This window comes from Bufo gargarizans, chromosome 10, assembly GCF_014858855.1.
Source record: "Bufo gargarizans isolate SCDJY-AF-19 chromosome 10, ASM1485885v1, whole genome shotgun sequence".
Taxonomy (NCBI): domain Eukaryota; kingdom Metazoa; phylum Chordata; class Amphibia; order Anura; family Bufonidae; genus Bufo; species Bufo gargarizans.
Genome location: NC_058089.1, coordinates 34,367,665 through 34,439,753, shown reverse-complemented (window position 1 = coordinate 34,439,753; position 72,089 = coordinate 34,367,665).

Here is a 72,089-nt window from a genome sequence, read left to right as displayed (position 1 = left end):
TCCTATAACGTAAAGGGCTTCAACTCACCCTCCAAAAGAAGTCAAATATTCACTATATTACGCAAAGGGGGTTCTGACGTGCTGCTCCTCCAGGAGACACATTTTAGGTTTAACCATTATCCTAACTTAGAATTTTCTCACTACCCCCTCTGGTTTCATTGTGGTGGTAATTCTGCTTCGTCTGGGCGGGTGAGTATCGGTTTTAAAAGAAAGGTTCCCTTCAAATATATCACGCACCTACAAGACTTAGATGGTAGATATATAATAGTTAAGGGACATATTGGTCCTCAAATATACACCATCATAAATCTCTACGCTCCTAATACTAAACAGGTTCAATGGCTCTCATCCACTGCCCAGATAATTTCTTCCTTTAGGGAGGGCATAGTCATTATGGGAGGGGACCTCAACATAGCCTTGAATCCTCAAATTGACTCATCCTCACATAAAACAACTCACTCTAACCGTTCCCTAAAGTATGCCAAAAACATTCTTTGGGATTTGCATCTGGTGGACGTTTGGCGAACACTTTACCCTAATACCCCAGACTACACCTTTTACTCCCATGTCCACAATCCGTACCATCGCATAGCTTTTTGTGTCTAAAGAACATCTTCAGTTATGCACCGAAGCAATAATAGGGGCCATTCATGTATCAGATCATGCCCCAATTTACCTTAAGGTATCCTCCCCAACACAGAAACCCAAATGCTTTAATTGGAGATTAAACAAATCTATCCTAGGAAACACGGAATCCATAAAGAAAATAGCTCTATCTCTAGATGAATACTTTAAAATGAATGCACTCCCGGATCTTTCGCCTCAAATCATATGGGACGCTCACAAACCCTTTATTAGGGGTGAATTCATAAGTATTGGTTCGCACCTGAAAAAGCTTAGAGAGAACAACATAAATGAACTCCTACTAAAGATAAATAAATCAGAGTCAAGCCACAAACGCTCCCTATCTGAACCCCAACTACAAGACCTATCCAATACTAGAGCCGAATTAAAAGCTCTATTGCAAACCAAATCAGCTAAATATTACCTCAACTCACAATTTAAATATTATGCTCATGGCGATAAGGCCACCAAATTCATCACGAATAGAATTAAAAATAGAAGAGCGGATAATTACATACATCAGCTATCCTCCCCTAAAGGAGACCCGGTCTATGCGTCGTGCAAAATTGCTAACCAATTTAGGGATTTATATGAAGATCTATATAATCTCCCTTCCCCCTTACACCAGCTGCACATCCCCCCTTGATATCGGCGTTTTTGGAATCTGCTTCAAGCCCATCATTGTCGCTGGAACAGAAACAATCAATGGAGGCCCCATTTACCATGGACGAACTCTCTCTAGCCCTTTCCCAAATGCCCCTAGGGAAGAGCCCAGGCCCAGATGGGCTTCCCGCATCCTATTATAAAACTTTTAGAGAACAATTGCTCCCACATCTTCTTTCTGTCTGTAACCAAACTCTTCTAGGCTCCCCTCTATCCAGAGATATGACGATTGCCCACATAGCTGTTATTCCCAAGGAGGGGAAGGATTCAAAACTTTGCGCAAACTACAGGCCCATATCCCTCCTAAATATAGATCTCAAACTTTTGGCTAAACTGCTTGCAAACCGCTTAGCAAATCTCCTCCCTATCTTGGTTCATATGGATCAGGTAGGTTTCGTCCGCAATAGAGAGGGTAGAGATAATACAACAAGGGTAATAGACACTCTGTTACGCCAGACACACCTCTTCCCCGCTACTACTTCTTAGCACCGACGCTGAAAAAGCATTCGATCGCATAGACTGGAACCACTTAAGCCATGTTTTAGAGGCCTTCGGCCTACCTGATCCATATATCGGGGCAGTATTTGCTATGTATAAACAGGCCACAGCTCGAGTCATGGTAAATGGGGACCTGTCCTCTCCTTTTCAAATCCACAATGGAACTCGTCAGGGCTGCCCCCTTTCTCCCCTATTATTCATATTAGCTTTGGAACCCCTATTATCTATAATACGTGCAGATGCTGGGATCAAAGGGCTAGACCTTGGGGGTCACACCCATAAACTTGCGGCATTCGCCGACGATGTCATGATAATGACAACCAACCCTAAAACTTCCCTCCCTAAAATCCAGGAACACTTGAAGACATACAGTGCCCTTTCCAATTTTAAGATCAATGAGAATAAATCCATCATACTATGCACAGGTATCTCTCCCCAACTCAAACTCTCTATAAAAGTGAACTCCCCATTTAATTGGTTGTCCCCTACTATAACTTATTTAGGAGTAAAACTTAGCTCTAATATCCCAGATCTCTTTACATTAAACTATATCCCCTTAACCCCTTAGGGACACAGCCTTATTTCACATTAAGGACCAGGCCATTTTTTGCAAATCTGACCACTGTCACTTTAAGTGCTGATAACTTTAAAACGCTTTGACTTATCCAGGCCGTTCTGAGATTGTTTTTTCGTCACATATTGTACTTCATGACACTGGTAAAATGAAGTCAAAAAATTTTTTTTTTTTGCACAAAATAATACCTAATTTACCAAAAAATTTCTAAAATTTGCAAATTTCAAAGTTTCAGTTTCTCTACTTCTGTAATACATAGTAATACCCCCAAAAATTGTGATGACTTTACATTCCCCATATGTCTACTTCATGTTTGTAGCATGGGAATGATATTTAATTTTTTGGGGATGTTACAAGGCTTAGAAGTTTAGAAGCAAATTTTGAAAATTTTCAGAAATCTTCAAAATCCCACTTTTTATGGACCAGTTCAGGTTTGAAGTCATATTGTGAGGCTTAGATAATAGAAACCTCCCAAAAATGACCCCATCTAAGAAACTACACCCCTCAAGGTATTAAAAACTGATTTTACATACGTCGTTAACCCTTTAGGTGTTGCACAAGAGTTATTAGCAAATGGGGATGAAATTTGAGAATTTCATTTTTTTGTCTAATTTTCCATTTTAACCCATTTTTTTCCACTAACAAAGCAAGGGTTAACAGCCAAACAAGACTGTATCTTTATTGCCCTGACTCTGCCGTTTACAGAAACACCCAATATGTGGCCGTAAACTACTGTACGGCCACACAGCGGGGCGTAGAGTGAAAGGTGCGCCGTTTGGTTTTTGGAAGGCTAATTTTTATGGACTGGTTTATTTACACCATGTCCCATTTGAAGCCCCCTGATGCACCCCTAGAGCAGAAACTCCCTAAAAGTGACCACATCTAAGAAAGTACACCCCTCAAGGTATTCAAAACTGATTTTACATACATCGTTAACCCTTTAGGTGTTGCACAAGAGTTATTGGCAAATGGGGATGAAATTTGAAAATTTCATTTTTTTGCCTTATTTTCCATTTTAACCCATTTTTTCCACTAACAAAGCAAGGGTTAACAGCCAAACAAGACTGTATCTTTATTGCCCTGACTCTGCCGTTTACAGAAACACCCCATATGTGGCCGTAAACTACTGTACGGCCACACAGCAGGGCGTAGAGTGAAAGGTGCGCCGTTTGGTTTTTGGAAGCCAGATTTTGCTGGACAGTTTTTTTGACACCATGTCCCATTTGAAGCCCCCCTGATGCACCCCTAGAGTAGAAACTCCATAAAAGTGACCCCATCTAAGAAACTACACCCCTCAAGGTATTCAAAACTGATACATACATACATTTTTAACACTTTAGGTGTTGCACAAGATTTAATGGAAAATAGAGATACAATTTCCAAATTTCACTTTTTTGGCAGATTTTCCATTTTAATATTTTTTTTCCAGTTACAAAGAAAGGGTTAACAGCCAAACAAAACTCATTATTTATGGCCCTAATTCTGTAGTTTACAGAAACACCCCATATGTGGTCGTAAACTGCTGTACGGGCACACTTGCAGGGCGCAGAAGGAAAGGAATACCATACAGTGTTTGGAAGGCTGGATTTTGCTGGACTGTTTGTTTTTTACACCATGTCCCATTTGAAGCCCCCCTGATGCACCCCTAGAGTAGAAACTCTAAAAAAGTGACCCTATTTTAGAAACTATGGGATAGGGTGGCAGTTTTGTTGGTACTAGTTTAGGGTACATATGATTTTTAGTTGCTCTATATTACACTTTTTGTGTGGCAAGGTAACAAGAAATATCTTTTTGGCACTGTTTTTTTTTTGTTATTTACAACATTCATCTGACAGGTTAGATCATGTGGTAATATTATAGAGCAGGTTTTCACGGACGCGGCGATACATAATATGTATACAATTTTTTTTATTTATGTAAGTTTTACACAATGATTTCATTTTTAAAACAAAAAAGGTTTTAGTTTCCCCATAGTCTAAGAGCCATAGTTGTTTCAGTTTTTGGGCGATTATCTTAAGTAGGGTCTCATTTTTTGCGGGATGAGATGACGGTTTGATTGGCACTATTTTGGGGTGCATATGATTTTTTAATCGCTTGCTATTACACTTTTTGTGACGTAAGATGACAAAAAATTGCTTTTTTTACACAGTTTTTATTTTTATTTTTTTACAGTGGTCACCTGAGGGGTTAGATCATGTGATATTTTATAGAGCCGGTCCATACGGACGCAGCAATACCTAATATGTATACTTTTTTTAATTTATGTAAGTTTTACACAATGATTTCATTTTTGAAACAAAAAAAATGATGTTTTAGTGTTTCCATAGTCTAAGAGCCATAGTTTTTTCAGTTTTTGGGCGATTATCTTAAGTAGGGTCTCATTTTTTGCGGGATGAGATGACGGTTTGATTGTTACAATTTTAGCATGCATGCGACTTTTTTGATCACTTTTATTACCTTTTTTTGGGAAGTAAGGTGGGCAAAATTTCAATTTCATCATAGTTTTTAATTTTTTATTTTTATGGCGTTCACCGTTCGGGTAAAGTAACATGACCGTTTTATAGATCAGGTCGTTATGGACGCGGCGATACCAAACATGTGTAGGGAATTTTATTTTTTTCATTTTTAATCAGTGATAAATGTGTTTTTTGATTTTTACTTTTTTTTTCACTTTTTTTCACTATTTTTTTACCCAGACCCACTTGGTTCTTGAAGATCCAGTGGGTCTGATGTCTTTATAATACAGTACTGTACTCTATATAGGGTACTGCACTGTATTTTACTTACACTGAACAGATCTATGCCTTCAGCATAGATCTGTTCAGCACCATGGACAGCAGGACGCCTGAGCAGGCGTCCTGTTGCCATGGGAACCTTCCCCGTCTGCCACAACTTCGCAGACGGGGAAGGGTGAGGACGGGGCTTCGGGGGGCTGTCTGGGGGCTCTCTCCCTCTCCCATCGGGGGGCTGCAAAGGCACAGCAGCCCCCCGATTGGAGAGGGAGGGAGCTCCCTGCGCTGTTAACCTTTTCCATACAGCGGTCCGTAGGTATGGAAAGGGTTAAACGGCTGACATCGCATCAACGATGTCAGCCGTTTATACCAGGGTGCCAGCAATGTGCTGGCACCCTGGTATACCCACTAGACGCCAACGATTATTCAAGGGGTGGAGGTCGTGGGATCGCAATCCCGCCTGCCGCACCGCCCGCCTCCTGCACCGCCCGCACCGCCCGCAACCCTCCCCCTGCACCACCCTGCCCACATAATATCATTCAGGGGTGCAGGGGGAGGAAGAACATATATATTTTGGGCATTGTAAAGTTTCTGATCCCCGCGGTCAGGGACCGCGGGGATCAGAAACGGCAAAAAGCGCATCAAACCGCAGGTCTGAATTGACCTGCGGTTTGTTGCGATCGCCGACATGGGGGGGTCACGGGACCCCCCCCCGCGCATTTAGCCTAGGTGCCTGCTCAATGATTTTAGCAGGCACCTTGTTCCGATCACTGCCAGCCGGGCGGCAGTGATCGGAACAACACATGACGTACCGGTACGTCATGTGTCCTTAAGTACCAGGACATCATGACGTACCGGTACGTCATGTGTCCTGAAGAGGTTAAGAGCTTCAATGTTCAACGCTATAGATAAAATCACCAAATCTGTTCCAACTCTTTCATGGTTTGGTAGGAAAAATCTCCTCACATCTCTCATCATCCCCCGTCTTACATACCTCCAGCAGGTTCTCCCCATCCCAATAGCCAAATCTTACTACGATTCCCTTAAACAAAAATTCAGAGCTTTTCTTTGGAATGGGAAAAAAGCTAGACTCTCTTACTCCTTCCTGTCTAAATCCCGCTCTGTAGGTGGTATAGGTCTCCCTGACCCAGGACTATATGGAAGGTCCATTTTGCTTTCTAGAATCACCGACTGGCTCAGGAACTCAAGAAGCAAATCATGGGTGGCGCTAGAACAATGCATCTTAGGTATGCCAGCTCGAGCCCTATGCCTGGGTTACAATACCCCGCCTCATATCAACTTACAGACATTCCCAGTAATAAAAGCTACTCTAGAAGCCTGGAAATGGCTTAACCAGTCCCACTCCTTAGTCTGTTTTCCCTCTCCCCTTATCACGATAAGTGATTTACTGGACCCAACCTCCACTGGACTATGCCACTGCACCTCTAATCAAACTAGATTATCCACACTGCAAATCTCCAATCTCCTCGAATCCCAAGGTATGCTACCATCGACGGAAGTTCTAAAAACCCTGTTAAGCCCACAACCATGTGACTTCACTCTTATACCACTCATCAAAACCTTTATAAAAAAAAAAAACCACAAAGGGTGAACTATTACGCCCCTTAACGTGGTTTGAGGCCTTAATTTCTAACCCTAAATCCCCCAGAAAGCTCATCTCGTTAATCTATAACAAACTAAAATCACCCCCCTTGATTAACAAGCCATCATTTATTAGAATGTGGGAAAAAGACACTGGGGTCGATATCCCTTTCTTAAACTTACCTGCACTGTTAGAGATGCCCCATAAATCCTCTAGATGCACCCGAATCCAGGAGAATGGGTATAAAATCCTTTCTCAATGGTACATTACCCCGATCAAATCCTCACGCTTCTCCAAATCTTCCTCTAATAAGTGTTGGAGGTGCCAAGAGGAGGAATGTTCGTTCCTTCACATTTGGTGGCTATGCCCCCCAATTAAAAAATGGTTGTCCGATATCTTTCAGATATGTAACCATATTTGCGCTACAGCGGTAAGTGCATCTCCATATGGAGCTCTATTATCATATTTTAACGGAAACACCACTCCCTCCCCTCCACCTCTCTTCAAACAACTCCTAATAGCGACCCGCCATTTAATTCCTAAATATTGGCTACAAACTAGTGTACCTACAGTGGAACAGTGGAAGCTAAAAGTGGACCAAATTTACCGCTTCGAAGAACTTGCTTCTTGGGAAGCTCGCAATCACCCGATTTTTATTAAAAGATGGGCCCCTTGGTCAAAGTATAGGTTTCTCAAGACTTAATTATCCATCAGGCCCGAATGCTGATTACTCTTTTTATCTTCCCCTCTTTGTGACTCTACTGCCTCACTGTATTGAGCCCCACAGGTGCAACCTTAGGGGTTGAAGGGAAAAACATGGTAATTTTATAACTCCATACTCCCACAGGTATAGTGGGGAATATATCCTAGGAAACTCCTACGCCTTGATCCCCTTCCTAGCTGGTACATGACCCCTATTCCAGATTGCGCGACTATCACCTTATTTGGGAAACTCTCAGTTTACAAATGTTGTTTGTCTCGCTGTGTCATATTATTAATATTATACCATCCTGTATGCACATACCTGTAACCAAAGGCTATCTTTATTTTTTCTTCATTAACAATACCATTTCTAGAGGCCTTTATGTCTGATACTGAATGTTACACCCTTGTTGATGTAATTCTTACATTATGTACCTATACACCAATGTTAGTGTATTGCCTACTCTGTATATTTTCAGAATTTGAAAAAAAAAGAGAAAAAAAAAGGGAGAGGCTAGTTAGAGGAAGGGTAGCTAAGGAAGTGAGTTCAGTTCAGAGTGTGCCAAGTGGAACTGAGAGGAGAGTGAGGGCCACCATGTAGCTGAACGTTTTAGACCCCTTGGCAGTGGCCAGGATGAGGGAGGTTGAAGGAGAAATCATTAGAAGCTACCCAGCACAGACCAGTGTAGTCTTGGGTATAGAAACAGTCTAGTGGAGAGAGCAGCAGTCTCTATATGAAGGGCCAGTGACTGGGCGAAGCCTCAAGTACCTGGACACACCACTACAGCTAAGCACAAAGTTGTGTTTCACCACATTCCTCTATAGACCATGTGGAACCATTTCTATTACCAACCAATACAAAGAATGGAGCGGAAGTTGTATGCCTGTCGTTAGGGAGAACCGTCCTGTAGGTTACAGAAATGTAAAAAGAAAGAGACAAGATGATATAATATCCAGTACGTGGCTGTTAGGCAGTGGACCAGTTACCTAATCAGTACAGATAAAAGACTCATTGATACCATTAAAAGGAAGCATAACAGTGTCATCAGAACATGGATTCCTGTTAGCGCCTCACCTGAGCCTGTTAGTGCCTCAGCTGAGCCTGTTACCTGGATTTACAGAGCAGAGCAGGATTATATTTGAATGGAAATCATGATTATAGAACCTGTACAACAACCTCAAAGGCATAAAATTCTCAGTAAATGTTCCAATTATTTATTGAATTGGATTCTCTTCATTTTTCCACATTTGCACCTCAAGGTGCTGGCATCACGACAACCAGGACCCTGCATCGCACAGTAAAACATCAACATCAAGAGGATCTCAACCTCCATCAGGCAGGAGAACCCCGGAACTAGTGATGGACGAACATCTGCCGGGATGGTTCACGAACGTGATCAAATGTTCGCGAACCGCAAGTTTGCGGCAGGTCCCATTCATTTTAATGGCAGGCGAACCTGAAAAACCTTCAGCTCATATTTTCAGCAAAGAAATAATTACTAGAAGTGCACAAATAGTCCCACAACATGGACAGTGACATACCAGATGTATTATTCGAATTTGCGATCTCCATTCATTATTTTTTTAAATGCAAAATATCGGCAATGTAATTTTCGCTTACGCGCTTGCGCAAATTCACTATACAGTACCGAAATGCACTATAATGAAAGTATATTGATATATAACACCCCGCTTCAATCAGTTTTTGGGGGGGCGACTGGTATATCACACCAGTAAAAATGATTTGTTCCAGTAACGCTTGTCCCTCTATATACCTGCAGTATCGCAGCAGAACCGCACACAACTGCCGCACAATACAAATGCACTATAATATACTGTCTAACATAGAAAGTATATTATAACATTGTACAAGGAAGGCAATCCATTAGAATATACATAAAGATAAAACGTAACCTTTAATTATTTTACTATGAGGGTCCATTCACGCGTCCGTAAGTGTTTTGCGGATCTGCAAAACACGGACACCGGCAATGGGCATTCCGCAATTTGTGGACCGCACATCGCCGGCACTATAATAGAAAATGCCTAATCTTGTCTACTCTGCAATTGCGGACAAGAATAGGACATGTTCTATTTTTTGGCGGAAACAGAAGCACGGATGCGGAAGTGGGGATCAGCAAATGCGGATGTAGATCCGCGGATGCGGACAGCACATTCCGGCCCCATTGAAAATTAATGGGTCTGCACCCGTTCCGCAAAATTGCTGAAACGGATGCAGACCCATTTTGCGGACGTGTGAATGGAAAAGATATCCCTCAAAATGGAAATAAATTTAATTGTTAAAGTTAAGCAAAAAGCATAGATGTGGTCGGCAATAACAAGTGCTCGTCGGCACTAAATCAGGTGCTCGGCGGCACCAAATCAGAAACCATATGTACTACCACAATCCGGGGGTTTCCAGTGCACATCCATGAATCCCGGAGGGAAAGCAAAAAACATCCATCCCTGGGCTAGATGATGATGTGGTATTGAAGGACAGGGTGGGCAAAGAACTGTCCCTGATATTGCCCTACAGGGGGTGCTATTCTGGCCCTGATAGCCTAACCACAGACTACCCGCCCTGATAAGAGCGACCCCGTCCGGAACCTTACCCTATATAAAAATGGCCCTAGTAAGCCCCTAGCCCCTAGGCCCCTGACTTCCAGGTGATCACTATATAGATCTATGTGTTATTGACTCATTAAAAAAGTATATTATAAGTGTATTACACCCCTATATACTGCACACCAATCAATAGCACACCTATACCAGTTCTTAAAAGGACTTTTGTGGCCCTATTAGCTAGCGTTTGGTGTCCCTAACAGCCTGTCCCTGCTCCACACAGCAACCTCTCCCTACACTGGCAAAACACTGAATGTAAAATGGCGGCCAGATCAGGTTTATTTATAAGATAGGGGGTAGGTCCATGTGCTGAAACGTCTCAATTGGCTGTTCTGTACCACCTGATGGATGTGTCATCGGTCAAAGTTCGTCACAATGTAAAAGAATAAGGCGGCAAATCGCGAACACGCAAAGTTCACCGCAAAATGACCGCCAGGCGAACAGCAAGGCCATCTCTACCCGGAACCAGAGCGTGCCCTGAAGGGAAAAACCAGTGTGCCCTTCCCATCACTGCATGCTGGCCCAGGGAGCTTCAGAAAACCGTGAGTATGACTACTGCACCCATCTGGCCACTCACACTCACGTCCACCCCTGCAGCCTGGTCGCTGCATATTTTTGGCATCACAAACAGTATTTAATTTCCTCTGTGCCTTATGTGAACAGGAAGAAATTCTCTGTGCCTTACAAGAGACTGCGAGTTAAACAAGCCATAATTCTGCATTTGTGTGTGCAAGAGGTGTTGAAAACTGCTTGTTGTGGCGTATTATTATCATCTTTATTGCTCTGAAATATTCTTTATGTGGAAGAAGAACTGTATGGGGACAACCTGCAAGTCCACTACTGTAACGCACCAAGTTGATTAGTTAGGATCTAAACTGCAGAGTCAATGGACATCAACTATTTACCACACTGCCTAAGTGCTGGCTGTGTGTTTTGCGGCTGCTCAATTTGAACCCCAGGCGGCTCTCTCAGTCTTAGGCGGAGAGGTTGGGGTTACCAAAATCATGTACCGCAATACACATAAACAGATTAATTAATGGGAGGAAGATCTCCTCTTAGTTGCGAAGGTCAGAAGGTATTTTTATAGCAATTCCTCAGGAATATATATAACTGCAATATCAACTCTCACCACAAGGTGGCAGCAATTATACAGGTTAGTATGTAACTGCAATATCAACTTTCACCACCGGGTGGCAGCAACTCTTCAGGGTTAGTATGTCACTGCAATATCAACTCTCGCCACCGTGTGGCAGCAATTCCTCAGATTAGTATGTAACTGCAATATCAACTCTCACCACCAGGTGGCAGTAACTCTTCAAGGTTAGTATGTGACTGCAATATCAACTCTCACCACCGTGTGGCAGCAATTCTTCAGGTTAACTTCCACATAAACAGCGGAACCTGTTAGCAGGCATGTACTTGCAGTTTAGGAGTCCTCCGAGAGGGAACCAGCAGTGGGGGAGCCGTAGCAGATGGTGCTGAATCCTCCAGGAGGAAGGCAGCAGTGTGGAAGTCCGTAGCAGATGGTGGTGAGTCCTCCCTGAGCTGCAGGGTTCCAGACCCGCATCAACGATTCCGTCCTCTTGTGCAAATGGAGCTGACAGGGTGCGCACTCCATTAGTGGAACACCCTGTACAGCCCCTGACTCCTATTTATTGGCCGGAGCGTGAGTGGGCGGCGCCATTTAGACAGCCCAGCGGCCGGTGCGTTCCATCACAGTACCCCCCCCCCTAAGGGGACCCCTCCGGGGTACCCCAATAGTGGAGGGTCGGTCGGGGAACCTCCGGTGGAACAACTTTTGGAGCCTGGGAGCATGAACCTCTTGCACATCTTCCCAAGAGTCATCCTGGAAGCCATACCCCTTTCATCTAACGAGGTACTGGATCCTCCCCCGTCTTCTCCTGGAATCGAGGAGCTGTTCGACTTCAAATTCCTCTTCACCTTGGACGTCTATCGGGGAGCGAGGGTCGAGGATCCCGTGATGGGAACGGGCTAGGTCTAAACGGCTTCAACAGTGACACATGGAATGTGGGATGTACCTGTAGTCGAGGGGGAAGGGTGAGTCTCACCGTGTTGGGGTTGATAACCCTTTCAATCGGAAAGGGACCCAAGAATTGTTTTCCCAATTTCTTGGAAGGTACCCCCAACCGAAGGTTTCTCGTCGACAGCCATACCGAGTCCCCGACCTGGTAGGAAGGATTTCCTCTTCTGCGGCTGGTCGTAGTAGGTCTTTTGTCTTTCCTTTGCCCGTTGGAGGTTGTCTTTCAGCGTCTTGAGGGTAGTTTGCAGAGTAGTTAGATAATCGTCTGTGGCTGGAACATTTGTGGGAAGACTGGTTTGAGGAAGAGACCTGGGGTGGAATCCATAATTAGCAAAAAATGGACTATGTAAAGTGGAGGAATTCGTGGAATTGTTATAGGCGAATTCGGCGAGGGGAAGTAGGCCTTCCCAGTCATCTTGGAGAAATGAGCAGTGACATCTGAGGAACTGTTCCAGGCACTGATTCACCCTTTCTGTCTGCCCGTTAGTTTGGGGGTGATAGGCGCTAGACATCCTGTGGTCGATTTGGAGTCTGGAACAGAGCGCTCTCCAGAATTTGGATATAAATTGCGAACCCCTGTCTGATATGACCTGGCAAGGAACTCCATGTAACTTTATGATATTGGACAGGAAGGCCTCGGCTGTTTCCCTGGAGGAGGGTAACTTTTTGAGGGCCACGAAGTGTGCCATTTTAGTCAGCATATCTACTACCACCATGATGGTGTTGTTTCCTCTGGAAAGGGGGAGTTCTACGATGAAGTCCATCGAAAACCCATTCCCAGGGTCTGTTGGCGATGGGAAGACTCATTAGTAGACCATATGGTCGATTCCTGTCACTTTTGCATGAGGCACAGGACTCGCAGGTGGAAACTTATACCTCAATCTCTTTGGACATTTTTGGCCACCAGAAGTTCCTGCGTATCAAGTTTATGGTTTTGGCTATGCCAGGGTGCCCCGCGAGGGGTGAGTCATGGCAGAGTTTGATCACCTGGGCGGTGAGGGAGGGTGGTATGTACAGTTGGTTATCCTTGTAGAGGAAACCTTGTTGGTTCTGTAGAAGACCTGGGGGTGTGTTGGCATGGTCCATATTCAAAGCATCCTTGAGCTGGGTTTCCAACCCGACGGTGGCGAGGACGAGTTTCTTTGGTGGTATGATCCATGTGGGGGCCGTGTCCACGGCGCAAAATTCAGCCAGGCGTGATAGGGCGTCGGCCTTCCCATTTTCTGAGCCTGGTCGGTATGTAATTTGAAAATTGAATCTGTCAAAAAAGAAACTCCACCGTACTTGACGGCTTGATAGTGTTTTACTGGTTTTCAGATACTGTAAGTTATGGTGATCCGTGTATATTGTGATGGGGTGTGTTGAACCTTCAAGTAAATGCCTCCAGTTTTCCAGAGAACATTTTATGGCGAGGAGTTCCTTTTCCCCTATGGGGTAGTTAAGTTTGGCGTTATTTAGCGTCCGGGAGTAGAACCCGATAGGATGTAACGGGGATGAGAAGGAGCTTCGCTGGGACAGGACCGCTCCTATGGCTGCCTGGGAAGCGTCTACTTCCAGCACGTAATGATGGTTCGGATTCGGAAGGGTCAGTATCGGTGCCGTAGTAAATTTGTTCTTTAGTAAATCAAACGCTGATTGTGCCTCGATGGACCAAACAAATTTCGTGTTGACACTAGTTAACCGGGTTAGCGGTTTAGTGGTAGCGGAGAAATCCTTGATAAATTTCCTATAGAAGTTTGAGAACCCCAGGAATCGCTGAAGGGCTTTCCTGGAGGTCGGGATCGGCCAATTTTGAATGCAAGTGATCTTTGAGTGATCCATCTGGATACCCTGAGGAGAGATTATGTATCCGAGGAACGGAAGGGAAGTAGTCTCAAATATGCATTTTTCCGGTTTGACGTATAAGCGATGAGCGCTTAATCGTGCAAGTACCCAACGGACATGTCTCCGGTGGTCGTATAAGGTGTCGGAATACACTAGTATATCATCTAGATAGATGATTACGCATACGTCCAGTAGGTCCCTAAAGATGTCATTTATAAAGTTTTGGAATGTGGCAGGAGCGTTGCACAATCCGAAGGGCATCACAGTATACTCGAAGAGTCCGTACCGGGTGCGGAAAGCTGTCTTCCATTCGTCGCCCTTCCTGATCCTAATCAAGTTGTATGCACCTCTTAGGTCCAACTTGGTGTAGATTGTGGATGTTTGAAGTCTTTCTATGACTTCGGATATTAGCGGCAGGGGGTACCGATTTTTGATTGTTACATTGTTCAACTGTCACAACCAGACAGCTGAGAAGCTCTGACAGAGGCCTTTCAGAACCTCCTCCTTGAGTTCTCTTTGTTGTACTGTTCAGTTCCTCATCTCGTTAGCCTCTCTCAGCTGTCATGGAGTTAGACTGATTGCTTCCCTTTAAATCCCTCCCCATGGTGCATTGCTGGGCGGCTTATACTTCCTCTTGGAGTGTGTGTGCATGCTGATCTTGTTTTCCTGTCTGCTACAAAGTTAAGTGCTGAACATTTATGTTATTTTCTGTTTGCTGGATCCCAGGTGACCCTGACTCCCTCCGTGTCTGGAGTAGGGAGCCGGTGGTCGTGTCCCCTCACTATTGTAGGGTGTTCAAGGGTATATAGTCGAGGTAAGTGGATATGCAAACCTCCACCTTTCGGATCTTTGCATAGGCTGAGCAGCCAGGGATAGTCTCAGGTCTTGTGCAGGGGTCTCCCTTTTGGTTCCTTAGCTTTGGATCCACTCAGTCATATATGCATGTTGCTTTGTCTTGTTTCCTGTACACCGTCCGTGACATTATAAGCCGCCAAAACCGTCTCAAGCATGGATCCGGTTTCACTTTTGGCTGAACGCTTCCAGGGTCTTTCATTGGAGGTAGCTGATCTCCGTAAGACTTTTTCTCAGCTTCAAGTGACCGGTTCAGCTTGCGTTCTGAGCCTAAGATCTCACTCCCGGATACGTTCTCCGGGGGTAGTGAGAATTTTGTGCGTTTTAGAGAGGTTTGCAAACTCCATTTTCGCCTTCTTCCCCATTCCTCTGGTGATGAGGAACGGAGGGTGGGAATCATTATATCGCTGCTCAGAGGTAACGCTCAGTCCTGGGCCTTTTCGCTGCCGGAGGGGGCACTGCCTCTCCGTTCAGTGGATGAATTCTTTTTAGCCCTAGGTCAGATATATGATGATCCGGATCGGAGTCTAGACTACGTCTATTATGCCAGGGTAAACAATCCGCAGAAATATACTGCTCAGAATTTCGGAGATGGGCAGTTGATACTGATTGGCAAGCGAGGCAAATAAATGGTTGGAGTGACTTTTGCAGAGAGAATTGCCTCACGACATCTGTTTCTGAGGTTGCTACTAAGACTGTACCATCTTTTCTCTCTGAATTTTCGGATGTCTTCTCTGAGAGTGGAGTTCAGGATTTGCCCCCGCACAGGGAGTACGATTGCCCTATTAATCTCATCCCAGGCGCCAAACTGCCTAAATCTCGTTTATACAATCTTTCCCAACCTGAGAGGATCGCTATGCGTGCTTATATCTCTGAGAGTCTGAGAAAAGGACACATACGACCCTCAAAGTCACCTGTTGCCGCTGGTTTTTTTCTTTGTTAAGAAAAAAGATGGTTCTTTAAGACCTTGTCTGGATTTCAGGGAGCTGAACAGTATCACTATTCGTGACCCTTATCCTGTTCCTCTGATCCCGGACCTGTTTAACCAGGTTGTTGGGGCTAAAGTCTTTTCCAAATTAGATCTAAGAGGGGCATACAACCTGGTCAGGGTCAGAGAAGGAGACGAATGGAAGACGGCCTTCAATACTCCTGAGGGCCATTTTGAGAATTTGGTTATGCCTTTTGGTTTGATGAATGCCCCAGTCGTTTTTCAGCATTTCGTGAACAGCATTTTTTATCATTTGATGGGAAAATTTGTATTAGTGTATTTGGATGACATTTTGATTTTTTCTCCTGATTTCAAAACTCATAAGGAACATTTACGTCAGGTCTTGCTCATCCTGCGGGAGAATAAATTATATGCGAAACTGGAAAAATGTGTGTTTGCAGTTCCAGAAATTCAATTTCTGGGGTTTCTTCTCTCCGCTTCTGGTTTTCGCATGGACCCCGAGAAGGTCCGCGCTGTGCTTGAGTGGGAGCTTCCTGAGAATCAGAAGGCGCTGATGCATTTTTTGGGCTTTTCCAATTATTACAGGAAGTTTATTTTGAATTATTCCTCTATTGTTAAACCACTCACTGATATGACCAGAAAGGGGGTAGATTTTCTTCTTGGTCAGTAGAACCGCGTAAGGCTTTTTCTAATATCAAGGAGAGTTTTGCTTCCGCTCCCATCTTGGTGCAACCTGATATTTCTTTACCCTTCATAGTTGAGGTTGATGCTTCTGAGGTGGGTGTGGGGGCAGTCTTGTCTCAGGGTTCCTCTCCTGCCAAATGGCGACCGTGTGCCTTTTTCTCGAAAAAACTCTCCTCCGCAGAGAGAAATTACGATGTGGGAGATAGGGAATTGTTGGCCATCAAGTTGGCTTTTGAGGAATGGCGCCATTGGCTAGAGGGAGCCAGACACCCTATTACCGTATTTACTGACCATAAAAATCTGGCCTACTTGGAGTCAGCCAAGCGTCTGAACCCGAGACAGGCCAGATGGTCTTTGTTCTTTTCTAGGTTTAATTTTGTGGTCAGGTTCCGCCCTGGAGTTAAGAATGTGAAGGCAGATGCCCTGTCACGTTGTTTTCCGGGAGGCGGGAATTTTGAAGACCCGGGTCCCATTTTGGCTGAAGGTGTGGTGGTCTCTGCTCTTTTTTCTGAATTGGAGGCAGAGGTGCAGGCAGACCAGTCAGAGGCTCCTGATCTTTGTCCTCCTGGGAGGTTGTTTGTGCCTCTCACTTTAAGACACAAGATTTTTAAGGAACACCACGATACGGTCCTTGCTGGGCACCCGGGGGCAAGAGCCACACTGGATCTCATCGCTCAGAGATTCTGGTGGCCTGCGCTTCGTAAGTCGGTTGAGGGTTTTGTGGCAGCCTGCGAGACTTGCGCTCGTGCTAAAGTCCCTCATTCACGGCCATCAGGTCCTCTCCTTCCCTTACCCATTCCTTCCCGTCCTTGGACACATCTGTCCATGGACTTTATCACGGACCTGCCTCGTTCCTCAGGGAAGACTGTGATTCTGGTGGTGGTGGACCGTTTTAGCAAAATGGTGCATTTCATCCCTTTTCCTGGTTTGCCCAATGCTAAGACGCTGGCGCAGGCATTTATTGATCACATTGTCAAATTGCACGGTATTCCTTCAGACATAGTCTCTGATAGGGGCACGCAGTTTGTTTCCAGATTCTGGAAGGCTTTCTGTTCTCGCTTGGGGGTTTGGTTGTCATTCTCTTCTGCTTTCCACCCGCAGTCGAATGGCCTGACAGAGCGCGTCAATCAGAATCTGGAGACATATCTGCGCTGTTTTGTGGCGGAGAATCAAGAGGATTGGTGTTCTTTTTTGTCCCTTGCTGAGTTTGCTTTAAATAACCGTCGTCAGGAGTCCTCTGATAAGTCACCATTTTTTGGTGCATATGGGTTTCATCCGCAGTTTGGGACTTTCTCGGGAGAGGGGTCTTCTGGTTTACCTGATGAGGACAGATTCTCCTCGTCTTTGTCATCTATTTGGCAAAAGATTCAGGATAATCTAAAGAGCATGAGTGAGAGATATAAGTGTGTGGCAGATAAGAGACGTGTGCTTGGTCCGGACCTGAATGTTGGTGATCTGGTGTGGTTGTCTACCAAGAATATCAAATTGAAGGTTCCCTCCTGGAAGTTGGGTCCTAGGTTTATTGGGCCTTACAAAATCCTGTCTGTCATCAATTCTGTTGCCTACCGTCTTGATCTTCCTCAGACTTGGAAGATCCATAATGTTTTTCATAAGTCCTTATTGAAACCTTATGTTCAGCCCATTGTACCCTCGCCTTTGCCTCCTCCTCCGATTATGGTTGATGGGAATCTTGAATTTCAGGTCTCTAGGATTGTGGATTCTCGTCTTGTTCGCGGTTCTCTTCAGTACCTTGTTCATTGGGAGGGTTATGGTCCTGAGGAGAGGATGTGGATCCCAGTGACGGACATTAAGGCCTCTCGTCTCATCAGGGCTTTCCATAGGTCCCATCCTGAGAAGGTGGGCTCTGAGTGTCCGGAGTCCACTCGTAGAGGGAGGGGTACTGTCACAACCAGACAGCTGAGAAGCTCTGACAGAGGCCTTTCAGAACCTCCTCCTTGAGTTCTCTTTGTTGTACTGTTCAGTTCCTCATCTCGTTAGCCTCTCTCAGCTGTCATGGAGTTAGACTGATTGCTTCCCTTTAAATCCCTCCCCATGGTGCATTGCTGGGCGGCTTATACTTCCTCTTGGAGTGTGTGTGCATGCTGATCTTGTTTTCCTGTCTGCTACAAAGTTAAGTGCTGAACATTTATCTGTTATTTTCTGTTTGCTGGATTCCAGGTGACCCTGACTCCCTCCGTGTCTGGAGTAGGGAGCCGGTGGTCGTGTCCCCTCACTATTGTAGGGTGTTCAGGGGTATATAGTCGAGGTACGTGGATATGCAAACCTCCACCTTTCGGATCTTTGCATAGGCTGAGCAGCCAGGGATAGTCTCAGGTCTTGTGCAGGGGTCTCCCTTTTGGTTCCTTAGCTTTGGATCCACTCAGTCATATATGCATGTTGCTTTGTCTTGTTTCCTGTACACCGTCCGTGACATCAACGCTCTGTAATCGATGATGGGCCTTAGGCTTGAATCTTAGTTTCTTACGAAGAACATCCCTGCGGCTGCCGGTGAGGTTGAAGGCCGAATTAAACCCTTCCGTAAGTTTTCTTCCAGGTACTGTTTGAGGTGAACAAGTTCTGGTTGTGCCAAGGGGTAGATTCTTCCTGTGGGTATCTCACTGCCCGGCAACAAGTCAATGGGGCAATCGTAAGATCTATGGGGCGGAAGGGATTCCGCCTTCTTTGCACAAAATACCTCCGCGAACTCTGCGTATTGGGTGGGGACCTGATTCACTCCCACATGCATGAGGGTCTTGAGAGGGAAGCAGGTCTCCACGCAATAGGGTGAGGTAAACCCAACTCTCCCCTGTTCCCACAGGATGGCCGGCTGATGTAACCGCAGCCATGGCAACCCTAAAATCACGGGGAACAAAGGAGAGTGTATGATATCAAAGGATAAGAATTCTGTGTGCTTATTTTCGCATGTCACCAGGAGGGGTTGAGTCTGACTGTGGACAGGTCTAGAAGTGGTACCGTCAATGAAACTCACGGATATCGGAACGTTTTTTCTCGTGTGGGGAATTTTATTTCGCTCTATCAGATGCATATCGATAAAATTCCCACAAGCTCCCGTGTCCACCATGGCTTCAATGATAATTCGGTTTTGGTCCCACTGTAAGGTGAGAGACGTGTATATGTAACCACCTGTGCTACTATTCCTATTGCCTAAGGTACAAGACGTCATCCTCTTACCTTCGTGTTTCTTTCGTATGAGGGGACATCCATCAACTGTATGGTCGGCAGACGCACAGTATAAACAGAGGTTGAGGTTACGTCTCCTGGCTTTCTCCCTCTCAGTCAGAGGACCCCGAATCGCCCCGATCTCCATCATCTCTGCTGCAGGACCCGGACTGGACTGTCTCGGGGTGGGTATGAACCCTGAGAGTCTCTCGGCCCTGCGTTCCCTCAAACGTCTGTCAATGGTGGTGGCCTTACGCATCAAGGCGTCAAGAGTATGTGGTAACTCTCCTCGGGCTAATTCGTCCTTCAGGGCCTCAGAGAGACCGAGACGAAACTGATTCCTAAGAGTCAGATCATTCCATTCAGTCTCTCGGGCCCAACGAGTGTATTCCGCAATGAAGTCTTCTACGGGTCGTCTTCCTTGCTTTAGACTGCGGATGGCGGTCTCTGCGGTCAGCTGTTTGCTATGGTCCTCGTAGAGGAGGGCCATTGTTTCAAGGAACAGGGGAAAGGAATCCAGGACTGGGTCTTCTTTTTCTAAATATGTATTGGCCCATGCTCTGGGCTCCCCCCTGAGGTACGAGATCATTGTAAGTACTTTTGTTCTGTCTGTTGGATAGGTCCGGGGACGTAATTCAAACATTAGTTTGCACGCATTTAGGAAATCACGGAACTGCTTCCGGTCTCCCGAGAATATTTCAGGTGGGCTGACCTTGGGTTCTGGTCCATCTCGGGGGTGACCCGTGCCCTGAGTGACGAGTTCCCGTAGGGTCTGATTTTCCAACTGGAGGGTTTGTACGGTCTCATTGAGGGTCCCCGCCCTCTCTGTGAGGGCGACCAGGTGTCCAGCGAGCTGTGCTGGATCCATTAGGGTTCCACTAATATGTAACGCACCAAGTTGATTAGTTAGGATCTCAACTGCAGAGTCAATGGACATCAACTATTTACCACACTGCCTAAGTGCTGGCTGTGTGTTTTGCGGCTGCTCAATTTGAACCCCAGGCGGCTCTCTCAGTCTTAGGCGGAGAGGTTGGGGTTACCAAAATCATGTACCGCAATACACATAAACAGATTAATTAATGGGGAGGAAGATCTCCTCTTAGTTGCGAAGGTCAGAAGGTATTTTTATAGCAATTCCTCAGGAATATATATAACTGCAATATCAACTCTCACCACCGGGTGGCAGCAATTCTACAGGTTAGTATGTAACTGCAATATCAACTCTCACCAACGGGTGGCAGCAACTCTTCAGGGTTAGTATGTGACTGCAATATCAACTCTCCCCACCGTGTGGCAGCAATTCCTCAGATTAGTATGTAACTGCAATATCAACTCTCACCACCGGGTGGCAGTAACTCTTCAAGGATAGTATGTGACTGCAATATCAACTCTCACCACCGTGTGGCAGCAATTCTTCAGGTTAACTTCCACATAAACAGCGGAGCCTGTTAGCAGGCATGTACTTGCGGTTTAGGAGTCCTCCGAGAGGGAACCAGCAGTGGGGAGCCGTAGCAGATGGTGGTGAATCCTCCAGGAGGAAGGCAGCAGTGTGGAAGTCCGTAGCAGATGGTGGTGAGTCCTCCCTGAGCTGCAGGGTTCCAGACCCGCATCAACTATTCCGTCCTCTTGTGCAAATGGAGCTGACAGGGTGCGCACTCCATTAGTGGAACACCCTGTACAGCCCCTGACTCCTATTTATTGGCCGGAGTGTGAGTGGGCGGCGCCATTTAGACAGCCCAGCGGCCGGTGCGTTCCATCACAACTACTACAAGTTTGCAGTGTCAAAAATTTTAAATTGTGAGGTTTGCATGTCATTACCACTGCTTGCTGTCACTGAATTGAGTGTTGATCTTTGCAAAACAGCTGCTAACCAGCCTGCAAAGGGTTAATTCTGAATTTCTGCTGTGCCATCACCATGGCTCCTTCTTGCCCGTTAGTGGCAGAAAAAACAAGTTGCCACCACTTTTCTAAAAGTGGGCAAATAATTGTTTAGTGCGCCACCATAGACTTTATATTATGTCTCCCGATGATTTTACTGCCCCACGGCTGGCGGGAAAACCTGTAACTGCCTCCCCAATGCAAGGGGTTGGGACTTAAGAAGGAGTCGGCATGAGTCACCACTCTCTACTCCACAGAGGCAGACCTCCAACATGGCCGCATTAGACAGCGCTCCAGACTGGGCTATGCCTAACCCAGAAGCAGCTTCAGCACCCACTGTTGAGGCTGTGCAGCCACCAGCTCATCCTCAAGCCGGCATCCCTGAATGCGAACTAAAGCAGGGGACCAATCCAGCTGCAGTCGCGAAACACCAAAATGAACCTCATGATGCTGGAGAAGGCAAACTGCTGCAGAAGTCTGCATTCTCTCCACAAGAGTGGCAAGATGACCCATACACCGCCAAGTGAAGAGATAACGTTTCCTACTACGGATCCTACTAGCTCCCGGACTTCACCTCCTATGTCTGCAGAACCCATCAGTGGACGGAGCCCACAATTAGAGAAAAGCGAATTGCAGCTGATTAAGTGGAATTCAATCCGAATTTCAGGAAAAATTTGATTTGCACCGAATGTCCTCACGCTTCGTGGTAACAAATCACTTTTTTCCTAAAATGTCTGCTGCACGTGTGAGGACATGAATAAAGGAACTCTGGGAAGGCAGGATCACCCATAATGCCATGCATGCAGCCAATCAGCAGCCAGACAGCCCTGTGATGTCACAGCCCTATAAATACCTTCAGCAAGCTTTGATTCTGCCATTTTCTAAAGCCTTTTGTGGTTTGTAAAAGTGGAAAAAGATAAATATATTTGCCGCTCAGCAGTGCAGTTATATGTTCTAAAGACCTTTTTTTGCGTGTATTAGTGTGATAAAAAGGGCATATTAGCAGTTGTGTGGTGAAGTGAGAAAATTACAGACTTTTTTGGGGTGTTTTAATTTCCTTTTTATTTATTACAAGGGAGTGGCAGAAGCCTAAATGTTTCTGGCGCAGGCAGAGGTCACAGCAGAGTAAGAGGCTGTGGCAGCAGGGGTCACTTCGAGAGGCCTGAGCTCCCAGTGTCAGCTAGCAATCGTGTTGTGACCAGCAACCCAGCAGTTCTTAAATGGTTGACTCGATCTTCGACTTCGATCAGTAGCCCTCAGACAAGAGTCAGTGGGTTCGTCAGACACAACCGTTAGTTTTCATGGCCCGGAGCAGGCCCTGTGCTCTCACCCTGCTACTGTCCTTTTCTGTTCCCTCAGCCAGAGAAGTATGCTGTGGGCTTAGCTTCACTATACAGTTAGGTCAAGCTACTAGAAGACAGTCAGCAGCTACTGGCAAGCCAAAATGTAGAGGAGACATCCGCCGCTTACTCCACTAGGCGGGCAAGTAGTGATGAGGAGAGTGGCATGCTGCTGGTGTTGCGAGCGGTCAGGTTCCTGAGCCAGAGACAGTTGAGGAGGATATCAGTAATATGCAGACAGTACTCAATGATGATGATGTAGCTGATCGCACTTGGGAGCCAGGTGACAAAGGGGCTTCAACATCATCGGGATAAGAGGATGGCAACTTGCCGTGAGGAAGCGGTGGAGCCAGCAAGTCACTAGAATGGTGGGAAGTCAGCAGGGTGGCAGCAGTGGGAGGTCGGGAGCCAAACGTGCCCAGGGTAGACCACCCACGTCGCTGCAGCCTACCTGTCTGGGAAGTAGAGGTGCACAGGTTCACGGAGGCAGTGGTAGTAGCAGTCAGTCAGTGTGGAGTGTTGGGGGTCAAATCAGCTACTTAGCAGTGTGGCAGTTTCTTGTTAAGCCACCAGAGGAGGTGAACATGTCCATATCTAGAATCTGTGGACAGAAGGTGAAGCATGGCCAGGGTGCTAATGTTGGCACCATGGCCCTGCGTCAACATATGCAGCATCACCATAAAGTTGCCTGGGAGAACCGTGGCTCCGATGTGGTGGTCCAGCCTGCCGCAGCAACCGCTGCATCACCCACTGGCACGCAGCCGATTTCAGGCAGTTAAGGCTCCACCACTTCAGCCGAAGGGAGCTGGCTGTCCTTCCCATCATCTGCCGGTCCTGATGCTTCTGAGACTCACCCTCCTACTCCTCAGTAGTTATTCCGTAAGCAATTGATTACTGAAGCTATTTGCCAAGAGACAACAGTATGCATGCACTCATCCAACGGCACAGAAGCTCATCCAACGGCACCAAAAAATGACAGAAATTAAAGCGGGCCCAGCATGCATGTGGAACCTGCACTTGCTGAATTATATGATAGCCATCATGGCACATAACAGATAGAATTTAGTGTTAGGAACCCGTCTAACTAGAGATCGCCTTGACGTGCGGCAGACGGGCTCAAATAATTTTGTACAAAATGATTTGCCAAGCATCTCTAACTTATTAGTATAGCATTTGCAACTGTGACGCAATTTTGTACTTTATTTGGTTTGCAGTGAGCTGTTGCATTGTATGTCTAGTTTAACAGTCTTGTTCTCAGCCATAGCAACGTGCTCTGCGCTTTGGGATGTGCTGACTGACCCCCTTTTTCTTTTGCAGTTTGTACTGGAGGTGTGGTTGCCTCCCCAGCCGTGCACTCCTGATTAGCTCGTCTGCCCCATAGGCTGATTTTAACTAGTGTGAGTATATTGCTTGGCCTGCTCCCCCTCACTCACTGAAGCCATCTGGCACCAGGAGAGAGATAGTGTGTGGACTCTCATTGCAGTCCTTGGTGGCCATTTGGCACCGGGAGTGGTGTGGAGTGGGCCCGGCATGCATGTTGGATATAATGGAGGCCATTTTGGCACCAAAAAATGACAGAAATTAAAGCGGGCCCAGCATACATGTGGAACCTACCCTTGCTGAATTATATGATAGCCGTCATGGCACATAACAGATAGAATTGAGTGTTAGGAACCCGTCTAACTAGAGATCGCCTTGACGTGCGGCAGACGGGCTCAAATAATTTTGTACAAAATGATTTGCCAAGCATCTCTAACTTATTAGTATAGCATTTGCAACTGTGACGCAATTTTGCACTTTATTTGGTTTGCAGTGAGCTGTTGCATTGTATGTCTAGTTTAACAGTCTTGTTCTCAGCCATAGCAACGTGCTCCTGCGCTTTGGGATGTGCTGACTGACCCCCTTTTTCCTTAGAAGCTTAACGTGCTCCTGTCCAAGTAGCTGGTGCTGCAGTCCCTCCCTTTCCAAGTGGTGGACTCTGCACCTTTCAGAAAACTGATGGCTTGTGCCGAGCCGAGGTGGAGAGTCTCAAGCCGTAATTTCTTTGCCAAAAAGGCAGTATCAGCCCTGCACACAGATGTAGAACAGAAGGTGAGCCAGTCCTTGAGCCTGTCGGTGTATGCTAAAGTGCACAGAAGCGCTGACGTGTGGAGCTGTCACTAGGTTTAGGGACAATACATATACTTTACGGCCCACTGGGTGAATGTGGTTCCTGCACAGCCACACCAGCAACTTGGCCAGGTGATGCCACTTCCGCCTCCTAGTTCTTACGTCGTTGGTCCTGCGACAATGTCCGCCTTTGCCTCCTCATCCTCCACCGTGTCCTGAGCCTCCAATGCAGGGACAATTCACAGTGCCCCTCCAGAATACCACATGTGCAGGGCACGGCGGCGTCACGCTGTTCTGCACCTCATTTGTCTGGGTAAGCGGAGTCACACAGGGGAGGAACTGCTCCGTGTCCTTCATCAAGAAATCGAATCCTTGCTTTCTCCGCGACAACTCAAAATGGGAACTATCGTGACCAATAATGGGAAGAACATGGTGTCAGTGCTGCGTCGAGGAAGGCTGAGCCATGCGCCCTGCATGGCGCACGTGTTCAATCTGATTGTCAAGCGGTTCCTGAAGTCTTCCACCCATCTGCAAGACATGCTAAAAATGGCCAGAAAACTTTACTGCCACTCATTCATCTAAAGCACGGCCTCCTTGAGCTGCAGCAGCAGAACGGAATCCCCCAATATAGGCTGATATGCGATGTTTCCACCCGTTGCAATTCCACTCTCCATATGTTAGACCAACTATATGAACAGAGAAAGGCCATAAACGATTTCTTGAAGATCCAAGCGGACAGGAGTACTGCCCTGTGTAACTTTGATGTCAGCCAGTGGCAGCTCATGCGTGACACCTGCCGCTTGCTCAGGCCCTTTGAAGAGGCCACATTATTTATCAGTCACCAGGACTACAGGATGACTGATGTCATTCCACTGCTTTATGTCCTGGAACAGATGCTGGCAAATCTGGCTGGTCAGGGGACTGGAGTCGTGGTTCCTAGATGTCATGGTCACATGAGCCCTGTAGGGGCTGAACTGGAGGAGGAGGAGGGAGGACATTGGAGCACAAGCAATGTGTAACGAAATGGGTGTTTTTTCTACACAGGTGACAAGAGAGGAGGAGCAGGCAGAGGAGCTACAGGGCGATAAGAAAGACTAGGCAGTGGACCCAGACACACCATGGCCGTATGCAGTGGAGATGGAGGCAGGGAGTTCCTCTGAGTCACTTGTGCAAATGGCCCAATGCATGCTCTCTTGCTTGTGTAGTGACAGCCGAATTGTCACCATTCGGCAGAGGGGTGACTTCTGGCTCTCCACCTTGTTGGACCCTCACTACCAGTCCAAAATGGGGGCCTTTTTTACAGACGCTGAGAGGGAGGACAAACTTAACTACTATAGAGACATCCTATGTAGTCAGTTGGCCGCTGCGTATGTGCGCCATTGCCCATCCTTACACAGGTCTGACTGGGGTGGCCCTTTTGCTCTCACGTTCCACTGCCATGGCTGCTGGAGGGGGGTGGGGGGGTGGAGCAGTACCAGCTCCATCAGCAGCAACTTAAGTCTAGAGTCGCTGATGAGCAGTTTTCTTCACCCGCCTACTGAAGAAACTACTCACCAGCAGCAGCAGGTAGACATAGACCAGAACCTGAACCAGGAGGTGATGGCATACTTGGACAGTACCCTGCTACCCCAAGTTGAAGATCCGCTGGACTACTGGGCAGCCAAACTAGACTTGTGTCTGCAACTGGTAGTGTTTACCCTGTAAAAGCTGTCCTGCCCGGCCAGTAGTGTGACATCAGAGCGGATGTTTAGTGCGGCGGGGGCCATAGTTGCCCAAGAAGAACTCGCCTTTCCACCCAAAATGTGGAGAGACTGACCTTTGTCAAGATGAATCAGGAGTGGATCAGCAAGGATTTCCACCCTCCAATGCCTGATGCATCAGACTAGATCATCCATGGTGCCAAACCAACACTTTGACAAAAGAGACTGGTTTCTTCTGGCTTCCTGCCTCATCTACTATTCTAATGCTGCCAGTCGCCTGATACCACACATCTGATGCCAAGTGCTCCTTATTTAACCCACCATCTTCAGCTGCTACTGGTCTTGCCACCCACATCCACACTATGTCACCTTGCCACTCTGTAGCTTCTTGATGCTGCTGCCACCTCCACACTATGTCACCTTGCCACTCTGTGGTCTCCTCATGCTGCTGCCAACTCCACACTATGTCACCTTCCCACTCTGTGGTCTCCTCATGCTGCTGCCATCTCCACACTGTCATTTTGCCACTCTGTGGCCTCCTGGTGCTGCTTCTGCCACCTCCACACTGTCATTGAGCCACTCTGTGGTCTCCTCATGCTGCCTCCCCGTGATCACTATGTCATATGGCCACTCTGTGGACTTCTCATGCTGTCCCCACTCTCCCCACTTCATGACTGGGCCACTATTTTGCCTTTCTGCCTGGCTGACATAATCATTTATTTGACCCTTCTTCTGATCCGTCAGAAGAAAGGAAAAAATGAGATGCACAACAGATCCTGTCTGTGTATCAGCTGTAAGGCCTGTATGGTCCCATCAGAATTGGCTTGTGATTTGGTAGCCAAAAGCAGGAGTGGGTAGAAAACACAGAAGACATGCAAATATTCCATTCAAGTGTCATCTCTGTTTTGGATCCCCTCCTGTTTTTTTTTGGCATTAGCAATACTGATGGATAACTGACCAAATGCTGACCGAGTAAAGGCGGATGCTCAGTTTTTTTGTTCTGACGGATCAGAGAAAGGGCAAAATAATCTGTAACTTTAACACAAACTTACTGCTGACACCCTCTCCACTCTGTCAGGGGGCTCTACTTGTATAAGTGTTTAATAGAACAGGTTTTGTTGACATCTATGTGGAATCAGCTGACGACGGTGTAAAAGGAGTGCGCTTATTTTTGGCGCAAACATCGAACTGTAAGGCTGAGTTCATACTTGAGTTATTTGGTCAGTTTTGGCACCGTGACTGCCCAAATAAGTGAAGTGTACAATGATTCTTATAGCGACACCTGTCATCTGCATGTCATACAGACTTACAGTATTATTTCACTACCACAGCAGACTCCCTATGCGTGTTACTGCAAGGCACAGTGTTCTACACCACTATAAAGGCTCTCTGCAGCCAGGAAATAGCCGTTTTGTAACGTAATTTGCTGCAAATAAATTCGGATCGAAACAAAAATTTGGCAAACCTTCCGAATCGAATTTTTAAAAAATGTGCTCATCTTTACCCACAATATTTACTCATGCTTTAAACAGCAAGTAGGCCATTCAGGCCACAACCTCCTCACTTAGAGGAGGAAATAACTATGAGGAACGGGAGTATGTAGTAAAGAAAGACTTCATATCTACTGACGAGCAAAAGGGTAACTATGTTTTGAACTTTTGAATTTCAGGCTCAATATCTCGCAATCCACTACAGCTTCAAATGTGAGACTACCATCATTTTATAGACAATTATCTAGTGTAGACACAATAGTCACCACTAGATGGTGCTGATGCTTTTTCCCTATACAAATGGACAGGCTAGTTACAAGAGCAGATAAGGAAGTGAGTTCAGTTCAGAGTGTGCCAAGTAGAACAGATAGGAGAGTGAGGTCCACCATATAGCTGTTCGATTTAGCCCCCTTGGCAGTGACCAGGCTGAGTGAGTTTGGAGAAGGAGACAAAAGAAGCTACCTAAAGCATACCAGAGTAGACTTGGTAAGCATTACAGACTACAAACTATTCACACACATAGCAGGAAAGTGTAGTAAGTGCCGGAGACTGAAAACCATCCACATGCAAAAAGTCTCTCAAAGTCTGCAATTCCCAGGCTGATGGATACATGGGGAAAAGATGACGTTAATTAGCAAAGCTTCAAAACTTAAGCATAAACATCAAATACGGTAACTCACTACAACGCACAGACTTCTGTACCTAGACAGTCTAGGGATGTCTTCTCCAGCTTTTCTTCAGGGATTGTTCTCTCAACAGCAAGGGCATAGCTATAGCAGAAGCAGGGGAATTTGCTGCTTTGGGGCCCAAACTCAGTAGTGGCCTACCTAGGAAGACGACTAAAAGTTTTTTTTGTCAGGGCCCCCTCAACAGTGTTGTACAATGACAATATATACAGTGACACTGTTGGAAACAGATGGAGCTGCTGCCAGGCCTCGTCTGAGAGTGCGATCTTGACAAGCCTCAGGATTGGGGGCTTGCTCAGGAGTTGGGAGTTGCAAAGAAGTTGCTATAGGAGGGGGGCCGGTAAAAACTTTGCTGTGGTCCAGATTCACTCTCACTTGTTATTTCTAGTTATGCCACTGCTCAATAGGATTTATATTTCTTCTGGAGTTGAATTGGCATCTGCCCGTAATTGCAGGCAGAGCTAAACTGAAGTGGCTGATGCAGTATTATCTACACAGCTACTCCGTCACAGGGGAAAGCTTGTTTCCTTTGGGGCATAATTAACTAAACACCGTTACCTAAAGATAGATTTTGGAATAAATACAAAGAATAATACAAGGCATACATTATTTTTTAGTAATGTACCAAATTAACACTTTGCAGTGCCCCTGTTCTGGGGTATTGCACGTGTACAGTATAATCACTTTTGCTTGTGAAGTCTAGCTCTGATCTAGGGGGTGATCCACAACAATGGTATGGTCTGAGACTCTGTTGGTCTCCTGCTGGCTTCAGACCATACTTTGGTGTACACACACTAATTTGTGATGTAAATGCTGCACATTTGCTGCCCTAGATAGTCAGGTAAAAAGGTATTGATAGTGGTCACAAGGACCCAGAGCAGCATCCTTACTGGTTCAGCCACATCAGCAGCAGATAAGTCGTTGTGATCGACATGTGGCCAGAAGAGGGAAGAGATTGGGGACAACGATGAGTGTAGAGTGTCAGTAAGTGTATGCGGGTAAATGGCCTTTAGATTTCGGTATGTGTAAAAAGTAGGAGTGTGCTAGGATGAGTGAAGGAGAGGATGTTGTGGTCAGAGAGCGGGAGAGGTGAGTTATTATTAGTTTGAGATTGAGCAAAGTCAGAAGAAAACCAAATCAGGTCTGTGACCGTCTTTATGTGTCTGAGGCCTCATGCACACAACCGTTTTTCGGGTCCACATCCGAGCCGCAGTTTTTGTGGCTCGTGTGCAGACCCATTCACTTCAATGTGGCCGCAAAAGAGGTGTTTTGCAGACAAGAATAGGCATTTCTACAATGGGCCGCCCGTTCCGTTCTGCAAATTGCGGAAGGCACACGGGCGGCTTCCGTTTTTAGCGGATCCGCGGTTTGCGCAAAAGATGGCACGGTCGTGTGCATGAGGCCTAAGAGTTAGAAAGTTGGGAGAGGCAAGAGAGGGGGTTAGAGAGAGAAGCTGGGAGGCAGATGGAGAGATGGGGCTGTTTATGGGGATATTGAAGCCTTCCAAGATAAGGGTTGGCATTTCAGAGGACAGGAAGTGTGGCAGCCAGGGAGCAAAGTGGTCCAGGAACTGGGTGGGTGAGCCAGGGGGACGGTATACAACCACTACTCTGAGGGGGAGGGGATAGAAGAGCCTGAGGGTGTTAACCTCGAAAGAAGGGAATGAGAGTGATGGAACTGGGGGGGTGACCTGGAAAGTGCATTGTGGTGACAGGAGAATGCCAACTCCACCACCATGAGGCCTTATTCACATCTCCTTCCCACGCCAGAATTGTTTCCGTATCTCTTAACCCAAGAGTCCTCTTTGTCAGACCTTTAAAGATAACACAGACATAGCACAGACCTACTAGTAGAGTTAGAATAAAACACTTTATTCTATTTACAGAAACATGCACACGGTATCGCGTGTAAAAGAAACTCCTGCCCAACCTAGGTTTCGTCGGCTTCATCAGGGGCGTCTACTTCCTTTGTTAAAATAGGCGGTATTTATGTTGCAATACATCACTCCCGCCTTGCACATTTGCATATGGGCTGCAGTATAAAAGCATTGACATCGGTTTCATAACAAAACTCATCATCCATAAAAAGCTGTAATTATTTCTCAAATAAATAGTATCAGCGGTATTCACTTCTATATTAACCCTTTCATGAACAAGGGTTATTTTAACCCTCGTGTCCAGGTCAAAATTTACAGTTCTGGTATGAACGGATTAAAATACTAATATCTTTACAAGTGCTTTGCATATCATAACTGTATTCACTTTATTTTTTCCAGGATACATAAGGTATTTATTTTCTTAATTGATTTAATAAATTACTGTGTTTTTTTATTTATTATTATTAGCAGAAAAATATCGAATAAAGATTTTTTTTTAACTTTTTTCTTAATTTGGCCACTGCACTCCCTTGATTGATTGTACAAATGCAAGTATTGATACCAAAATATATTACGTTACTGATCTGGACGTATAGAATATCTGAATTGTGTATGTCACCCACTCCCAGGGCACTTTATGGCGCCCAGAAGTAAAGGCCTTCCTTTTAGCTTTAGGGAACATTCACACAACCGTGTTTTTCTTCCGCGTCTGTTGTTCCGCAATTTTCGCGGACAATGCACGGACCCATTCCTTTCTATAGGTCCGCAAAAAATTGCGGAATGCCTTTCAGTGTGCTGTCCGTTCCGTGTGTCCGTTCCTTTTATTCTAGAACATGTCCTATACTTGGCCGCAAATTGCGGTCCGTGTCCCCATAGAAAGTCAATGGGTCCGTAAAAAACGGATAGCACACGGAAATGCATCTGTATGTCATCCGTTTTAAGCGGACCCCTGGACTGAAAACATTCTAGGAAACCTCATTTCAGTCACATGTGGCTGCACCTAGGACCAGGAAGTAGAGAAAGGAGGCTGCAAGAGAATCATGGCCCTCATCAATGCTGAGAAACTCATCACTCTTGTACAAGAACGGCCCCTATTATGGGACACAGGGGTGTAGCTAAGAGCTCATGGGCCCTGGTGCAAGAGTTCAGCTTGGGCCCCCGTCCCTCAGTGCTTGTTGGCAAGGGGCAGGGGAGCACATATCCTTCCTGCTGCCTGAGGAAAACATTGAAAGGTCACCCCCCATGCCAAATTCTTAACCTAACCCCTTCCCTTCAGGCAAAGGTGTAAATTGACCAGTATGCACTTTCTATAATGCCAGTGTCTTATGTGGCACAAGGGTCTTTGGGCCCCCTCAGGCTCCTGGGCCCGGTAGCGACTGCTACCTCTGCACCCCCTATAGCTACGCCCCTGATGGGACACCGTGTCCGAACTATACCATGACCGTGTCCGAAAAGATGCGGCATGGGAGGAACTAACAAAGGAGCTGCATCCCGAAGAGTGGGAGAAAGCAAGCAAGGTCCAGCGAAAGAACATGGGTATGTGTAGACCTGTGATGTTACCATGTGCACTGCAAAGTATGTGATGCCCCCAGTGCACCGCAAAGTGTGACGCCCCCCAGTGCACCGCAAAGTATGTGACAACACCAAGTGCACCCCAAAGTATGTGACAACACCAAGTGCACCCCAAAGTACGTCCTCCCCCAAGTGCACCCCACAGTATAATACACCCCCAGTGCACTGCAAAGTATGTGACGACCCCCAGTGCACCGCAAAGTATTAAACAACACCAGGTGCACCCCAAAGTATGTGACAACACCAAGTGCACCCTAAAGTATGTGACAACACCAAGTGCACCCCAAAGAATGTGACAACACCAAGTGCACCTCAAAGTATGTGACAACACCAAGTGCACCCCAAAGAATGTGACAACACCAAGTGCACCCTAAAGTATGTGACAACACCAAGTGCACCCCAAAGAATGTGACAACACCAAGTGCACCTCAAAGTATGTGACAACACCAAGTGCACCCTAAAGTATGTGACAACACCAAGTGCACCCCAAAGAATGTGACAACACCAAGTGCACCCCAAAGTATGTGACAACACCAAGTGCACCCCAAAGTATGTTACAACACCAAGTGTACCCCAAAGTACGTGCCCCCCAAGTGCACCCCACAGTATAATACACCCCCCAATGTACCGTAAAGTATGTGACACCCCCCAGTGCACCGCAAAGTATATGACAACATCAAGTGCACCCCAAAGTATGTTACAACACTAAGTGCACCCTGAAGTATGTTACAACACCAAATGCACTCCAAAGTATGTGCCCCCCCAAGTGCACCCCCACAGTATGATACGCCCCCCAATGTACCGCAAAGTATGTGGAGCCCCCAATGTACCGCAAAGTATGTTATGCCCCCCAGTGCACCGCAAAGTATATGACAACATCAAGTGCACCCCACAGTATGTTACAACACTAAGTTCACCCCAAAGTATGTTACAACACCAAGTGCACCCCAAAGTATGTGACAACACCAAGTGCACTCCAAAGTATGTGACAACACAAAGTGGACCCCAAAGTATGTGACAACACCAGGTGGACCCCAAAGTATGTTACAACATTAAGTGCACCCCAAAGTACGTGCCCCCCAAGTGCACCCCACAGTATGATACGCCCCCAATGTACGTGGAGCCCCAATGTACCGCAAAGTATGTGACGCCCCCCAGTGCACCGCAAAGTATATGACAACATCAAGTGCACCCCAAAGTATATTACAACACTAAGTGCACCCCAAAGTATGTTACAACACCAAGTGCACCCCAAAGTATGTGACAACACCAAGTGCACCCCAAAGTATGTTACAACATTAAGTGCACCCCAAAGTACATGCCCCCCAAGTGCACCCCAAAGTATGTCCCCCCCAAGTGCACCCCACAGTATAAAACACCCCCTAATGTACCGCAAAGTATGTGGCGCCCCCCCAATGTACCGCAAAGTATGTGACGCCCCCCAGTGCACCCCAAAGTATATAACAACATCAAGTGCACCCAAAAGTATGTGACAACGCCAAGTGCACCCCAAAGTACATGCCCCCCAAGTGCACCCCACAGTATGATACGCCCCCCAATGTACCGCAAAGTATATGACAAGATCAAGTGCACCCCAAAGTATGTGACAACACTAAGTGCACCACAAAGTATGTTACAACACCAAATGCACCCCAAAGTATGTGCCCCCAAGTGCACCCCCACAGTATGATACTCCCCCCAATGTACCGCAAAGGTATGTGAGGCCCCCTAGTGCACCGTAAAGTATATGATATCAAGTGCACCCCAAAGAATGTGACACCACCTAATGCACCGCAAAAATGGAATCTTAAAGTAAAAATCGCAAAGACAAGGTGGAACAGCACCCGTGATCAGTTTAGAAGGGAGTTGTCGGAAACTTCACGTAGCGGTGACGCGGATGCAAAGAAACGTCCCTACATTTACACCAGGCAGCTGCGGTTCTTAAGGACTCTCATGGAGTTGCGGCCATAAGTAAATATATTATATTTTTATTTTTACTGACAAGTGACGTACTATTATTACACTGGTGGCGAACCTATGGCACGGTTGCCCTCTCTGTGCGCACCTGCACACTGGAAAAAGTCTATGGTGTACCAATATGACTTCATTCATTCATCATCAAGGTCCTTGTTGGGTTTCCTGTTAGCAGGGATGGGCAAAATGCGGCTCGCCAGCTGTAGCAAAATTACTACTCCCTGCAAGCAAAGGCTGTCTACAGTTAACAGCCTACAGCAGGGCATGGAGGGAATTGTAGTTTTTCAACTAATATAGAGCCGCAGATTGACCATCCCTGTGTTAGTGGATTAGGCAATGCATTACAATACAGAAGTTTAGTAATGCATTGAAAAGGGGTTCAGACCCCCAAAAGTTGAAGTTCAAAAGTTCCAATTGTGGGACAGAAATAAATGTTTAAAAAAAGGCCAATACATTTTTTTTTATTAAACAAACTAAAATTTGTAAAAAAAACAAAAAAATAAAATAAAAATATATATATATATATATATATATATATATATATACAGACGTGGACAAAATTGTTGGTACCCTTTGGTCAATGAAAGAAAAAGTCACAATGGTCACAGAAATAACTTTAATCTGACAAAAGTAATAATAAATTAAAATTCTATAAATGTTAACCAATGAAAGTCAGACATTGTTTTTCAACCATGCTTCAACAGAATTATGTAAAAAAATAAACTCATGAAACAGGCATGGACAAAAATGATGGTACCCCTAGAAAACACAGAACATAATGTGACCAAAGGGACATGTTAATTCAAGGTGTGTCCACTAATTAGCATCACAGGTGTCTACAACCTTGTAATCAGCCATTGGGCCTATATATATGGCTCCAGGTAATCACTGTGTTGTTTGGTGATATGGTGTGTACCACACTCGACATGGACCAGAGGAAGCAAAGGAAAGAGCTGTCTCAAGAGATCAGAAAGAAAATTATAGACAAGCATGTTAAAGGTAAAGGCTATAAGACCATCTCCAAGCAACTAGATGTTCCTGTGAGTACAGTTGCACATATTATTCATAAGTTTAAGATCCATGGGACTGTAGCCAACCTCCCTGGACGTGGCCGCAGGAGGAAAATTGATGACAAATCTAAGAGACGGATAATCCGAATGGTAACAAAAGAGCCTAGAAAGACTTCTAAAGAGATTCAAGGTGAACTTCATGCTCAAGGAACATCAGTGTCAGATCGCACCATCCGTCGTTGTTTGAGCCAAAGTGGACTACATGGGAGACGACCAAGGAGGACACCATTGTTGAAAACGAATCATAAAAAAGCAAGACTGGAATATGCCAAACTACATGTTGACAAGCCACAAAGCTTCTGGGAGAATGTCCTGTGGACAGATGAGACAAAAATCGAAGTTTTTGCCAAGGCACATCAGCTGTATGTTCACAGACGAAAAAATGAAGCATATCAAGAAAAGAACACTGTCCCTACTGTGAAACATGGAGGAGGCTCTGTTATGTTCTGGGGCTGCTTTGCTGCGTCTGGCACAGGGTGTCTTGAATCTGTGCAGGGTACAATGAAATCTCAAGACTATCAAGGAATTCTAGAGAGAAATGTACTAGCCAGTGTCAGAAAGCTTGGTCTCAGTCGCAGGTCATGGGTCTTGCAACAGGACAATGACCCAAAACACACCGCTAAAAACACCCAAGAATGGCTAAGAGGAAAAAATTGGACTATTCTAAAGTGGCCTTCTATGAGCCCTGACCTCAATCCTATTGAGCATCTTTGGAAGGAGCTGAAACATGCAGTCTGGAAAAGGCACCCTTCAAACCGGACACAACTGGAGCAGTTTGCTCATGAGGAGTGGGCCAAAATACCTGCTGAGAGGTGCAGATGTCTCATTGACAGTTACAGGAAGCGTTTGATTGCAGTGATTGCCTCAAAAGGTTGCGCAACAAAATATTAAGTTAGGGGTACCATCATTTTTGTCCATGCCTGTTTCATGAGTTTATTTTTTTACATAATTCTGTTGAAGCATGGTTGAAAAACAATGTCTGACTTTCATTGGTTAACATTTATAGAATTTTAATTTATTATTACTTTTGTCAGATTAAAGTTATTTCTGTGACCATTGTGACTTTTTCTTTCATTGACCAAAGGGTACCAACAATTTTGTCCACGTCTGTATATACAGTCAGGTCCATAAATATTGGGACATCGACACAATTCTAACATTTTTGGCTCTAAACACCACCACAATGGATTTGAAATAAAACAAACAATATGTGCTTTACCTGCAGACTGTCAGCTTTAATTTGAGGGTATTTACAGTTGCAAGAAAAAGTATGTGAACCCTTTGGAATGATATGGATTTCTGCACAAATTGTTCATAAAATGTGATCTGATCTTCATCTAAGTCACAACAATAGACAATCACAGTCTGCTTAAACTAATAACACACAAAGAATTTAATGTTACCATGTTTTATCAACACACCATGTAAACATTCACAGTCCAGGTGGAAAAAGTATGTGAACCCTTGGCTTTAATAACTGGTTGAACCTCCTTTGGCAGCAATAACTTCAACCAAACGTTTCCTGTAGTTGCAGATCAGACATGCACAACGGACAGGAGTAATTCTTGACCATTCCTCTTTACAGAACTGATTCAGTTCAGCAATATTCTTGGGATGTCTTGTGTGAATCACTTTCTTGAGGTCATGCCACAGCATCTCAGTCAGGTTGAGGTCAGGACTCTGACTGGGCCACTCCAGAAGGCGTATTTTGTTCTGTTTAAGCCATTCTGTTGTTGATTTGCTTCTATGCTTTGGGTCTTTGTCCTGTTACAACACCCATCTTCTGTTGAGCTTCAGTTGGTGGACAGATGGCCTTAAGTTCTCCTGCAAAATTTCTTGATAAACTTGGGAATTAATTTTTCCTTCAATGATAACAATCCGTCGAAGCCCTGACGCAGCAAAGCAGCCCCAAACCATGATGCCCCGACCACCATACTTCACAGTTGGGATGAGGTTTTGATGTTGTGTGCTGTGCCTCTTTTTCTCCACACATAGTGTTGTGTGTTTCTTCCAAACAACTCAACTCTGGTTTCATCTGTCCACAGAATATTTTGCCAGTACTGTTATGGAACATCCAGGTGCTCTTGTGCAAACTGTAAACTTGCAGCAATATTTTTTGGGACAGCAGTGGCTTCCTCTGTGGTATCCTCCCATGAAATCCATTCTTGTTTAGTGTTTTACGTATCGTAGATTCACTAACAGGGATGTTAGCATATGCCAGAGACTTTTGTAAGTCTTTAGCTGACACTCTAGCAGTCTGCACTGTGCTCTTGCATAAGAGAGAGAGAAAGAAAGTGTGAGGGTCAGACTGATCTGTTGGAAAGGGGTTCCACTAGATCTGAAAGACTTGAGGCGCCTCGGGTTTATAGGAGTGGAAATGGAGAGAAGGTTGGGTGTTGAAAACTAAAGGCTGCTCCGGGTATAGTCAGGTCGACAAGATGTCTGCCTGTAGAGAATACAGTAGTGAGCCAAGTAAGGGGACTGGTGGGTAGAGATACCCTTCAGATCTCGCCTATTTGGAATATACCCTTTTGAGCGCCAATAGTGGTTGATTGTTACTGGTTGGTATTTGGGCTTTGTGTTGGTGTGAGGAGCAAGTTTTTTGGATGTAGGGGTGTGTATATATGTCTCGAGCTGTGAGATAAAAGCACATATATGTTTACGCATATATAAACGCGTATAAAAACCTGCAAAAAAGGTCAAAAGATTGTATCTATATAAAAAGTCAAAAACATTTTTACACAGGTAGGATTACTGCAAACTGTCTCAGGTGCCTAAGAGACTGTGTTCTGCAGCATCGTGCGCTGTATGGTATGGTACAGTAAGTAAATCAATGGGTTAAAAATCTGTGTCCAAGTATACCATTATACATATATTTAAAATAACATATATATATAATAAACAATATCTTTAAAAAAAATAAAAAAAAAATAAAAATAAAAAAAATAAAAATAATTTCTAAAAAAATATTTTTTTTAAAAATGTAGTAACGTGGGTTCAGTTACTCACTTCACGAGGGGGGCGGTTTACCAGGATAAGCATAAAACACCTGTAAACCAAGTACCCCCCCAGCCTGGATCGCTTCTAGAGTATTAACGGATGAAGGCAGCAAATCACACGGGTGCTTCTCTTCAAAGGTCTTTATTTGCATATGTAAGTAAATCCGGCTCAACGCGTTTCGGGACAGGCACGTCCCGAAACGTTGCTCCTGATGAAGGGACGTGCCTGTCCCGAAACGCGTTGAGCCGGATTTACTTACATATGCAAATAAAGACCTTTGAAGAGAAGCACCCGTGTGATTTGCTGCCTTCATCCGTTAATACTCTAGAAGCGATCCAGGCTGGGGGGGTACTTGGTTTACAGGTGTTTTATGCTTATCCTGGTAAACCGCCCCCCTCGTGAAGTGAGTAACTGAACCCACGTTCCTACATTTAAAAAAAAATATTTTTTAGAAATTTTTTTTTTTTTTTTTTTAAAGATATTGTTTATTATATATATGTTATTTTAAATATATGTATAATGGTATACTTGGACACAGATTTTTAACCCATTGATTTACTTACTGTACCATACCATACAGCGCACGATGCTGCAGAACACAGTCTCTTAGGCACCTGAGACAGTTTGCAGTAATCCTACCTGTGTAAAAATGTTTTTGACTTTTTATATAGATACAATCTTTTGACCTTTTTTGCAGGTTTTTATACGCGTTTATATATGCGTAAACATATATGTGCTTTTATCTCACAGCTCGAGACATATATACACACCCCTACATCCAAAAAACTTGCTCCTCACACCAACACAAAGCCCAAATACCAACCAGTAACAATCAACCACTATTGGCGCTCAAAAGGGTATATTCCAAATAGGCGAGATCTGAAGGGTATCTCTACCCACCAGTCCCCTTACTTGGCTCACTACTGTGCTCTTGCAGTCATCTTTACAGGACGGCCACTCCTAGGGAGAGTAGCAGCAGTCCTGAACGTTCTCCATTTATAGAAAATTTGTCTTACCGTAGACTGATGAACAGCAAGGCTTTTGGAGATACTTTTATAACCCTTTCCAGCTTTATGCAAGTCAACAATTCTTAATCGTAGGTCTTCTGAGAGCTCTTTTGTGCGAGGAATCATTCACATCAGGCAATGCTTCTTGAGAAAAGCAAACCCAGAACTGGTGTGTTTTTTATAGGGCAGGGCAGCTGTAACCAACACCTCCAATCTCATCTCATTGATTGGACTCCAATTAGCTCTTGGAGATGTCATTAGTCTAGGGGTTCACATACTTTTTCCACCTGCATTGTGAATGTTTACATGGTGTGTTCAATAAAAACATGGTAATATTTAATTCTTTGTGTGTTATTAGTTTAAGCAGACTGTGATTGTCTATTGTTGTGACTTAGATGAAGATCAGATCACATTTTATGACCAATTTGTGCAGAAATCCATATCATTCCAAAGGGTTCACATACTTTTTCTTGCAACTGTACATCCAAATCAGATGAATGGTGTAGGAATTACAACAGTTTGCATATGTGCCTCCCACTTGTTAAGGAACCAAAAGTAATGGGACAGAATAATAATCATAAATCAAACTTTCACTTTTTAATATTTGGTTGCAAATCCTTTGCAGTCAATTACAGTCTGAAGTCTGGAACGCATAGACATCACCAGACGCTAGGTTTCATCCCTGGTGATGCTCTGCCAGGCCTCTACTGCAACTGTCTTCAGTTCCTGCTTGTTCTTGGGGCATTTTCCCTTCAGTTTTGTCTTCAGCAAGTGAAATGCATGCTCAATCGGATTCAGGTCAGGTGATTGACTTGGCCATTGCATAACATTCCACTTCTTTCCCTTAAAAAAACTCTTTGGTTGCTTTTGCAGTATGCTTTGGGTCATTGTCCATCTGCACTGTGAAGCACCGTCCAATGAGTTCTAAAGCATTTGGCTGAATATGAGCAGATAATATTGCCCGAAACCCTTCAGAATTCATCCTGCTGCTTTTGTCAGCAGTCAAATACCAGTTCCACTGGCAGCCATACATGCCCACACCATGACACTACCACCTCCATGCCTCACTGATGAGGTGTTATGCTTAGGATCATGAGCAGTTCCTTTCCTTGTCCATACTCTTCTCTTCCTATCACTCTGGTACTAGTTAATCTTGGTCTCATCTGTCCATAGGATCTTGTTCCAGAACTGTGAAGGCTTTTTTAGATGTTGTTTGGTAAACTTTAATCTGGCCTTCCTGTTTTTGAGGCTCACCAATGGTTTACATCTTGTGGTGACCCCTCTGTATTCACTCTGGTGAAGTCTTCTCTTGATTGTTGACTTTGACACACATACACCTACTTCCTGGAGAGTGTTCTTGATCTGGCCAACTGTTGTGAAGGGTGTATCTTCACAAGGGAAAGAATTCTTTGGTCATCCACCACAGTTGTTTTCTGTGGTCTTCCGGGTCTTTTGGTGTTGCTGAGCTCACCGTTGCGCTCCTTCTTTTTAAGAATGTTCCAAACAGTTGTTTTGGCCACGCCTAATGTTTTTGCTATCTCTCTGATGGGTTTGTTGTGTTTTTTCAGCCTAATGATGGCTTCACTGATAGTGACAGCTCTTTGGATCTTATCTTGAGCGTTGACAGCAACAGATTCCAAATGCAAATAGCAGACTTGAAATGAACTCTGGATTTTTTTATCTGCTCATTGTAATTGGGATAATTAGGGAATAACACGCACCTGGCCATGGAACAGCTGAGAAGACAATTGTCCCATTACGTTTGATCCCTTAACAAGTGGGAGGCACATATGCAAACTGTTGTAATTCCTACACCGTTCACCTGATTTGGATGTAAATACCCTCAAATTAAAGTTGACAGTCTGCAGTTAAAGCACATCTTGTTTTTTTTATTTCAAATCCATTGTGGTGGTGTATAGAGCCAAAAATGTTAGAATTGTGTCGATGTCCCAATATTTATGGACCTGACTGTATATATATAGATAGTGGTAATATAAGTAGACTTATTAGGTATTGCCACGTCCATGAAAACCTGATCTAAAAAAATATCACATCACCTTACCCCTTGTGTTAAAACATTAATATATAAAAAAAAGGAGCCAAACGAAAAAAAAAAAAAATATTGGACCTTGCCCAATGATGTCTAATAATGAATGTGCCAAAAATTATATCTCCCCATAAAAGGTAGCAAAAAAAAACTCTACTCTTTCAGCAGAGACCCTGCAAAAACCAATTGGTGGTGAAACAAAAAAAAAGGTGTATAGAAAATTTTGACAAAAACAGTAATTTTTTTTTTTTTATTACCGAACTGTTGATAATCTGGAGGAGCAAACTGGGTCGGTAGATTCGGATCAGACCCAAATACAGACTCCGAAATCACCGGATGATGCCACAACAAACCCACCAGAGATGTCACAGCAAATTCAGACATCAACTGGTCCAGAGGAAACACCAGCAGAGAATCCTCCTGTGCAAGCACAAACAGATAATCGTGCTGTCATAGATAGTCGAGTACTAGACTATCTAAATAGAAATCAATCAGAGAGCCCTGAGGAATTAATGCTCTGATCTCTGGCTCCATTCCTCTCTCGTGTGCCAGAAGTGTGTCAGCCCGTGTTCATGTCTACCATGAACACGATCCTTGATATCTTCTTATGGCCCCAAGACCCCACAGAATTGGTACATATAATAGAGCAATACAAATGGAGAGTAATTGGAACACCATGGTTTCCAGTAAGCACCACTGAGCCTCGTCCATCTGTGTCCAGATGCCCTGTTACTTCCCCAATCCCCACCACTGTACAGCCATGATTGGCCAGCAGCCAGCAGCTCTTATACTGGCCAGATACACCAACGTGAACATGAAGAGGGACTGGCCACCTCCACATGGCCTGCAGGCCAATTTACTAGGGAATTTTTTGACTTGTAAAATTCTATTTTTGTTTTATATATGAAAATCATTGCAACACGAAAGGAGTGCATAACACACCAAGTATGAATAATAAAATATCAAGGTTATTAATATCCTTTTAAAATGAACAATACTTTACAATACATATATGTGAACAAGCAGGGACTAACCACAGTGGCTCACCACCCTGCTGATAACCCCAAAGCAGTAATAATGAGCAACAGTATAGCAAGTGACCTCAACTGATATAATTAGTGAGTCCCGAAACGGGTGCAGAAAGTCACTTGATATTAAAGTGCAAGTGCCAAGGTTAATGTGCCGGGAGATAGCCAAAGCATAACAGTCATAGCAGAAATCAAACAAATATACTAGCCATGAGGTGCAAGTGGCATAAATGGCAACATACCGAAGAAGCAGGGGATGACAGCTGGGTGGTGGCGCTCCTCGACGCGCGTTTCGCGTGTGATCGCTTCCTGAGGAACTGCCCAAACCACTGAAGACGCCAAGTGTTTGGCGAAACATGTTGGGGGGCAGAGAGTGATATATGTTACATTTTAGCCAGCTAGTGTCCTGCAAAGCAATAGTTCTGACATACTAATGAGCAAAGAGTGAGCGCTAGGTAGGCATTCGCTATCCGTGGATAGTGTACTGTGACACAAACAGTGTGCACTAAACAGAGCACGGTAGATTCTGTGTGGAGATAGAGGAGCGAGCCAGGCAGCTTAAAGTGAAGTTTTGTCCTCCAGTAGCCTCGCAGCTATACTCAGACTATCACTAGCGGTAGTGCAGACACGGCTGATAGTTTTAATTACGTTAGTTCTAGTTAGTAATTTTAATGATAAACAATAAATGTAAATTTTTAGATACTTCAAATAACAGGTGTCAACCTAGAGACAACCACTGGTCCTAGTGACCAATTGTAAATAATTAGTCTGTTATGTCTCAACACGTGTTAGTGGGTCAAATGCAATTAAAGTGAGTTTATTAAGGCTCTTTCGCACAAGTGAATGCCATGCGAGTAATCCGCTGTGTGAAAGAGTGCGATACCCCATACCGTGTGGTAAGCACGGTGATGTCACCGCAGGTCCTGCAGAATGTATATAGAGAAATCTATCTCTATACATCCAAATGGTATATTTTAGCTTCCCATTACATCAACCTCATAGGTGACATAGTACCCAGATATGGTCCCAGTGTATGATAGGGATGTAGCCAAATAGTGACACCAATACCTATCACATACAGGGACCATATCATGATGATATTAAGTACTGATTTTTATTAGAATCATTTCATGGCAATAGTTGATAGTAATGAGGTATTAGAGGGTATCTAATGACAAAATCAAATTTTTGTTTTTAATATGTAGACAAAATAGTTTTTAAAATTTAGATTAGAAAAAAAAAATTCAGTAGAGAATTACATTTAAATTTGGTATTGAAAGATACCCCAGACCGCATCAAGGGTCCTCATTTTCTTGCGAGTCTCTACTCTAACAATAACAACTTGGAAATGAACTAAACTAAACTAAACTGACTGATCAACATTGTTCTGAGTCAATATTTATTTTGTGCCTGCCATGAATTGCTTCTAACTGCCATGACAATGCGCCCTCTGGGCTGATAAAATAGTCAGCATATAAATCACGAATATGCAGGCCTGATGATCCTGGTCTTCCATGCAGCGTCTGGTCCAGGCCAAATGATGAAGAGGTCATGTATTGGTCCAGGTCTGCATCGAAGGAAGCACCGTACATCCTGATGAAATTGTGAAGAAGAACACACGCTTGAATCACCAGGGTAGCATTCTCAGGATCCATTTTTATAGCTGACATAAAGACCCTCCACTTATTGGAAAGTAGTCCAAAAGCACACTCAACATAACGACGTGCACGAGTCAGCCTGTGGTTGAAGACAGACCTCCTTTCATCTAAATTACGTCTTGGGAAGGGCCGCATCACATGTGGTGTCAGTGCAAAACCTTTGTCAGCCACAATGACAAAAGGGGCCGGACGTCCAGCTGATCCAGGCAGTCTTCTTGGCTGTGGCAGGTTGAGTTGGTTGGACTGAAGCCGTTCACCCATTCTGGAAGCACAAAATATTCGTGCATCAGAAGTGCTCCCATAGGCCCCGATGTCGACAATTATAAACTTGTAGTCACTGTCAACCAGGGCCAACAGGACCATAGAAAAATATTGCTTATAATTGAAGAATCGGGACCCTGAGTGAGACGGCTTCTTCACACGTATGTGCTTTCCATCCAGCGCCTCAATACAGTTTGGAAACTGGGCACATTGTTCAAATCCCTGAGCAATACGTAGCCAATCTTGCACTCTGGGCTCTGGCATCACCATCTCTCGAAGTCGCTCCCAGATAACTTTACAAGTGTGTGGAACGATCGTAGAAATGGTAGAAATCTCCAGCAAGAACTCAAAGTGCAGTGAGGCAAAAGAGTTTCCTGTTGCCAGGAATCTGGTAAAAAAAAAGGTTTCAATTAACTCATACATATATGAGGAGGTGGAAAAAAATAAAAGTGTACATACTTTAGAATATTGGTATTTAACTCAAGGTGACTATTAGCCTTTCTTCAGGTGATATGCCTCATATTAGTGTTCTGGAAGATGAGACCAGGATGAAGAGACTCCAGCAGATGGTCAAAGGTGGACACAGACATCCGGCAAAATAGATGAAATTTCTCTGGGTGTTGCCTCAAGTCGGCGTACAAAGTATGAAAGTGGCCCTTCCTGCACCGTTGTGAGACAATGGGGTGAACCCAAAGGTGCTTCCTACCCAGTTACTCGTCCAACATTGGTGACTGCTGTCCATATCGCCAAGAGAGAAGCCAGTACAGGAGAACTGTATCCGCACGTGTTTTGGGCATGCTGAATCAACAAAAATTGCCAGAAACCTATGCAAGCCAAACTGAGGATTCTAACAAAGCACACCACGCTCTAAAAGCAGTAGAAAATGGCGCCTGAGCAATCATGTGACCTTGTTATGTGAGTTTGAAAGGGGTTGGACATTTAAACCCTTCAGTTTTTTTTGCGGACCATTAAAAAACGGATGACACACGGAAGCACCACGTCCATATTATACGGACTTATGGAACGGAAAGATAACTGAAAGCATACGGAACACACGGGTCCGTGATTTGTGGACCGCAAAACCAACACGGTCGTGTGAATGCTCCCTTGTGACATTTTTTCTATAGGCCATTAGATAGCAGCATGTTATCTTTGCAGTGGTCCTATGCAGCCAAAACATTAAAAATCACCTAAAAAGGACACTACTGAGTAAAATACAGTAAAGGCTAATTGGTCGGCACTCCTGGTCATCGTAGGTGGTGCCATCCTCGAACAGAAACTCCGGGCAGCCACATCTATGGCCGTGAACAAGGTCTAGGATAGACTGAAACGTTGGCCAATGGCTCCTTGTTAAAATAATTTTGGATGGAATAAATAATATTTGCTACTACATTTAAGGCAAAAAACAGAAGCCACCCATGTGCCTTACGCAATTTGTGGAACGGAATGGGCGGCCCATTGTAGACAAACCTATTCTTGTCAGCAAATCGGACAAGAATAAGACATGCTATACTTTTTGGGCGGGGCCACGGAATGGAGCAACAGATGCGGACAGCACACAGAGTGCTGTCTGCATATTTTGCGGCCCTATTGAAGTGAATGGGTCTGAAAACGGCGGCTCGGATGCGGACCCAAACAACGGCCGTGTGCATGAGGCCTAAGTGTCGTGGTTTAAACTTGCTTTACTCCTTCTGAGTAAAATAGACATCCCAAAGTATTCAATGAGGGATATATTGTAAAATTACTATTTTCCATTTTTCCCCCCACTTTTTGTTGGAAGATGGAATAAAAAATAAAAAAAAGCTATTTTTTAACTTTGCTGCCAATTTAGCCCAAATTACTGCAAACATGCTGCAAGCTATCAAGAAAAAGCACCAATGCATTTTATGGTGCCCAGAAGTAAAGGCATACCTTTCAGCTTAGATACCAGCATGCTGTCTTTGCAATGGCCATATGCAGCAGAAATGTTAAAAATCACCTAAAAAGACACTACTGAGTAAAATAGAGAATGCAACGTATTCAACAAGGGGTTTATCGTAAAATTAACATTTTCCATTTTTTTTACACCTTTTGTTGGAAGATGTAACAAAACTCTATGCTGCTGATTTAGCTCAAACTACAAAAAATTAATAAATCCTACTACAGCCCTATGTGTACCAAAAATATTATACATATTTTTATTCAGCAAGAAAATTTTAAATCGTGCCTGTGTATGATACACTTTAAAACAGTCAGGGCAAAAGTGTCTTGTGTCTCGTCTGATGCCTCATTTTTTGCAGACACGGCACCTCCTTTGTGGATGTCTTTGGTTTAGTGTTGGGGGTATAGCTGCAATAATGTACCTTTCAACTAATCTCCTTATTTCTTCTGCTTCCAGTGGTAGGGTGGGGCCTCTAACGGGTATATGAATTTATCAATAATTATTTATTGATAGCAAAGAAATGTTTGTGTTCCCCCAGACTTTTTGTACAGCACATAGGAGTTGTACATTGCCATCTGTAGCAAATAGATGGACAACTTTCTATACTAGACATAGGACTTGCTCATTACCTCGTATGGTTTAAGTACCTGATCAGACAGGTCAGTGCCCCCCCATGTACTTATTGTAATCTAGTACACAATTATTTTTTTTTTTTATCAGTGGTTGACCCCCTTTCTTTTACTGGCACTGTGGCCTCTGTGTGAATCGTGCTTAGGATAAGTACATCTTTTCTGTCCTTGTAGCATGGTGCCAGCAGGTTGTCACTACGAAGGGCATCGGATTCTCCCCTCATCGGATTCTCCCCTCATCGGATTCTCCCCTTTGTAGTTTTTTTACCAGCAGGGATTTTGGAAAACCTCAGAGATTTCTCCTGAATCGCCACATGCTCCAGTATTTGCTTCTTGCAGGCTCTGGAAAAGGGGAATGCTTGTGTAGTAATGGTTTATAAATAATGTGTACCCCATTTGTAACAGTGGACCCATTAGTTCCCAGACAACTTTTGCGGGGTCTTCTTGGGGTAACTATGGCCCGCGCAGCACTAAACACCCGCTCTGATGCCACACTACTGGCCGGACAGTACAGCTTTTCCAGGGCAAACACTGCCAGTTGCGGCCACAAATCCAGTTTGGCTGCCCAGTAGTTCAGCGGATCTTCAATGTGGGGTGGCAGGGTGCTGTCCAAGTATGCCACCACTTGCTGGTTCAGGTCCTGCTCCAGGTCTAGCTGCTGCTGGTGAGTTGTTTCTTCAGTAGGCGGGTGAAGAAAGCTGCTCATCAGCAACTCTAGACTCAAGTTGCTGCTGATGGAGCTGGAACTGCTCCTACCCCACCACCCTGCCACTGCAGCCACGACAGAGGAACGTGAGTGCAGAGGGCCCCCCTGGTCATACCAGCGAGAGGATGGACGATGGCGCAGATAGGCAGCAGCCAACTAACTACATAGGATGTCTCTATAGTAGTTCAGTTTGTCCTCCCTCTCAGCGTATGTAAAAAAAGCCCCCCAGTTTGTACCGGTAGGGAGGGCCCAACTAGTTGAAGAGCCAAAAGTCATCCCTCTGCTGAATACTGACAATTCGGCTGTCACTACGCAAGCAAGTGAGCATGCATCGGGACATTTGTGCAAGTGACTCAGAGGGACTCCCTGCGTCCATCTCCACTTCATACTGCCACAGTGTGTCTGGGTCCTCTTCCTCGTCTTCCTCATCGCCCTATAGCTCCTCTGGCTGCTCCTGCTCCTCCTCTTTTGTCACCTATGTATAAAAATTACCCATTTCGCTACACATTGCTTGTGCTCCAATGTCCTCCTCCTTCTCCAGTTCAGCCCCCACAGGGCTCATGTGGCCACGAGGTCTAGGAGCCACAAATCCAGTCCCCTGACCTCCCGACCTACCACTGCTGCCACCCTGCTGACTCCTGGTCACACTAGTGACTTGCTGGCACCGCCGCTGCCTCACGGACAAGCTGCCACCCATCATGATGAAGCCCCTAATTCACCCGGCTCCCAAGTCCGATCAGCTACATCATCATCATTGTGTACTATTTGCACGTCACTGATGTCCTTTTCAGCGGTCTCTGAGTCAGAAGTCTGACCGCTCGCAACACCAGCTTCCACGCCCCTCTCCTCATCTCTACTTGCCCACCTTCCGGAGGAAGCGTCGGATGCCTCCTCCACATTTTGTCTTGCCAGTAGCTGCTGACTTTCCTCTAGTAACTTGTCCTCTCTGTATAATGGAGCTGAGGCCACAGCATACAATACTTATCTGGCTGAGGGAAAAGGACAGAGGGAGGTTGAGGACAGGTGAGGGCACAGGGCCTGCTCCCGGGCCATGCCAATTAAGGGTTGTGTCTGATGAACCCACCGAATCTTGGCTGGGGGTGTCTGATGTCACTTGGGAAGAAGTGGATGACCGAGTCAACTATTCAAGAATCACTGGGTTGCTGGTCAAGACACGACCGCTAGATGAAAACGGGAGCTCAGGCCTCTCGCTGCAACTCCTGCTGCCACGCCCCCTTACTCTGCTGCGACCTGTGCCTGCGCCAGAAACATTTAGGCCTCTGCCACTCCCCTGTGCAGGGCCTGGCACTTCTCTGTCTGACATACTGTTAGATCAAATAAATAAATAAAAAGGAAATTAAAACACCCTCAAAAAGTCTGTAAATTTCTCACTTCATCATACAATGGCCCTTTTTTTCCTACTAATACATGCCAAAAAGATCTTTATAACATATAACTACACTGCTGAACGGCAAATAATACATGCCAAAAAAGGCTGTAATTTTCTCACTTCACCACACAACAGCTAATAAGCTCCTTTTTTCCCAGTAATAGAAGCCAAAAAATGCTTTAGAACATATAACTGCACCGCAGAAGGGCAAATAAGACGTAGAAATATTTCCTTGTAATAAACCCTGTTAATGGCTGTATCACACAGCACTTGCACCCCAATAACAAGAGCGGTTTGCTGGAATTACAGAGTGTAGCGGAGCGATAGTGCGACATAGGCCTTCTCTGCCGGTATTTCAAGGGTTACTTCAGGATCAGGTTATTAGTACAGGAACCACAGCATCAGTAGTAAATAAAACCATCCACGAATATCCCATCACTCTTCCCAATAGCTGGATGACACACAATATCAGGATCAGGACACTGTTTAATGCCACATACCCTTCTTTTATGCCACTCTCCCATGCAAGGGAGACACCTACCGAAAATGATCCATTCTTCAACCACAGACTGGTGACAGCCCACACATCCCCTCCCCTCAGCCTGGGAAGTAATTCAATAAACAGTCCAGTTGAGACATACATTGTAGCCATTATGTTTCAACCAGACGAATGCTCAGCAGGTTACTGATTACTTTTTGTCTTGCAAGTAATGAACCATAGGGAATTAAACATAACATTGCAAATCCAATCAACAGTCCAGTTGAAACATCCATTGTAGCCAAATGCAATCCGCTACACAGAGATGTATAATGGCAATTTGGATCCGCAGTCAGTGCAGCAAGGTGTAATAGGATTGTTCTTATTACCCAGGCTGTAACCTCCCCTACTGAACCCTGTTCTGCTTCAATACTGTGGAATGATTCCTCCCTATCCTTTCCCTACACCTGGAATAATCTTTCCATGAACTTCAAAATCGTTTTTTCAGCACAATGATGTCTTCCCTAGCACTGTCCCTAGCGCCTCCTGACGTCTCTCCCTGCAGTAAGTACACTGGAAAATGGCAGAAACCAAGATGGCTGAGGCTATTTATAGGGCTGTGGCATCACAGGGCTGGCTGCTGATTGGCTGTATGCATGGCATTATGGGTGATCCCTCGTTCCCAGAGTTCCTTGCTCTATATCCTAACACGTACAGCAGTCATTTTAGGAAAAAATGCTATTCGTTACCACAAAGCGTGAGGAAATTTGGATTTGGGACAAATTGAATATTTACTGAAATTCGGATAAAATTCCACTTTGTCAACTTTGATTCGTTCATCTCTAGAGATGATATATACAGGGAGTGCAGAATTATTAAGCAAATGAGTATTTTGACCACATCATCCTCTTTATGCATGTTGTCTTACTCCAAGCTGTATAGGCTGGAAAGCCTACTACCAATTAAGCATATTAGGTGATGTGCATCTCTGTAATGAGAAGGGGTGTGGTCTAATGACATCAACACCCTATATCAGGTGTGCATAATTATTAGGCAACTTCCTTTCCTTTGGCAAAATGGGTCAAAAGAAGGACTTGACAGGCTCAGAAAAGTCAAAAATAGTGAGATATCTTGCAGAGGGATGCAGCACTCTTAAAATTGCAAAGCTTCTGAAGCGTGATCATCGAACAATCAAGCGTTTCATTCAAAATAGTCAACAGAGTCGCAAGAAGCGTGTGGAAAAACCAAGGCGCAAAATAACTGCCCATGAACTGAGAAAGGTCAAGCGTGCAGCTGCCAAGATGCCACTTGCCACCAGTTTGGCCATATTTCAGAGCTGCAACATCACTGGAGTGCCCAAAAGCACAAGGTGTGCAATACTCAGAGACATGGCCAAGGTAAGAAAGGCTGAAAGACGACCACCACTGAACAAGACACACAAGCTGAAACGTCAAGACTGGGCCAAGAAATATCTCAAGACTGATTTTTCTAAGGTTTTATGGACTGATGAAATGAGAGTAAGTCTTGATGGGCCAGATGGATGGGCCCGTGGCTGGATTGGTAAAGGGCAGAGAGCTCCAGTCCGACTCAGACTCCAGCAAGGTGGAGGTGGAGTACTGGTTTGGGCTGGTATCATCAAAGATGAGCTTGTGGGGCCTTTTCGGGTTGAGGATGGAGTCAAGCTCAACTCCCAGTCCTACTGCCAGTTTCTGGAAGACACCTTCTTCAAGCAGTGGTACAGGAAGAAGTCTGCATCCTTCAAGAAAAACATGATTTTCATGCAGGACAATGCTCCATCACACGCGTCCAAGTACTCCACAGCGTGGCTGGCAAGAAAGGGTATAAAAGAAGAAAATCGAATGACATGGCCTCCTTGTTCACCTGATCTGAACCCCATTGAGAACCTGTGGTCCATCATCAAATGTGAGATTTACAAGGAGGGAAAACAGTACACCTCTCTTAACAGTGTCTGGGAGGCTGTGGTTGCTGCTGCACGCAATGTTGATGGTGAACAGATAGAAACACTGACAGAATCCATGGATGGCAGGCTTTTGAGTGTCCTTGCAAAGAAAGGTGGCTATATTGGTCACTGATTTGTTTTTGTTTTGTTTTTGAATGTCAGAAATGTACATTTGTGAATGTTGAGATGTTATATTGGTTTCACTGGTAAAAATAAATAATTGAAATGGGTATATATTTGTTTTTTGTTAAGTTGCCTAATAATTATGCACAGTAATAGTCACCTGCACACACAGATATCCCCCTAAAATAGCTAAAACTAAAAACAAACTAAAAACTACTTCCAAAAATATTCAGCTTTGATATTAATGAGTTTTTTGGGTTCATTGAGAACATGGTTGTTGTTCAATAATAAAATTAATCCTCAAAAATACAACTTGCCTAATAATTCTGCACTCCCTGTATCTATATACTATGTATATAGATATATAGAGAAGTGTTTCACTGCGTCTTTGTCACTCTCTCCTTCACTGGATTGCGCTGTGAAGTGAAGGAGGAGGATGGAGGAAGAAGGAAGAGGAGGCTGAAGCAAGGACGGGGAACGCTGGATCATGTAAGCATATGACCACCATGATTGGACAATCGTGGGGGTCAACAGACACTATTCTGCCTAGAAACCGATGGTCTAGGCTCGGTTATCGCTGGGCAGAAGAAGGAAGCCTGGTACATCACGGGGAAGCTCTGCAGAGAGCAGTGAAGCATTGCTACCTCTCTTTCAGGCTGCCAACGTTTATACACATGCTAACTGCACGGGGCATGTGAAGTTAGCACGTATAAAGCCGTATGGCAGTCGGAAAGGGGAAAAAATACATCTCAACTTCCTTCTACATTACCATAAAAGCGACAGATAAAATCTATAAAACATTTATCATCATTGCTATGTATCATATCACCCATCCACTCTTTACTAGTCTGTACATGTCCTTCTAAAAAAATTAGCATATTGTGATAAAGTTCATTATTTTCTGTAATGTACTGATAAAAATTAGACTTTTATATATTTTAGATTCATTACACACAACTGAAGTAGTTCAAGCCTTTTATTGTTTTAATATTGATGATTTTGGCATACAGCTCATGAAAACCCAAATTTCCTATCTAAAAAAATTTGCATATTTCATCCGACCAATAAAAGAAAAGTGTTTTTAATACAAAAAAGTAAACCTTCAAATAATGATGTTCAGTTATGCACTCAATATTTGGTCGGGAATCCTTTTGCAGAAATGACTGCTTCAATGCGGCGTGGCATGGAGGCAATCAGCCTGTGGCACTGCTGAGGTGTTATTAAGGCCCAGGATGCTTCGATAGCGGCCTTAAGCTCATCCAGAGTGTTGGGTCTTGGGTCTCTCAACTTTCTCTTCCCAACATCCCACAGATTCTCTATGGGGTTCAGGTCAGGAGAGTTGGCAGGCCAATTGAGCACAGTAATACCATGGTCAGTAAACCATTTACCAGTGGTTTTGGCACTGTGAGCAGGTGCCAGGTCGTGCTGAAAAATGACATCTTCATCTCCATAAAGCTTTTCAGCAGATGGAAGCATGAAGTGCTCCAAAATCTCCTGATAGCTAGCTGCATTGACCCTGCCCTTGATAAAACACAGTGGACCAACACCAGCAGCTGACATGGCACCCCAGATCATCACTGACTGTGGGTACTTGACACTGGACTTCAGGCATTTTGGCATTTCCCTCTCCCCAGTCTTCCTCCAAATTCTGGCACCTTGATTTCCGAATGACATGCAACAGTCCAGTGCTGCTTCTCTGTAGCCCAGGTCAGGCGCTTCTGCCGCTGTTTCTGGTTCAAAAGTGGCTTGACCTGGGGAATGCGGCACCTGTAGCCCATTTCCTGCACACGCCTGTACACGGGGGCTCTGGATGTTTCTACTCCAGACTCAGTCCACTGCTTCCGCAGGTCCCCCAAGGTCTGGAATCGGTCCTTCTCCACAATCTTCCTCAGGGTCCGGTCACCTCTTCTCGTTGTGCAGCGTTTTCTGCCACACTTTTTCCTTCCCACAGACTTCCCACTGAGGTGCCTCGATACAGCACTCTGGGAACAGCCTATTCGTTCAGAAATTTCTTTCTGTGTCTTACCCTCTTGCTTGAGGGGTCAATGATGGCCTTCTGGACAGCAGTCAGGTCGGCAGTTTTACCCATGATTGCGGTTTTGAGTAATGAACCAGGCTGGGAGTTTTTAAAAGCCTCAGGAATCTTTTGCAGGTGTTTAGAGTTAATTAGTTGAGTCAGATGATTAGGTTAATAGCTCGTTTAGAGAACCTTTTCATGATATGCTAATTTTTTTAGATAGGAAATTTGGGTTTTCATGAGCTGTATGCCAAAATCATCAATATTAAAACAATAAAAGGCTTGAACTACTTCAGTTGGTGTGTAATGAATCTAAAATATATGAAAGTCTAATGTTTATCAGTTTACAGAAAATAATGAACTTTATCACAATATGCTAATTTTTTTAGAAGGACCTGTATATCTTTCTATTTGTCTTCCCCTCAATGTGATCGCGGTTTTACTACAACAGGTTTCGTACATCCTATGTTATTAGCTTTAGTGTTTCCGGCGGCATCGGAGCTCCCACAGTAAGGCCTTCTTCACACATCAGTTACCTGATTAGCCATCTCCACCAGTCACTGTGAACCAAAACCAGGTGCGGGTCAAAAACACAGAACAGGTGCAAATCTTTTAATGATACCTTATCTCTGTGAAGCATCCTCTCCCGGCCCCAGCCTACAAAAGCCGACAGAAACAACCAACCAAAGAACCGATGTGCGAACTGGGCCCAAGTATGTTGCGGACGCTCGTACTTCGCTATGCTCTCTCTATTGGATATTCTAGCACCAGGTTTCCTATATGGACTCTGGGCACGTTTCGATTTTTTTCTCTATAATTTGAATATTTTGTTTATTAATTATCCTACATCCCTGTTTCCTCTATGACACCCAAAATTGTGAGTTCTTGTTTGTTTCCCTAGACTGCTATAGTGTTTTGCTCCTTATTTTTAACGACTCCAGAACCAGGTGTGGTACCGGAGCCAAATGTTTTATTGTTGGTGGTGTAATTTTTTTACCCCCTCTCTGTACTCAGATGTGACTATGTAGTTCAGATATGCTAAACATAAAACCATATGGGACTACCCTACGTGTTATGCAGTGTCAGGGACAAAAGATCACTTTTTTTACTGAATGTGCACGGATTTGATGTCCCACTCTATGTTAAGACCTCCTAGTTGAAGGGATCCCATATTGTATATCCATTCACCTTCCCTTTTATTGATGTATTTCACGGGGTCCCTCTCTCCCCATTTGTTACGTACGAGCTCCACTCCCACGAAGAAGAAACCCGCAGAGTTTTTGTAATGGTATTTTTTCAAATGCACAGACATACTGTGTGTGTCTAATCCCTTTATAATATTTCTGATATGTTCATTAATTCTGATATTTAATTTCCTAAGGGTCCTTCCCACACATTGTTGTTTTCAGGGACACTACAGCACATAAATTACGCCTGCACTTTCACACATTACTGTATATCACCCTTTATTTTTAATTCTTTTTCTTTTATCCTTAAAATTATTCTCTCTTTCTTCCTAATATTTGGATCAGTTCTGGGTTGTTTTTTGCATCCCAGAGGTTGGTTGATCTTTTTTCTGCAGACATCTGTGTATAATTTTGTCCTTTTATAGTGGGTGCTCTTTTGAAAAAGAATAGAGGGTGCTTTGGGATAAAGGCGGACCCAAAATTGGGTCGTTCTTTAAAGTTCCCCAGTTTTCTTTTATAATTGATGCTAGAATATCCAACAGAGAGAGAGTAGCGAAGTATGAGTGTCCGTGTCGAGTGTTTGGTTGGTTGTTTCTGTCGGCTTTTGTAGGCCGGGGGAGGATGATTCACAGAGATAAGGTATCATGAAAAGATCTGCACCTTTTCTGTGTTTTTGACCCGCACCTGGTTTTGGTTCACAGTGACTGGTGGAGATGGCTGATCAGGTAACTGATGTGTGAATAAGGCCTTATACTGTGGGAGCTCCGATGCCGCCTGAAATACTGAAGCTAATAGTAAAACCGCAATCACATTAAAGGGAAAACAAATAGAAAGATATACAGAATAGTAAAGAGTGGATTGGTGATATGATACATAGCAATGATGATAAATGTTTTATAGATTTGATCTGTTGCTCTTAAGCTAATGTAGAAAGAAAGTTGTGATGTATTTTAATATAGAAGTGAATACTGCTGATACCGTTTATTTGAATATATCACAGAAAACACCACTAAAACATAACTTTTAATATTACTCACTAAAATACCTTCTATCAATTGATTGGTTGATTATGAAAGAGATATGTCCCTACTCCTTTCCCTATTGCTATTTAGACCCTACCTAAAAACGGAATGGCCGCCCCGATAGGGGCGATCCCGTGTCAGGAACCTCCTCAGTCACCCTACGGAGTCCCTAACACAGAAAATAATCCCAACACCATAGTATAAAAGAGAGTGTTCATGTCCAGTAGTCACGTCAAAATTGTAGGTACTTCACGCCTAACCTTGGTTAAAGAAAGACCAAAAAATAATAATAAAGAGAGTGTGTATATACAGTATGTACCAAAATTAAACCATCGATAGTATACAACACTTGTTCCCAACGCATTTCACCATGCCAACAGGCACAAGCTCATCAGGGGACGGTATCACAATGGAAGTATATTCATATGATAGGGGTAAAGAAAGAAAAAATAAGAAACCCAAAGTAAAGAAAGAGCTACATTAAAATTATCAGATAAATAGTGTGGCAATCTGAACAAACCATATAAATCTCATGATTAGAGTTGAGCGAACACCTGGATGTTCGGGTTCGAGAAGTTCGGCCGAACTTCCCGGAAATGTTCGGGTTCGGGATCCAAACCCGATCCGAAATTCGTCCCGAACCCGAACCCCATTGAAGTCAATGGGGACCCGAACTTTTCGGTACTAAAAAGGCTGTAAAACAGCCCAGGAAAGGGCTAGAGGGCTGCAAAAGGCAGCAACATGTAGGTAAATCCCCTGCAAACAAATGTGGATAGGGAAATGAATTAAAATTAAAATTAAATAAATAAAAATTAACCAAAATCAATTGGAGAGAGGTCCCATAGCAGAGAATCTGGCTTCACGTCACCCACCACTGGAACAGTCCATTCTCAGATATTTAGGCCCCGGCACCCAGGCAGAGGAGAGAGGTCCCGTAACAGAGAATCTGTCTTCATGTCAGCAGAGAATCAGTCTGCATGTCATAGCAGAAAATCAGGCTTCACGTCAGCCACCACTGCAACAGTCCATTGTCATAAATTTAGGCCAAGCACCCAGGCAGAGGAGAGAGGTCCCGTAACAGACAATCTGGCTTCATGTCAGCAGAGAATCAGTCTTCATATCATAGCAGAGAATCAGGCTTCACGTCAGCCACCAATGCAACAGTCCATTGTCAGATATTTAGGCCCAGCACCCAGGCAGAGGAGAGAGGTCCCGTAACAGACAATCAGGCTTCACGTCAGCCACCAGTGCAACAGTCCATTGGCATATATTTAGGCCCAGCACCCAGGCAGAGGAGAGAGGTCCAGTAACAGAGAATCTGTCTTTATGTCAGCAGATAATCAGTCTGCATGTCATAGCAGAGAATCAGGCTTCACGTCAGCCACCACTGCAACAGTCCATTTTCATAAATTTAGGCCCAGCACCCAGGCAGAGGAGAGAGGTCCCGTAACAGACAATCTGGCTTCATGTCAGCAGAGAATCAGTCTTCATGTCATAGCAGAGAATCAGGCTTCACGTCACCCACCACTGTAACAGTCCTTTTTCATAAATTTAGGCCCAGCACCCAGGCAGGGGAGAGAGGTCCCGTAACAGACAATCTGGCTTCATGTCAGCAGAGAATCAGTCTTCATATCATAGCAGAGAATCAGTCTTCACGTCACCCACCACTGCAACAGTCCATTTTCATAAATTTAGGCCCAGCACCCAGGCAGAGGAGAGAGGTCCCGTAACAGACAATCTGGCTTCATGTCGGCAAAAAATCAGTCTGCATGTCCTAGCAGAGAATCAGGCTTCACGTCAGCCACCACTGCAACAATCCATTGTCAGATATTTAGGCCCAGCACCTAGGCAGAGGAGAGAGGTCCCGTAACAGAGAATCTGTCTTCATGTCAGCAGAGAATTAGTCTGCATGTCATAGCAGAGAATCAGGCTTCACGTCAGCCACCAGTGCAACAGTCCATTGGCATATATTTAGGCCCAGCACCCAGGCAGAGGAGAGAGGTCCCGTAACAGACAATCTGGCTTCATGTCAGCAGAGAATCAGTCTTCATATCATAGCAGAGAATCAGGCTTTATGTCAGCCACCAATGCAACAGTCCATTGTCAGATATTTAGGCCCAGCACCCAGGCAGAGGAGAGAGGTCCCGTAACAGAGAATCTGGCTTCATGTCAGCAGAGAATTAGTCTGCATGTCATAGCAGAGAATCAGGCTTCACGTCACCCAACATTGGAACAGTCCATTGGCATATATTTAGGCCCCGGCACCCAGACAGAGTAGAGGTTCATTCAAATTTGGGTAGCCTCGCAATATAATGGTAAAATGAAAATAAAAATGGGATTGAATGAGGAAGTGCCCTGGAGTACAATAATATATGGTTAAGGGGAGGTAGTTAATGTCTAATCTGGACAAGGGACGGACAGGTCCTGTGGGATCCATGCCTGGTTCATTTTTATGAACGTCAGCTTGTCCACATTGGCTGTAGACAGGCGGCTGCGTTTGTCTGTAATGACACCCCCTGCCGTGCTGAATACACGTTCAGACAAAACGCTGGCCGCCGGGCAGGCCAGCAACTCCAAGGCTTAAAAGGCTAGCTCTGGCCACGTGGACAATTTAGAGACCCAGTAGTTGAATGGGGCCGAACCATCAGTCAGTACGTGGAGGGGTGTGCACACGTACTGTTCCACCATGTTAGTGAAATGTTGCCTCCTGCTAACACGTTGCGTATCAGGTTGTGGTGCAGTTAGCTGTGGCGTGTTGACAAAACTTTTCCACATCTCTGCCATGCTAACCCTGCCCTCAGAGGAGCTGGCCGTGACACAGCTGCCTTGGCGACCTCTTGCTCCTCCTCTGCCTTGGCCTTGGGCTTCCACTTGTTCCCCTGTGACATTTGGGAATGCTCTCAGTAGCGCGTCTACCAACGTTCGCTTGTACTCGCGCATCTTACTATCACGCTCCAGTGCAGGAAGTAAGGTGGGCACATTGTCTTTGTAGCGTGGATCCAGCAGGGTGGCAACCCAGTAGTCCGCACAGGTTAAAATGTGGGCAACTCTGCTGTCGTTGCGCAGGCACTGCAGCATGTAGTCGCTCATGTGTGCCAGGCTGCCCAGGGGTAAGGACAAGCTGTCCTCTGTGGGAGGCGTATCGTCATCGTCCTGCCTTTCCCCCCAGCCACTCACCAGTGATGGACCCGAGCTGCGTTGGGTGCCACCCCGCTGTGACCATGCTTCATCCTCATCCTCCTCCACCTCCTCCTCATCCTCGTCCTCCTCCAGTAGTCGGCCCTGGCTGGCCACATTTGTACCTGGCCTCTGCTGTTGCCAAAAACCTCCCTCTGAGTCACTTCGAAGAGACTGGCCTGAAAGTGCTAAAAATGACCCCTCTTCCTCCTCCTCCTCCTCCTGGGCCACCTCCTCTTCCATCATCGCCCTAAGTGTTTTCTCAAGGAGACATAGAAGTGGTATTGTAACGCTGATAACGGCGTCATCGCCACTGGCCATGTTGGTGGAGTACTCGAAACAGCGCAACAGGGCACATAGGTCTCGCATGGAGGCCCAGTCATTGGTGGTGAAGTGGTGCTGTTCTCTAGTGCGACTGACCCGTGCGTGCTGCAGCTGAAACTCCACTATGGCCTGCTGCTGCTCGTACAGTCTGTCCAGCATGTGCAAGGTGGAGTTCCACCTGGTGGGCACGTCGCATATGAGGCGGTGAGCGGGAAGGCCGAAATTACGCTGTAGTGCAGACAGGCGAGCAGAAGCAGGATGTGAACGCCGGAAGCGCAAACAGACGGCCCGCACTTTATGCAGCAGCTCTGACATGTCGGGGTAGTTGTGAATGAACTTCTGCACCACCAAATTCAGCACATGCGCCAAGCAAGGGATGTGCGTCAAACTGGCTAGTCCCAGAGCTGCAACGAGATTTCGCCCATTATCACACACCACCAGGCCGGGCTTGAGGCTCACCGGCAGCAACCACTCGTCGGTCTGCTGTTCTATACCCTGCCACAACTCCTGTGCGGTGTGGGGCCTGTCCCCCAAACATATGAGTTTCAGAATGGCCTGCTGACGTTTACCCCGGGCTGTGCTGAAGTTGGTGGTGAAGGTGTGTGGCTGACTAGATGAGCAGGTGGAAGAAGAGGAGGAGGAAGTCGAGTAGGAGGAGGTGGCAACAGGAGGCAAAGAATGTTGCCCTGTGATCCTTGGCGGCGGAAGGACGTGCACTAAACAGCTCTCCGCCTGGGGCCCAGCTGCCACTACATTTACCCAGTGTGCAGTTAGGGAGATATAGCGTCCCTGGCCGTGCTTACTGGTCCACGTATCTTTGGTTAGGTGGTCCTTGCCACAGATGGCGTTGCGCAGTGCACACTTGATTTTATCGGATACTTGGTTGTGCAGGGAAGGCACGGCTCTCTTGGAGAAGTAGTGCCGACTGGGAACAACATACTGTGGGACAGCAAGCGACATGAGCTATTTGAAGCTGTCTGTGTCCACCAGCCTAAATTACAGCATTTCATAGGCCAGTAGTTTAGAAATGCTGGCATTCAGGGCCAGGGCCAGGGTGGCTAGGTGGGAATTTACGCTTTCTCTCAAATGTTTGTGAGATGGAGAGCTGAACGCTTCCGTGTGACATGGTTGAGATGCTTGGTGACGGAGGTGGTGGTGGTGTTGGTGGTACATCCCCTGTTTGCTGGGCGGCAGGTGCCAACGTTCCTCCAGAGGCGGAGGAAGAGGCCGAGGCGGCAGCAGCAGAAGAGGCCGAGGCGGCAGCAGCAGAAGAGGTAGCAGGGGGAGCCTGAGTGACTTCCTTGGTTTTAAGGTGTTTACTCCACTGCAGTTCATGCTTTGCATGCAGGTGCCTGGTCATGCAGGTTGTGCTCAGGTTCAGAACGTTAATGCCTCGCTTCAGGCTCTGATGGCACAGCGTGCAAACCACTCGGGTCTTGTCGTCAGCACATTGTTTGAAGAAGTGCCATGCCAGGGAACTCCTTGAAGCTGCCTTTGGGGTGCTCGGTCCCAGATGGCGGCGGTCAGTAGCAGGCGGAGTCTCTTGGCGGCGGGTGTTCTGCTTTTGCCCACTGCTCCCTCTTTTGCTACGCTGTTGGCTCGGTCTCACCACTGCCTCTTCCTCCGAACTGTGAAAGTCAGTGGCACGACCTTCATTCCATGTGGGGTCTAGGACCTCATCGTCCCCTGCATCGTCTTCCACCCAGTCTTGATCCCTGACCTCCTGTTCAGTCTGCACACTGCAGAAAGACGCAGCAGTTGGCACCTGTGTTTCGTCATCATCAGAGACGTGCTGAGGTGGTATTCCCATGTCCTCATCATCAGGAAACATAAGTGGTTGTGCGTCAGTGCATTCTATGTCTTTCACCGCTGGGGAAGGGCTAGGTGGATGCCCTTGGGAAACCCTGCCAGCGGAGTCTTCAAACAGCATAAGAGACTGCTGCATAACTTGAGGCTGAGACAGTTTCCCTGGTATGCATGGGGGTGATGTGACAGACTGATGGGGTTGGTTTTCAGGCGCCATCTGTGCGCTTTCTGCAGAAGACTGGGTGGGAGATAATGTGAACGTGCTGGATCCACTGTCGGCCACCCAATTGACTAATGCCTGTACCTGCTCAGGCCTTACCATCCTTAGAACGGCATTGGGCCCCACCATATATCGCTGTAAATTCTGGCGGCTACTGGGACCTGAGGTAGTTGGTACACTAGGACGTGTGGATGTGGCAGAACGGCCACGTCCTCTCCCAGCACCAGAGGGTCCACTAACACCACCACGACCATGTCCACGTCCGCGTCCCTTACTAGATGTTTTCCTCATTGTTATCGTTCACCACAACAACAAAAATATTATTTGGCCCAATGTATTGTATTCAAATTCAGCTGAATATAAATTTGAGGCCTAGTATTTAGGCGCTGGGTGACCGGTATAGATTTACTGACAGAATTAGACTTGGAAATGCACAGTAGCGTGTGTGTGAAGTTATTCTGAATGACCCTATGTGCACCTTGAATATTATATACCCTTTTAGGGATAGATTTCAAATAGCTCTGATATAGCAGAAACCACTAAATTATGAAATTGCTAAATTGGGAATTGTATTTCAACCCAGAACAAAAAATGTGCTTTGATGGACACTAAATAACTTGCCCAGCCAGAAAAGTACAGCGGTAACGACATATTTAGCGGGATATAAATTTGAGGCCTAGTATTTAGGCGCTGGGTGACCGGTATGGATTTACTGACAGAATTAGACTGGGATATGGCCAAAAAATAACCACACTATTGCTGGTTAAATGCACTTGGTGTGACAGCTTGACCAACCACACTACTGAGGGTTAAATGCACTTGGTGACAGGCGCAGCTTGCCCCTGATGTAGTATATGGCCAAAAAATGAACAGAATATTGCTGGTTAAATGCACTTGGTGTGACAGCTTGACCAACCACACTACTGAGGGTTAAATGCACTTGGTGACGGGCGCAGCTTGCCCCTGATGTAGTATATGGCCAAAAAATAAACAGACTATTGCTGGTTAAATGCACTTGGTGTGACAGCTTCACCCTGATGTAGGCTTTAGCCAAAAAACAACCACACCATTGAGGGTTAAATGCACTTGGTGACAGGCGCAGCTTGCCCCTGATGTAGTATATGGACAAAAAATAAACAGACTATTGCTGGTTAAATGCACTTGGTGTGACAGCTTCACCCTGATGTAGGCTTTAGCCAAAAAACAACCACACCATTGAGGGTTAAATGCACTTGGTCGCAGCTTGTGCTGGCGCACCACAAGACACAAAATGGCCGCCGATCACCCCAGAAAAAAGTGACTGACAAACGGTCTGGGCAGCCTAAAAACAGTGAGCAATTGAATTTCAGCAGCTCAATGATGCACAGCTGCAGATCGATCAATAATCAAGTCCTTTGGAGGAGTTAATCAGCCTAATCTCGCCCTACTGTCGCAGCTGCAACCTCTCCCTACGCTAATCAGAGCAGAGTGACGGGCGGCGCTATGTGACTCCAGCTTAAATAGAGGCTGGGTCACATGGTGCTCTGGCCAATCACAGCCATGCCAATAGTAGGCATGGCTGTGACGGCCTCTTGGGGCAAGTAGTATGACGCTTGTTGATTGGCTGCTTTGCAGCCTTTCAAAAAGCGCCAAGAAAGCGTCACAAAAGCGCCAAGAAAGCGACGAACACCGAACCCGAACCCGGACTTTCGCTCATCCCTACTCATGATATATTGCATATATATATATACAGGGTGGGCCATTTATATGGATACACCTTAATAAAATGGGAATGGTTGGTGATATTAACTTCCTGTTTGTGGCACATTAGTATATGTGAGGGGCAAAACTTTTCAAGATGGGTGGTGACTATGGCGGCCATTTTGAAGTTGGCCATTTTAAATCCAACTTTTGTTTTTTCAATAGGAAGAGGGTCATGTGACACATCAAACTTATTGGGAATTTCACAAGAAAAACAATGGTGTGATTGGTTTTAACTTTAACTTTATTCTTTCATGAGTTATTTACAAGTTTCTGACCACTTATAAAATGTGTTCAATGTGCTGCCTTTGTGTTGGATTGTCAATGCAACCCTCTTCTCCCACTCTTCACACACTGATAGCAACACCGCAGGAGAAATGCTAGCACAGGCTTCCAGTATCCGTAGTTTCAGGTGCTGCACATCTTGTATATTCACAGCATAGACAATTGCCTTCAGATGACCCCAAAGATAAAATTATAAGGGGTTCAGATCGGGAGACCTTGGGGGCCATTCAACTGGCCCACGACGACCAATCCACTTTCCAGGAAACTGTTCATCTAGGAATGCTCGGACCTGACACCCATAATGTGGTGGTGCACCATCTTGCTGGAAAAACTCAGGGAACGTGCCAGCTTCAGTGCATAAAGAGGGAAACACATCATCATGTAGCAATTTCGCATATCCAGTGGCCTTGAGGTTTCCATTGATGAAGAATGGCCCCACTATCTTTGTACCCCATATACCACACCATACCATACATTTTTTGGTTCCAACAGTCTTGGAGGGATCTATCCAATGTGGGTTAGTGTCAGACCAATAGTGGTGGTTTTGTTTGTTAACTTCACCATTCACATAAAAGTTTGCCTCATCACTGAACAAAATCTTCTGCGTAAACTGAGGGTCCTGTTCCAATTTTTGTTTTGCCCATTCTGCAAATTCAGTGCGCCGATCTGGGTCATCCTCGGTGAGATGCTGCAGTAGCTGGAGTTTGTAAGGGTGCCATTTGTGAGTAGCTAATATCCGCCGAAGGGATGTTCGACTAATGCCACTCTCCAGTGACATGCGGCGAGTGCTACGCAGTGGGCTCTTGCTGAATGAAGCTAGGACAGCCACTGATGTTTCTTCATTAGTGACAGATTTCATGCGTCCACATTTTGGCAAATCCAACACTGAACCAGTTTCACGAAACTTAGCAAGCAGTTTGCTTACTGTAGCATGGGAGATGGGTGGTCTCGTAGGCTGTCTTGCTCTGAAATCTGCTGCAATGACCCGGTTACTGCGTTCACCAGACATCAATACAATTTCTATCCGCTCCGCGCGTGTTAACCTTGGCGACATGTCAATGGCTGTAAACAAAGAGAAACTTGTAAATAACTCATGAAAGAATAAAGTTACGTTAAAACCAAGCACACCATTGATTGTCTTGTGAAATTCCCAATAAATTTGATGTGTCACATGACCCTCTTCCTATTGAAAAAATAACTCATGAAAGAATAAAGTTACGTTAAAACCAAGCACACCATTGATTGTCTTGTGAAATTCCCAATAAATTTGATGTGTCACATGACCCTCTTCCTATTGAAAAAATAAAAGTTGGATTCAAAATGACCAACTTCAAAATGGCCACCATGGTCACCACCCATCTTGAAAAGTTTCCCCCCTCACATATACTAATGTACCACAAACAGGAAGTTAATATCACCAACCATTCCCATTTTATTAAAGTGTATCCATATAAATGGCCCACCCTGTATATATATATATATATATATATATATATACTAGCATCCTGAAATATATTAGGTATACTCATGACCTGTGATATCCTGCAGATAGCTTATGATGTCCTGCGGTACCCTGAACCAACAATTAAGATATCATCAGGGACCACCTCCCATACACAGATATATGTTAGATATTAAGTCTAGAGTTGAGCGAACACCTGGATGTTCGGGTTCGAGAAGTTCGGCCGAACATCCCGGAAATGTTCGGGTTCGGGATCCGAACCCGATCCGAACTTCGTCCCGAACCCGAACCCCATTGAAGTCAATGGGGACCCGAACTTTTCGGCACTAAAAAGGCTGTAAAACAGCCCAGGAAAGAGCTAGAGGGCTGCAAAAGGCAGCAACATGTAGGTAAATCCCCTGCAAACAAATGTGGATAGGGAAATGAATTAAAATAAAAATTAAATAAATAAAAATTAACCAAAATCAATTGGAGAGAGGTTCCATAGCAGAGAATCTGGCTTCCCGTCACCCACCACTGGAACAGTCCATTCTCAGATATTTAGGCCCCGGCACCCAGGCAGAGGAGAGAGGTCCCGTAACAGAGAATCTGTCTTCATGTCAGCAGAGAATTAGTCTGCATGTCATAGCAGAGAATGAGGCTTCACGTCAGCCACCACTGCAACAGTCCATTGGCATATATTTAGGCCCAGCACCCAGGCAGAGGAGGGAGGTCCCGTAACAGAGAATCTGTCTTCATGTCAGCAGAGAATTAGTCTGCATGTCATAGCAGAGAATGAGGCTTCACGTCAGCCACCACTGCAACAGTCCATTGGCATATATTTAGGCCCAGCACACACACAGGCAGAGGAGAGAGGTCCCGTAACAGAGAATCTGGCTTCATGTCAGCAGAGAATCAGTCTGCATGTCATAGCAGAGAATGAGGCTTCACGTCAGCCACCACTGCAACAGTCCATTGGCATATATTTAGGCCCAGCACACACACAGGCAGAGGAGAGAGGTCCCGTAACAGAGAATCTGGCTTCATGTCAGCAGAGAATCAGTCTGCATGTCATAGCAGAGAATGAGGCTTCACGTCAGCCACCACTGCAACAGTCCATTGGCATATATTTAGGCCCAGCACCCAGGCAGAGGAGGGAGGTCCCGTAACAGAGAATCTGTCTTCATGTCAGCAGAGAATTAGTCTGCATGTCATAGCAGAGAATGAGGCTTCACGTCAGCCACCACTGCAACAGTCCATTGGCATATATTTAGGCCCAGCACACACACAGGCAGAGGAGAGAGGTCCCGTAACAGAGAATCTGGCTTCATGTCAGCAGAGAATCAGTCTGCATGTCATAGCAGAGAATGAGGCTTCACGTCAGCCACCACTGCAACAGTCCATTGGCATATATTTAGGCCCAGCACACACACAGGCAGAGGAGAGAGGTCCCGTAACAGAGAATCTGGCTTCATGTCAGCAGAGAATCAGTCTGCATGTCATAGCAGAGAATGAGGCTTCACGTCAGCCACCACTGCAACAGTCCATTGGCATATATTTAGGCCCAGCACCCAGGCAGAGGAGGGAGGTCCCGTAACAGAGAATCTGTCTTCATGTCAGCAGAGAATTAGTCTGCATGTCATAGCAGAGAATGAGGCTTCACGTCAGCCACCACTGCAACAGTCCATTGGCATATATTTAGGCCCAGCACCCAGGCAGAGGAGGGAGGTCCCGTAACAGAGAATCTGTCTTCATGTCAGCAGAGAATTAGTCTGCATGTCATAGCAGAGAATGAGGCTTCACGTCAGCCACCACTGGAACAGTCCATTCTCAGATATTTAGGCCCCGGCACCCAGGCAGAGGAGAGAGGTCCCGTAACAGAGAATCTGTCTTCATGTCAGCAGAGAATTAGTCTGCATGTCATAGCAGAGAATGAGGCTTCACGTCAGCCACCACTGCAACAGTCCATTGGCATATATTTAGGCCCAGCACCCAGGCAGAGGAGAGAGGTCCCGTAACAGACAATCTGGCTTCATGTCAGCAGAGAATCAGTCTTCATATCATAGCAGAGAATCAGGCTTCACGTCACCCACCACTGTAAGAGTCAATTTTCATAAATTTAGGCCCAGAACCCAGGCAGAGGAGAAAGGTCCCGTAACAGACAATCTGGCTTCATGTCAGCAGAGAATCAGTCTTCATATCATAGCAGAGAATCAGGCTTCACGTCACCCACCACTGTAAGAGTCAATTTTCATAAATTTAGGCCCAGAACCCAGGCAGAGGAGAAAGGTCCCGTAACAGACAATCTGGCTTCATGTCAGCAGAGAATCAGTCTTCATATCATAGCAGAGAATCAGGCTTCACGTCACCCACCACTGTAAGAGTCAATTTTCATAAATTTAGGCCCAGAACCCAGGCAGAGGAGAAAGGTCCCGTAACAGACAATCTGGCTTCATGTCAGCAGAGAATCAGTCTTCATATCATAGCAGAGAATCAGGCTTCACGTCACCCACCACTGTAAGAGTCAATTTTCATAAATTTAGGCCCAGAACCCAGGCAGAGGAGAAAGGTCCCGTAACAGACAATCTGGCTTCATGTCAGCAGAGAATCAGTCTTCATATCATAGCAGAGAATCAGGCTTCACGTCACCCACCACTGTAAGAGTCAATTTTCATAAATTTAGGCCCAGAACCCAGGCAGAGGAGAAAGGTCCCGTAACAGACAATCTGGCTTCATGTCAGCAGAGAATCAGTCTTCATATCATAGCAGAGAATCAGGCTTCACGTCACCCACCACTGTAAGAGTCAATTTTCATAAATTTAGGCCCAGAACCCAGGCAGAGGAGAAAGGTCCCGTAACAGACAATCTGGCTTCATGTCAGCAGAGAATCAGTCTTCATATCATAGCAGAGAATCAGGCTTCACGTCACCCACCACTGTAAGAGTCAATTTTCATAAATTTAGGCCCAGAACCCAGGCAGAGGAGAAAGGTCCCGTAACAGACAATCTGGCTTCATGTCAGCAGAGAATCAGTCTTCATATCATAGCAGAGAATCAGGCTTCACGTCACCCACCACTGTAAGAGTCAATTTTCATAAATTTAGGCCCAGAACCCAGGTAGAGGAGAAAGGTCCCGTAACAGACAATCTGGCTTCATGACAGCAGAGAATCAGTCTGCATGTCATAGCAGAGAATCAGGCTTCACGTCAGCCACCACTGCAACAGTCCATTGTCATAAATTTAGGCCCAGCACCCAGGCAGAGGAGAGAGGTCCCGTAACAGGCAATCTGGCTTCATGTCAGCAGAGAATTAGTCTGCATGTCATAGCAGAGAATCAGGCTTCATGTCAGCCACCACTGCAACAGTCCATTGGCATATATTTAGGCCTAGCACACAGGCAGAGGAGAGGTTCATTCAACTTTGGGTAGCATCGCAATATAATGGTAAAATGAAAATAAAAATAGGATTGAATGAGGAAGTGCCCTGGAGTCCAATAATATATGGTTATGGGGAGGTAGTTAATGTCTAATCTGGACAAGGGACGGACAGGTCCTGTGGGATCCATGCCTGGTTCATTTTTATGAACGTCAGCTTGTCCACATTGGCTGTAGACAGGCGGCTGCGTTTGTCTGTAATGACGCCCCCTGCCGTGCTGAATACACGTTCAGACAAAACGCTGGCTGCCGGGCAGGCCAGCACCTCCAAGGCATAAAAGGCTAGCTCTGGCCACGTGGACAATTTAGAGACCCAGAAGTTGAATGGGGCCGAACCATCAGTCAGTACGTGGAGGGGTGTGCACACGTACTGTTCCACCATGTTAGTAAAATGTTGCCTCCTGCTAACACGTTGCGTATCAGGTGGTGGTGCAGTTAGCTGTGGCGTGTTGACAAAAGTTTTCCACATCTCTGCCATGCTAACCCTGCCCTCAGAGGAGCTGGCCGTGACACAGCTGCCTTGGCGACCTCTTGCTCCTCCTCTGCCTTGGCCTTGGGCTTCCACTTGTTCCCCTGTGACATTTGGGAATGCTCTCAGTAGCGCGTCTACCAACGTGCGCTTGTACTCGCGCATCTTCCTATCACGCTCCAGTGCAGGAAGTAAGGTGGGCACATTGTCTTTGTAGCGTGGATCCAGCAGGGTGGCAACCCAGTAGTCCGCACAGGTTAAAATGTGGGCAACTCTGCTGTCGTTGCGCAGGCACTGCAGCATGTAGTCGCTCATGTGTGCCAGGCTGCCCAGGGGTAAGGACAAGCTGTCCTCTGTGGGAGGCGTATCGTCATCGTCCTGCCTTTCCCCCCAGCCACGCACCAGTGATGGACCCGAGCTGCGTTGGGTGCCACCCCGCTGTGACCATGCTTCATCCTCATCCTCCTCCACCTCCTCCTCATCCTCGTCCTCCTCGTCCTCCAGTAGTGGGCCCTGGCTGGCCACATTTGTACCTGGCCTCTGCTGTTGCAAAAAACCTCCCTCTGAGTCACTTTGAAGAGACTGGCCTGAAAGTGCTAAAAATGACCCCTCTTCCTCATCCTCCTCCTCCTCCTCCTGGGCCACCTCCTGTTCCATCATCGCCCTAAGTGTTTTCTCAAGGAGACATAGAAGTGGTATTGTAACGCTGATAACGGTGTCATCGCCACTGGCCATGTTGGTGGAGTACTCGAAACAGCGCAACAGGGCACACAGGTCTCGCATGGAGGCCCAGTCATTGGTGGTGAAGTGGTGCTGTTCTGTAGTGCGACTGACCCGTGCGTGCTGCAGCTGAAACTCCACTATGGCCTGCTGCTGCTCGCACAGTCTGTCCAGCATGTGCAAGGTGGAGTTCCACCTGGTGGGCACGTCGCATATGAGGCGGTGAGCGGGAAGGCCGAAGTTACGCTGTAGCGCAGACAGGCGAGCAGCAGCAGGATGTGAACGCCGGAAGCGCGAACAGACGGCCCGCACTTTATGCAGCAGCTCTGACATGTCGGGGTAGTTGTGAATGAACTTCTGCACCACCAAATTCAGCACATGCGCCAAGCAAGGGATGTGCGTCAAATTGGCTAGTCCCAGAGCTGCAACGAGATTTCGCCCATTATCACACACCACCAGGCCGGGCTTGAGGCTCACCGGCAGCAACCACTCGTCGGTCTGTTGTTCTATACCCCGCCACAACTCCTGTGCGGTGTGGGGCCTGTCCCCCAAACATATGAGTTTCAGAATGGCCTGCTGACGTTTACCCCGGGCTGTGCTGAAGTTGGTGGTGAAGGTGTGTGGCTGACTGGATGAGCAGGTGGAAGAAGAGGAGGAGGAAGCCGAGAAGGAGGAGGTGGCAACAGGAGGCAAAGAATGTTGCCCTGCGATCCTTGGCGGCGGAAGGACGTGCGCCAAACAGCTCTCCGCCTGGGGCCCAGCTGCCACTACATTTACCCAGTGTGCAGTTAGGGAGATATAGCGTCCCTGGCCGTGCTTACTGGTCCACGTATCTGTGGTTAGGTGGACCTTGCTACAGATGGCGTTGCGCAGTGCACACTTGATTTTATCGGATACTTGGTTGTGCAGGGAAGGCACGGCTCTCTTGGAGAAGTAGTGCCGGCTGGGAACAACATACTGTGGGACAGCAAGCGACATGAGCTGTTTGAAGCTGTCTGTGTCCACCAGCCTAAATGACAGCATTTCATAGGCCAGTAGTTTAGAAATGCTGGCATTCAGGGCCAGGGATCGAGGGTGGCTAGGTGGGAATTTACGCTTTCTATCAAATGTTTGTGAGATGGAGAGCTGAACGCTGGCGTGTGACATGGTTGAGACGCTTGGTGACGGAGGTGGTGGTGGTGGTGTTGGTGGTACATCCCCTGTTTGCTGGGCGGCAGGTGCCAACGTTCCTCCAGAGGCGGAGGAAGAGGCCGAGGCGGCAGCAGCAGAATAGGCCGAGGCGGCAGCAGCAGAAGAGGTAGCAGGGGGAGCCTGAGTGACTTCCTTGGTTTTAAGGTGTTTACTCCACTGCAGTTCATGCTTTGCATGCAGGTGCCTGGTCATGCAGGTTGTGCTCAGGTTCAGAACGTTAATGCCTCGCTTCAGGCTCTGATGGCACAGCGTGCAAACCACTCGGGTCTTGTCGTCAGCACATTGTTTGAAGAAGTGCCATGCCAGGGAACTCCTTGAAGCTGCCTTTGGGGTGCTCGGTCCCAGATGGCGGCGGTCAGTAGCAGGCGGAGTCTCTTGGCGGCGGGTGTTCTGCTTTTGCCCACTGCTCCCTCTTTTGCTACGCTGTTGGCTCGGTCTCACCACTGCCTCTTCCTCCGAACTGTGAAAGTCAGTGGCACGACCTTCATTCCATGTGGGGTCTAGGACCTCATCGTCCCCTGCATCGTCTTCCACCCAGTCTTGATCCCTGACCTCCTGTTCAGTCTGCACACTGCAGAAAGACGCAGCAGTTGGCACCTGTGTTTCGTCATCATCAGAGACATGCTGAGGTGGTATTCCCATGTCCTCATCATCAGGAAACATAAGTGGTTGTGCGTCAGTGCATTCTATGTCTTTCACCGCTGGGGAAGGGCTAGGTGGATGCCCTTGGGAAACCCTGCCAGCGGAGTCTTCAAACAGCATAAGAGACTGCTGCATAACTTGAGGCTGAGACAGTTTCCCTGGTATGCATGGGGGTGATGTGACAGACTGATGGGGTTGGTTTTCAGGCGCCATCTGTGCGCTTTCTGCAGAAGACTGGGTGGGAGATAATGTGAACGTGCTGGATCCACTGTCGGCCACCCAATTGACTAATGCCTGTACCTGCTCAGGCCTTACCATCCTTAGAACGGCATTGGGCCCCACCATATATCGCTGTAAATTCTGGCGGCTACTGGGACCTGAGGTAGTTGGTACACTAGGACGTGTGGATGTGGCAGAACGGCCACGTCCTCTCCCAGCACCAGAGGGTCCACTAACACCACCACGACCATGTCCACGTCCGCGTCCCTTACTAGATGTTTTTCTCATTGTTATGGTTCACCACAACAACAAATATATTATTTGGCCCAATGTATTGTATTCAAATTCAGCGGGATATAAATTTGAGGCCTAGTATTTAGGCGCTGGGTGACCGGTATGGATTTAGTGACAGAATTAGACTTGGAAATGCACAGAAGCGTGTGTGTGTGAAGTTATTCTGAATGACCCAATGTGCACCTTGAATATTATATACCCTTTTAGGGATAGATTTCAAATAGCTCTGATATAGCAGAAACCACTAAATTATGAAATTGCTAAATTGGGAATTGTACTTCAACCCAGAACAAAAAATGTGCTTTGACGGACACTAAATATCTTGCCCAGCAACAACAGTACAACGGTGGGTAACGAGAGATTTAGAGGGAATTAAATTTGAGGCCTAGTATTTAGGCGCTGGGTCACCGGTATGGATTTAGTGACAGAATTAGACTTGGAAATACACAGT